This window comes from Tenrec ecaudatus, chromosome 12, assembly GCF_050624435.1.
Source record: "Tenrec ecaudatus isolate mTenEca1 chromosome 12, mTenEca1.hap1, whole genome shotgun sequence".
Taxonomy (NCBI): Eukaryota; Metazoa; Chordata; class Mammalia; order Afrosoricida; family Tenrecidae; genus Tenrec; species Tenrec ecaudatus.
The window spans coordinates 141,455,467-141,526,166 of NC_134541.1; the positions used below are offsets into that span (position 1 = coordinate 141,455,467).

General features: G+C 55.7%; 1 protein-coding gene across 1 annotated transcript; it reads right to left on the reverse strand.

Annotated features, from left to right (window-relative positions):
- Positions 1 to 5,936: 5,936 nt before the first annotated feature.
- Positions 5,937 to 42,642, reverse strand: FAM20C (FAM20C golgi associated secretory pathway kinase). The gene is made up of 10 exons (XM_075527646.1): positions 41,372 to 42,642; positions 39,449 to 39,627; positions 30,896 to 30,974; positions 11,475 to 11,567; positions 10,176 to 10,291; positions 8,173 to 8,353; positions 7,633 to 7,742; positions 7,374 to 7,455; positions 7,090 to 7,149; positions 5,937 to 6,640 (listed from the first exon to the last, which is right to left on the reverse strand). Exons 1-10 carry the CDS (start codon positions 41,962 to 41,964, stop codon positions 6,379 to 6,381), a joined length of 1,755 nt encoding a protein of 584 aa, XP_075383761.1. The 5' UTR covers positions 41,965 to 42,642; the 3' UTR covers positions 5,937 to 6,378.
- Between the last annotated feature and the right edge of the window lie 28,058 nt (positions 42,643 to 70,700).

The following is a 70,700-nucleotide window of genomic DNA, read 5'->3' on the forward strand; positions in this document are numbered from 1 at the left end:
GTATGTTGAGCAAACATCCCAGCCCAGTCCAGGTCAAGTCCATAAGTCCAACATAAGTCCATATGTCTGATACCAGTCTATAAATTTCTCTTCAGACTCACGCAGCACTGACGCCGCATGCAGGAAGATCACAGGCCAGTAGGTGGAAAGTCTTGTGGATTCAGTGGCGGTAGAAACATCTCAGCCCTGGCAGGGCCCTCCACAGGGCTCCTCCAGCTCTCTCTGCATGTGGCCCCTCAACAGGAAGATGAAGCAGAGAGAGAGAAAGGCTCTCACAGGGCTCAGCAAGTCTCCCATGACATGTCAACAGGCAGGCAAAGGCAGAGAGAGAGAGGAAGTATCCAGAATCCTCATGAGAAGGCCACACTCACCAGCAGGCATCACCACGCTGTGGCCTGATTGATAAGCTAGACTCCACCCCTTATTTATCAAGTTGACATGAAATTATGTTAACCCCCACACCCTATCAGTAGGTTTTTGAAGAATGAGGTAGCAATTAAAGGGAAAATAGAGAAATAAAATGGTTTCTACTCAGTTACTAACAATGTTACTAATAATGTTGCAATTCAGTGTAGAAATGTGTAACCAGTTGGTTAGTGTTTGCATAATTCAGAATATTGCATTTAAGAAACTCACTGCTCTATTGATGCTATATCATTCTGTGATTAATTAATTGATCAGTTTCCACACTGGGTGCCATCAGCCCTGCAGACACCATGGGGTGGGGCTGTACTGCCAGGGAGACCCAGACTTGTCTCTTCCATTCTCTGGTGGCCCCTTGTGTTCCTTGGCTTGCAGCTGTACCACCTTCATGTCTCCCTTGCCTCACGTGCCCCCCCCCCCCCGTGTCTCTCCTCCTCCTCCTCCTCCGGAGGGCACCACTCACCTGGGATCAAGATCCATCCTGCTCCTGTTAACCTAATGAGTAACATCTTCAAAGACCTGGTTCCCAACAAGGTCACACTCCCAGGTCCCAGCAGTTCTGATGTCAACAGACACACTTGTCTGGGATGGAGGCTGCCTGCCCCTCCTGTGTTCAGGCACCCATCATCTATGTGGGGGGATTCCATTGCCTTAAGCACAGGCAGGGACCTGCCCAGAATCTCATAACCAGGCAGCACTGAGCCCACACTTGCCCTCAGGCCATGTGACCCATGTAACCTATGCTCACGGATGCCCAACTTCCCTCTCAGTGAGCAAACAAACTAAGATATAACCAGGGAAGGAACAAAGAAACACAAAATAGAAGCAACAAAACTGAGAGGCAGCAAGAAAGGGGGATGGGCAGGGATGCTGGAGCCCCTCCTTACCCTTCCTCTTCACCGGCTGAGGCTGTGGGGGACATTTGAAGAGTAAGACACAGGGTCGCAGTTCTCAAATATCAGGTCTTCAGAGAACACGGCAGAGGGTCGGTCCCAGCATGGCCTTGGGTGGCGTGGGCAGTTAGCCGGATTTCTCTCACAGCATCCGCAAACACCACTGACTAGTTAAGTCCCTAAGGAGCATGCTCAACCTGACACCGCATGTGATTCATGTGGATGGCCAGGCACCGGTCACCAGATGGACCGTCACCCAGCCTGGAGCAACAGTGCAAGTGACCCTGTGCTCCCTTCACAATCAGGGGCAGTCTGTTTTTCCTAGAATGAAACCATATGCTTCCACTCATGCGAGTGAGTGTGAGTGGCTCCCAAGACACCAAGGCGGAGCCTGGGCCTCCTGCCAGTGCAGAATGGCTGCAGTCGGCATCTGGAGAACCTGTTTTGGCACGCAGTCACCTGGGGCTCATTTCAGGATGGGGGGACCCTGCCCGAGGACCAGGACAACTGCCCCTCAGCATCCCTGTCCCTCAATGAAGAGAAGCAGAGGTGGGGCGGGCACACAGGCGGAGCTGTGTTAACAGGATATGCTGGAAACAAGGATCCCTGGTGGTAGAGTGAAGTCTGGGTTGGGCTACAGGCAAGGTCAGCAGTTCAAAACCACCGCCACTCTGTGGGAGACCGGTGAGGCTAGCGTCGCCCTGAGTCAGAACCCACAGGCTGGCGGGCAGTGTGTCTGTGGACAGCTGTTGGTGTCGGGCCTGCAGGACTGTAATTGGAGCAGGCTCGGCCAGATGAGATCACCTCACAGGAGAGACCAGGCCTTGGTCATCATCCTCGGTCAAGTGGGGGTGTCAGTGGAAAAGAGCAGGACCCTCAAAGAGCTGCAGTGGCTGCAACCTAAGAAGTATTGTGAGGGGAGGGCGGGACCGAGGGTGGGGTGGGGCGGGGTGGGGGGCGGTGCCATCGGTCTATCCCTGAAGGTCAGCTCTCATGAAAGTCCCAACCATTCACGTGAACAGGTCCAGCTCCTGCTGTTCTGCGTTTAGCCACTAGATGGCGACAGGGACTCATCTGGGAGCAGGTGTCCCCTGGGTGTGACCTGACCCTGGCTGGTGACCAGGACACAGCTCCTGGACTGACTTGCCGAGAGGAAGGGCTGGGCCTTCCTCAGGCCACAAAACCAAGGGGAGAGGGTGGGGAAGGGCTTTGGCCAAGGGCTGGTGGATAGCCACAGTGTCCCCTGATAGCCTAATCACACTGATCCCTCACCTGGGCGCTCATGGGTGTCATGACCCTCAATTTGTGGATTCAGGGGTATGGTGCCCCCAGGTCAGGGAGTCAGTAGGCATCATAACCCTGATCAGTGCTCTAGGGGTCATGGCTCCCTGCCAGCAGCTCCAGCCCAACCCACAGACCCTCCCCTCCACTTTGGCTAGAGATCCGTACAGCCTCACTCGGGGAGAGAGAGAGCAACCCCAGTTCCTAGTACCCCCATCCCATTCCCCCAAAGGGGACCTCAGGCTTCTGACCAAGAATGTCCAGTGGGGGAGACCTTTGTCCCCCATCTGCCCCACCCTGGGCCCTTAGTCTCCATTCCCCTTCCTGGGCCCTCAGGCCCCTTGCCCATCCCTGCCCTGGTTCTGAGATACCCCACAAGCCACTCACTCCCCGGCTGAGTTCAGGAAAGCCCCAGTGGTGAAGTGGGACAACAGTGTGGAGTTCCTGCCTGCCCCCAATTGCTGTGGGAGAGGGGGGCTGTGGGAGGTGTCCTGAAATGCAGAGGGCCTGAGACAGACCGCTGGCTCTGGCCACGGATACCCGTCTCACCTCCCACCCAGCGCTTTTAAAGCTGAGTCAGAGGGACAGAGTTTAAACTCTAAACAGACACCACAGACCAACTCTGGGACGCAGCAGACCAGGGGCCTGAACCAGGGACCCAGCAGGCCCCTGAGCAGCAGGTGCCACGGGGGTGTCTCCGACCTCCTGCAGGTACTTTATACTATCGGATACGCAACAGGCCCATGGGAAAGCCTCCTGGTTTTCAGCTTTAGATCTCTTTCCTCCTAAGAGTCCTTCTCAGGAGCCCTGGTGGAGCAGTGGTTCCACTGCAGTCAGCAGTTCAGATGCATCAGCTGCCTCTCAGGGGAGAGGAAACGTTCTGCTTCTGGAAAGAGCTGCAGTCTCAGAAACTCATAGGGCAATTCTGTAGTGTCGCTGTAAGGCAGCATCAACTAGGTGGCAATGAGTGTGTTTAGAAGAGTCCCTTCTCCGTGCTCCTTTTTCAGAAGAGCACAAGTTGGCTAGTGCAGCCCCCTCTCTGAATGTGAGCCTCCCAGCACCCTGTGCACCCCCCTTGCTTCATCTGCAGGAGCTGCAGGTTCATTTCCGTTTCTCAATGGAGCCTCTGTGGTCGCCTTGTGCCCACGTCATGCCCCTGTGCCCATGCTGGCCGCCTGATGTCTCCTTGCTGCGACCACATGTGTGTTGGCCAGCCGTCTAGCATCATGTTGCTCTCTGCTGGGAAGCGGGGGCTGTGGATACCCTCATTGTGGTGGCTGCTTTGTGCAAAGGCCTGGGACCCAGCCGCGGTCTCGCTGACACTGTCCACATAACTCCTAGGGGACCTGGTTCTTCATGTGCCCCACTTGCCTCTCCCCACAGGGGTGCTCAGTACCTCTCAGGGGCATTTAGTACCTCCCCATGGTGTCCAGTACCCCAACAATGGTGCTCAGTACCCTCAGGGGTTCTCAGTACCTCCCAGTGATGCTCCGTGTGTCCCAAGGGTGCTCAGTACTTCCCAGTGATGCTCAGTACCTCCCCAGTGGTGCTCAGTACCTTTCCAGTGATGCTCAGTTCCTTCCAGGGGTGTTCAGTACCTCACCAATGGTACTCAGTACCTCTCCATGGTGTTCAGTACCATCCAGTGATGCTTAGTACCCCCACCCAATGGTGCCCAGTATCTCCCCAGGGTGCTCAGTACCTCTCTAGAAGTGCTCAGTACCTCCCCAGTGGTGGTCAGTACCTCCAGGGGGACTCAGTACTTCCCCAGTGGTGCTCAGTATCCCCAAGTGGTTCTTAGTACCTCCCTGTGGTGTTCAGTATGTCTCAGGGATGCTCAGTTCCTACCCAGCGGTGTTCAGTACTTCCCAGTGGTGCTCAGTACACCCAGTAGTGCTCAGTACCTCCCAGGTTTGCTCAGTTCCTACTCAGCAGTGTTAGTACTTCCCAGGGGTGCTCAGTACCTCTCAGGAGTGTTCAACACCTCCCTGCTAAGTGGAGGGTGAACTGACTCATTTGATTGGGGGACAGTGATTGACCTCTGGCCCCTGGCAGGTGGCATCCTGAGCCTCTGGAGCAGCCGCAGGGAAGCTTTGGGGGCACATGTCTGGCCTGTCACCTTCAGGTTGCTATTCCGTGCCCACATGGGACCACCACTGCTGGCAAATAGGCCTGCCTATTTAGTGAACCCAGCACATCACCACAACCACACAGCATGGAGCTAGCAGCAGGGGTGAAGGGGAAGGGGCTGTGGAGAGGAGAGGGCAGAGCAGGTGTGCTGTAGGGGAGGACGCCAGACTGGCTGAGGAGTGGGAAAGGCTGGCTGAGCCCCTTGGCCTGGGTAGGTTGGGCCACTGGACATTGGGGAATGTGCTCAGGGCAGCACATCTTTGGGGGCCACTCTATCCTTCAAGGCGCCCTTAGGGTGCAATGGTTCAGTGGTCTGGAGGCTAAGGTGGACTGTTCAAATCCACCTGCCCTTCCATGGGAAACAAAGGCCATCTGAAGCTGGGAAGACTTGGCACCCTGGGGACACTCCGAGGACTGCTGTGAGCGGGCATCCACCCCAGTGGGCTTAGGTTGGGTTTACCCCTTGAGCTAGGGCCCTGCCTAGAGCCTGGGGTGGGGCTTGGGGAACCCTGCCCCCTCCAGGGACATGGAAACAGGCAGGCTGCTCCAATCGGCTGAGTACTGGTGGACTCCCCTCTCTGAGCTTCAGTCGCCCCATCTGTGAAAGGGGATGCACTGCCCCAAAGAAGGCACCATGTGGAGCCGACCCACCCAGCCACTGGAGGTGCAGAGGGGCTGAGATGCTTGGCAGGGGGTAAGGGGTGGTGTGGTGTGGTGTGTGTGTGTGTGATGTGTGAGAGAGGGGTGTGTGTGTGAGAGCGGGGTGTGTGTGTGTGTGTGTGTGTGTGTTGATCAGGAGACTGCCCAGGACTGTCTCAGTCAAAGACATGATATGTGGCCCCAATAGCAACACCTCTGCTCCCCCAGAGGAACTGCATCCCCCCAGAGGAGCAGCACAATGCAGGCATTTTCCTGGGCTTGGTGGGGGCTTCTGGGTCTCCTGATTCTGGCCCCCAAGGGAGTGGGCAGGCAGAGCCCAGCCCTCCTGCGTCGCTGGGCAACACTGCGGCCCATGGGGCCCAGAGCAGGACACCAGCCACTGGCTGCCTGTGGGTACGCGGCCCCTCCAAGGGGTCTGCCCACCACGCCTTCCCTGTTCTGGAGAACAGAAGACCGCGCGCGCAGGTAGGGGGGCGGGGCTGTCCTGCGCCCGCCTGGCGCTGTCCCCAGGCCTAAGCTGCCCGTGCTTGGCGGCTGCAGCGGATGGTGTTGAGAGTGAGCGCCCCGCGCTGAACCTTTATTGCCCGCCCACCGCGCCATCAGACGCCCACGTCCGCGGGTCTACTGACCCCACGGTCCGCGCCGGGTGCGGTCAGTCTGTCCATCTGGGTGGGGAGACAGCAAGCTCGGAGGAGGGGCCCGTCCCCGCCGCCGGCCCCGCCGCCGGCCCCGCGCCCCGCCCACTCGGGACAGACAGGTGGCCGGTAGCCTCGTCCCTTATATACAGATAACCACTTATAAATACAAAATCGTAAGTAAAGGCTGCCTGCTCTACAAAAGGAAGGGAGGGGCGGCGGCCACCACCAAGGTCCGTGGGCCTCGCGGGCTCTGCAGCGTCTCTGAATTCACTGAATTCATGGAGGGTGGGGTCCTCCTGGCCGGACAGCCGCCCTGGGGCCTGAGGCGGCAGGTGGCTCTCGGAGGCGGCTCACTACCTGGCCTCGTGGGCGGTAGCGGTGGCGGGGCGGTTGGCTCCCAGGTCGTCCTCCACCACGCTGCGGAGCCCGCCCTTGTCCACGCAGGCCCCCACGGCCCGCAGCACCAGGCGCAGCCGCCGGTCCAGCGCCTCCAGATGCAGCGGGAAGAGCACAGGTGCCACTCGGTCCCTGCGCAGGGACTCGGCCATCAGGAGGCTCAGCTTGTACTCCTCCTTGGCCAGGAGCTGCAGCCGCAGATAGGTGGACCTCCTGATCCTTGAGCGGGGAGGGGGGTAGTCAGGCCTCCGCAGGGGGTAGGGAGGAGCATGTGAGCAGGTAGGTGGATCTCCTGATACTGGGGGTGGGGGTTAGTCAGGCCTCCACTGGGGGTAGGAAGGGCACGTCGGCAGCTGTTTGCCGGCAGTGGGCAGCAGTGGGCAACAGCAGACCTGGCTTCTGAGGGCCTGCTCCTGTGAATGGATGAGACTGACTCCTTACCAGCCAGGGGGTGGGTGCTGCTCAGAGGAGGGCCCCTGTCTGCTGCCCCGCTGAGTGTCAGGTGGGCCTCAGCGACCATCCTGACATGCTCTAAGGCAGCAGTCCCTCTAGGAAATGGAAACTCAGAGAGAGCCCTGGGCTGACATGGGCTGCCCTGAAAGGTCACTGCATTTGAGTTCTGGGCTGCAGGACTCCCACCCACCAATTTGTGTCCAGGGCATCCGTACCTGCAGCACTGCTGTAGGGGCACCAGGATGGAGAGCTCATCATGGGAGTGCTTCCCAAACCTGCAGGCACATGCGGAGCACACATGAGGGGCACGCAGAGCACACATGAGGGGCACGCAGAGCACACATGAGGGGCACACTGAGGACATGTGAAGGGCACACAGAGGACACCTGTATGGGGGCACACAGAGAGTGCACAGGCTGGGACAGAGCTGGTGAGGGTTGGGGTATCTATCCCCAGCCAGCTGGGCAGCCAGTGCACTCAGGAGGCCAGGGCCGCTCACCCTCTGCCGTTGTCCAGATGGATGATGAACGTCTCATTCCCAAACTTTTCGAAGGTCTCATAGTGGTGACGGTCCATGTTCCCTGGGACACAGGACACCAGGGAGTTGAGGCGCTCCCACACCCTGGCCATATGGCCTGGGGTTCTGTCCCAGCCACAGCAGGCACCTCCCCTCCATCTGAGTCCCTGAGTGTGCTCCACCTCCACCTGTGGCCTGGAAACACAGGGACCCCCACCAGCCAGGCTTCGCCAGGACGTACCCATGAGGAAATCAAAGATGGTCATGTCCATGAGGTCCAGGATGCGGTGGGGATTGTCATAGGGTGGTGTCTGCTTCACCTCTTCACAGTAGTCAGGGTCCACTTCCCACCTGTGGTACCAGCGTGAGCAGGGACTGCTACCACCTGCTCCATGGGGGGTGGAGCCCAGCCCAAACTGTGGGCCACCCTGCTGGCCACCAGGGGCTCAGCAACAAGCCTGTCAGCAGCTGAGAGGGGCCACATGGACAGGAGCCTGACCCCCAGCCCACTCCACCCCAGACTGGCCAGCAGCTCTGGACACAGGTCACACTCAGGCCTGGGACCTCACTCCAGCCCTGCTGTCCCAAGGCCCAAACATGTTCACATCCTGAAAGGTGGGCGTCTCACTCAGGGGCGCAGGAGTCCAAAGTCCAGAGGAGGAAGCCCCAACTGGGGGTCTAGTAAGGGAAGGACGCCTCCTGCAGAGGAGTCTCACAGGGCCATTGGCACCGCTCCTCTGCGCCCCGCCCATTCCCTGCCTCACAGCGTGAGCCCACTCACTCTGCCTTCTTGCGCTTGTGGTAGGAGCGCCGCCAAGGGTTCCTCCAGGTCTTCCTCTTGGCCAGCGACAGGTCAGGCAGGAAGGCGGCCAGCGAGCCTTCAATCTGGTCTGGCTTCCCGCACAGCGCGTGCTCCGTGGAGCAGTAATAGGAGCACTCGCCATAGAAGCAGATGTTGTTGGCTGCGCAAGGAATGGCGGGCTATAGGGCGGAGCCTGCCTGGAGCCTGCCTGGAGCCTCTGCCACGGCATGGGCAGGGCCCCCAAGAGCCCAGTTTAAACCTTGGCCAGGGCCTTCAAACAGGAAACGGAACCTCAGCGGGTGACCAGTGGGCCAGGACCACACGGCCACAAAGAGACAGGCCAGACCAGGACCCAGCATCTGTCTTGCCACATCCTGCCTGCAAAAGCCCCAAACCCACTGCTGTCACGTGGATTTTGACGCACAGTCACCCCAGGAGCCCGCAGGCTGACTGTCGCCTGCCGGGAAGCTGAGTCCACATCATTGTCCCACTGGGCGGAGCCAGCATCTTGTGATTAGCAGCTGAGCGCTTGACCACTGTGCCACCAGGCTCTGGTCCTCAGTTACCTCAAAGGGCTCCAGCTGACAGAAATTCTAGGGCTGATGTTCAGTAGCTTTAAAAAAAATGTATTTCCAGCAGCCTTTGCCCAAAAAACAGAGCTGGGAAGGCAGGAGTGATGAAGGGAAACCGGAAACACAGAGGTGGGAAGAATGCTGGTGCATTGTGGGTATGTGTCTGTGCATGTGCCTTGTGCAGTGTGCATGCGTGTATGTGTGCGTGGGAGCATATGACGTACACATGTGTGTACGTGCATGTGTGCATGTGCACTTCCATGCATATATGTATGTGCGTGCACACACTTGCGTGTGCACCCTGTACATAGGAAGGAGCCCCGGTGGGCCAGTGGCTAAGCTCCCAGCTACTTCGTGAAAGGCCAATGGTTTCAACCCTCCAAGGGCTGCACAGTAGAAAGGTGACTGTCTGCTTCCATGAGAATTACAGCCTTGGGAACCGGGGGGGGGGGGCATCCTGCTCTGTCCTACAGGGTCCCGGCTGACAGCCCTTTGGAGCAGTGGCATGGGTCAGAGTCCCAAGCCCACATGGGAGCTTTCATGTGCAGGGTGCCCTGTGCTAACTCTCAGGAGTTCCCAGAGAGCAGAGCAGCGTCCTCTGCATGCAGGCAGACCTAGTGGAGACAGCAGAAGGAGCACTGCATGGACCCTGAGACCCAGGGGTCTTTTTAAACCCAGGAAGGAGTTCAGAGAGGTCTCCCCACACTGGGAAGCCTAAAGGAGCCCCCAGGAAAGGCTGGGAGTTTCCAAAAGCGATTTCCCTTTGCCTTTTCAAAGAGAGGGCTGTTGGGGACAGGCTCTGTGCCCAGCAGACAATGACAGTGAAGGACACAGGGTCAGGTGCACTGATGTGCACGGGTCACCTCAGGAAGAGGCAGGTTGGGGAGCGGGGGTGACATGAATGGAATTGTGATGCCCCGCAGTGTACCCGCTCATGGTGATGGAGTTCAGAGATGTTGGGCTTGATGCTCCTGGATCCTGCTGTCCCTGCCCAGGTGAGGTTCAGACTTCTCTATCTGCTGACTGTGGTCCAGTAGGAGAGGGGAGGGGGTCTCTGGTTATGTTCATGAGCAACGTTGAGGGTGGGTCCTCCACCACTGGTAGAGGATGGTGTCATAGACAGATGGGAAAAGCACCCCTACCTCCTGGAAGGTCACTACCACAGGAGGAGCCAGGCATTCCAGGAACACTGACTCCTGAGAAGTCCCCCTCCCCGCCCCCCGGCGGCCCATCACATCCAGAACACTGAGAAAGGGAAGGGCCCCAAAGCTTTCCCCTAGTTGTGGGTATTTTTTCTGCCAGCAGGCCCCCACCCCCCACCCCTGAGACAAGCAGATCAGTCTGTTTCTTTCAGGCAAAGCTAGTTTGGGAAGCTCCCTGTGGGCCCCATCCCCGCCAGTTGCAGGTTACCTGGGGAGATGAAGAAGGTTCGCCACAGCTTCTTGTCTCGAGTGACATCCCGGATCTCTTTGGTCATGTTGACCATCCTGCCCGCCACGGGGGGCACTCGGCGGAAGTCCAGGATCCTGACCAGAAGGCAAGAGGCCCTTGAGCTGGGGGTCTGGGCGGCTCTCCTGACCCAGGGCTGCAGCCAGCGCTGCCCACAGTCTAGACAGGAGGCGACAGCCCCCAGGGGCCTGGGCTGGCAGGGCTTGGGATTCCCAGAGAACGGCAGCGTGCCCTTGTTTCTATGCTGAACCTCAAAGGAAATTTCATTAAATTATCCTCTCTGGACGGCAGCCTCTCCAAGGGCAGCACACTCGCTGCTGTGTGCCCATCACACCGCGCTGGCTTCCCCATGCAGCCATTCCTCACTGGTCTGGTCTCAGACCCACATTGCCCTCTGTTCACAGCCCTCAAGCCTACGATTGCTGGGGGCTGAATCCCAGAAGCCCCTTCCTTCCCTCCCTGTGCTCGATCTCGCACCCCTGCTCCCTTGGACCTTCCTTCCCAGGACCCACCAGCCTGCCAGCAGCTGTATCTGAATAAGTGCTGACCTTGGTGGCAGGGATGGGGGCCACACACCCCTTTGCTAGGAGGTAACGACCAAGAGAGGGGACTTCTACAAACCAGGTGTCCCGGTGCCCGGGGGCTCATCTGTCCAGGGAGCCTGGTGGCACCCACAGCGAGGTTTCTGAGGGTGCAGTGAGTATGGAGACCCCCAGAGAGGCTGCATCACACTCCCGAGCAGGATGTTTACAGCCCACTGCTGCCAATGAAATTGGCAAGAACAGGTTTTTGAAAACGAGGGCAATACCGCGAGGAAGCCCAACGGGCACAGACGTGGGGCTAGCCCACGCTGTTGGAAAAGTGGTCCCAATGGACTTGCTTCCCTCAGGGCACCCCCCAACCTTCCATTTGTTAAAAAACAAAACAATACAATGGTTTCAAAGCACAGCTAAGTGACATGCAGTAAGATAAGCCAGGCCTGGGGGCTCACTTGGAAAGGTCTCTGGACAGAGTAGCTATTATGGAGCCTGTGTGGTTGTTGCTACTGTTGCTACAATGGGGCCCCAGTGTGGCTATTTATCATTTAGCCAGTGTTGGCATTACAGTGTACCCAGTGTGGTTGTTACAGTGCAGCTGATGTTGTTACAATGTCTCCCCATGCCTGGCTAGGCTCAGGTCTCTCCCCAACAAACCCAGAACAACCTGGAGCCCACAAGGCTACTCTAGAAGTTGCTGTGGGGGGTGGGGGCGGGGACTCACCTGTCCAGGTGGAAGGCTGCTATCTCAGCATTGTGCCTCTCGTAGTCAGAGAAATAAAAGAAGTCAGGGGGTGTCTCCTGCTCCCTTGTTTGTCTGGAAGAGGCAGGACAGAACAGACATCATTTGTACTGGGAACACTTGGCCACACAGGAGGAGCTGGTCCTGGGAGCCTGTGGGCCCCAGGGTCCTGGGAGCTGGTTGCCGAACATTCATCGTCAATGAAGCAGTGCCCATTCACCAAGAAACCAAGCCCACCTGACTGTTCCTCTCAGCCTGAGCAGTGACTGCTCCTGGCGCATGCTGGGACATTTCTGGCCATGCAACACTTGGCAGCTCACCAACAGCCAACCAAGGCCAAGCTCGGGACAGGGGGACTCTCCAGGCCCGGGAAGCACAAAGCTTTGACCTGGATCTGGAAATACCAACCTCTAGTTGCATGACGCTGAGCCCGCGTGCTGGCGGTCCAGCATAAGAGGGAAGCCCATGCCCAGGCTGCACCGTGGGCACCACAAGAGGGAAGCCCAGTCTGAGAGAAGCATGACCAATGCTCCCAGAGCAAGATTGATGGGACTTTGTCTCATGAACATGGGCAAGCTGACAGGAGAGACCAGACCCAGGAGAAGGACGTCATGCTTGGTGAACTTAGAGGGGCAGCGGAAGGAGGAAGGTCCTCCAGCAGAAGGAGGGACCCTAGCTGCAGCCACAGGCTCAGACACAGGAACCACCGTGAGGCTGGCGTGGGATGGGGCAGGGTATCTGTCTATTGTGCAGAGGCACAATGAGTCAGAACCAACTCAACAGAAGAATGCTTCACTGCAGGTGGGGGCCAAGCCAGTCCCAGAGTGGCTCAGCCCTCAACCTGTGCAGAACGCACCAGACAAGGGGCTCAGACAACACTGAGGTAAGAAGGGAGACTCATGTGATCCAGCCCAAACCTTCCACTCATGTCATTCTGGTCCAGGCTTGAGTGATCCCTGTGATGGTAGACTCGCTCTTTCCCCAGCCCCATTTCCCCCACCATGTGCCCCCCTCTGTGGAACCTTCCTTCCAGCCCCTCCTCAGCCCCTGGACCACCCCCAGATGTGAAGACTGCCTCAGAAGCATTGGTGGGATGGGCAGGAGAGTGGACCAGCCTGGGTCTCCTTCCTCCTGGGGGTCCCCAGAAAGCCAGGGGACAGCAAGTGCTGCAGACAGTCAGTCTCCTAGGCAGGGGGGTGGGCTCTCAGAAGCCCTCTAGAATACACAGATGCACACACTCACACACAAAAAATACACACATGCATGCACATGTGCATACTCAAACACATAGACATACACACACATGTACATGCACAAACATTCAAATATTTGCCCACATTCATACACATCCTCACACTCTTCCACACAGTCACTCACTCATGCTCATTCCCACACTTGAGCCCATGCACGTGGCTGGCCAGAGCCGTCAGAGGGCTCCCAGAAGGGTGGGCACAAGGACTGGCTCTGTTGGCAGGCCACCCAGCGCTGGACCCGATGTGTGTCCTAGGCGGGAAGTGAGCTAGATACAAACCCAGGAAGACACTTGGGTCAGCCCCTGGGGCTGTGAGATGCAAGACAATCCCCCATCCTCCACCTCCCCCCTCCCCACAGGCCCTTTCATGGGGTCACAAATCCCAGACTTCCTTACTGACTCTCCAGCCCCCACACGGTTCACCCCATCCCTGTGCTGTGTCCTCCAGTGTGGCCAGAACCCAGGCCCTTCCACCTGTGCGTGTGCCCCACACCTGTCCCAGCCCTGGGGCCTCTGACAAAAGCCAGCTCTGCTCTCTCCCTCTAGAGCCTAGAGCATCCTGGCCTCCGGACCCGGATCCTGGCAGTGCTTGCCTTCAGACAGCTGATTAATAGGAATGCCTCGGGGGTTGATGGTGGACAGGTGCAGAGAGGGGAAGGGGAGGGACACGCAGCCTGGAGCCTCGCTCACCCTCATGTCTTCACTGTCCATCTTCACCACCAACACCTGCACAAGGTACCACCCCACACACGCACCCTGCTGGAACCTCCCTCACCCCTTACTGCCCCCATCGCATCACCATGACCCCCACCATGACCACCTCAGTCCCCTCTACCATCATCCCCACCATGACCACCTCCATCCCTACCATGACCACCTCCGTCCCCATCATGACCACCTCATTCCCCTCCATCACCAGCTCCACCTCCACCACTGGTGCTCGCCTGCACTGAAAGCTCATGGCCTGACATGCAGCACCGATGTGGGTGGTGTTTTAACAAGTGAGCATTTCTATTTTCCAGTAAGCTGGCCTTTGTGTCTCTGGCTTCCTCCCTTGCCAACCTTCAGAACAGGCCTTAGGCTCAGACAAAGGTCCCGTCTGGCTCCCTGGGGCCCAGCCTGGCCTCGCCCTACGCCTCAGGGCTTCCTGCCCCGACCTTCCTCCCAGGCAGCTCTGCCTGGCTCAACCTGAACCTGGCGTCCAGCCACCCTCCTGAATGTAGACCTGCCTGTGGGTTTCTTGAAACATTCCCTGAATCAAGACTCACAGCGATGGGATAATACTGGAAGCCGTGTGCCCAACGGCTTTCCGTGTGCCCAACGGGCTTCAGACATTCTCAGAGATTGCACCCCGACACAGGGCCCCCCCTTCCCTTGACACCAAGCGCACAGTGCTGGCTGGACTCACCTGCCACAGCTGCCCCGGGGGTGGGGGGTCAGGGATCTTTTCAGAGTGTGAACTGGAGACACAATGACAGGAAGGTGCTGTTCCACATGAGAAGTCCCTCAGGGCACAAAGGGTTAATGACCTACTCAACTACTACTGCCTGTGGGGGCCCACCCACTGGCACCTTGGGGCAACCCTGGAGACCCTCAGGGGCTGGCCTCCTCTGTCAACAAGGGTCCACCCGGAAGCACCTGGTCAGGCAGTGGCAGCCTCCCCTGCTGGGGCTCGGGACATGCCAGATGAGTTTGTGCCACTGTCCCAGCCACCAGGGCTGAACTGGGCCCCCTGTGGCAGCCATGGGGGCCAGTACCCATTGCTATCTGTCTAAACACCACCCTCGACCTTGCAGAAACTTCTGAAGAGGAGGCAGATGTTTTGCCATGGGATGTGGAGTGGCAGGGCCGGCTGGTGTGCAGTGAACTGGGGGGCTGCGGCAAAGCCCTGGACCTCCTGACCTTGGTCTCATTGCTGCAAAATGGGGACCAGTCTCTCCACTGCCAGCCACCAAACAAGGCCCTGTGCCTCTCTCCTCCCCTCGCACTCACCCAGTACCCACAGAGTGGACCAGAGCAGGGCCAGCGGTGAGGGACCCATAGTGGCTCGCCAGGAAGATGGGTGAGGCTTGGTCTTGCTGTTGGGTTGTTTGTGGAAATTCCCAGATTGAGAGAACCAGGCTCTACTGTGGGAGGAAGGAGACTCAAGGGTCCCTGGATGGAGCCCCTGCCACCTCGGGGGCCCATCCTGCTTGTCTCCTGAGGAGTGTCCTCTTCCACCTGAAGGACACACAGAGGACACAGGCTCAGAACGCCACACAAGGAGCCTTGACCTGGGGCTGGGCACTGGCTGCCCTCGAGGCCACTCAGGGGCTAGCTGACCAGGGGGTAGGCTGCCCTGGATCTCTCTGGGGTCACCTCTCAGCTGCCCGCTGCACTGGCCTTCCCTCAGGGGAGGTAGGTGGGGCAGGAACTTGCCTGTGCTCTCTCACCCTGAGGGGCAGTCTGCAGTCCAGGGGTCCACGTCTCCTAACATGTCCCTAACAGAAGGTCCAAGGCTGACTGCCGAGAGCACTCTGGAAAAGTACTGACCTGGCAGCACCCATGGGGCCTAAGCCCCTGACCCAGATACCTGGCCGTCCTCCCAGGTGTCAGGTCCAGGTGCCCGGGCACAGGGCAGGGCCAGCTTCTGTCTGCCCTGAAGGGAAGGGCACGGAAGTGGGAAGTGTGGGCAGGAGATGTAATCTGACTGTGGGGGGTGGGGTGGTACAGGTCAGTCAGTCTGACCCTGAGCAAGTCCTGGAACAGGCCTCGTGGCAGTGCAGGTGACTGTCCATTATGTGTGGTCAGCACCACAGAGAGAGAGCCCGAAGGACCTGGGGACCAGTCTCCCTCCGTCTGCTTGGTCATCCTGCCTCACACGGGCACCACGTGCCCCAGCCCCCGACCCGAACCTGCAACTCTGCCTCCAAACCACCTAGGAGCGGGGGCTCTGAGCAGAGACCTGGTGTGTGTGTGTGGGGGGGGGCATGCTGGGGAGCAGGTCTTTGGAAGGATACTCTGGGGAGGGGGCTCTGTGAAGGGGGCTTTGGGAGGGGGTGCTGGAGAGGAGGTCCCAGGGAGGGTCTCTGGGAAAGAGACTCTGGGGAGGGGCCCTGGGTTCTGTAGGGGTGGGGCCGCTTGGATGGCCAAACCTGGGCCCCAAGGTTGCTGCAGGGGACTCAGGATACCTTAAGGATCTCAGAGCCCTCTGGGAAGAGGCTGCCCTCTCCTCTGTGATCCCGGTCTGTCCAGTTCTCTCTCTGTCTCTTCCAGTGCTGACCGCACTCAGGCCTCTTCTATTAGAAGGATTTCCCTGGGCTCTGACAGAGGAGGTGGTATTTCTTACTAAAGTGAGAAAGACCACTGGGTTGGCCTCTTCCAGGAAGCTGTCATCTGATCACAGACACTCCCCCGCCTCCAGGGATGACCCAAATCCTGGCACCGGTGGGTGTGGTAGCTCACGTGGCGGAGGGACTTAAGGTTGTTCGGTGGTGAGGAAGATGGACAGCCACTGGTGCCCTTAGGAGAGGGAGGCCAGAGGGTAGGCATCAGAGAGGAGCTGGCATGAAGGAAGCTGCGGTCAGCCTCGCCTGGGAGTGCGACCTCCGGGAACAGGGTCCCCTCCCACCTCCCCCAACACAGGAGCTGCAACAGAAGCCCAGCAGGAGCTGTGAGTCTGTGACCACTCAGGCCAGCACAGCTTCCGTGGAACCCCAGCATCAGCTCCTGTACCAGGAAGCCCCTCCTGAGAGGGCTCTGAGACCCTGGGGTGACCTCAGGGCCCAGGTGTGCCCATCCAAGGCATTGGGGGACAGGCCATAGTCAGTCTTCTTGATAGAGGAATAAGGTATTAGCTCCCCCCAGATCTGGTCTCCTCACTTATCTGTGCATGTACAAAGTGGTGCCATGCATGTTCAAAGAGGCCCCCGTACACCCCCCAACCCTCATATCACCCTCCATAGCGCCTACCCTAACCCCGAGTCAGTCACAGAAGCACCAGACCCCTAACCCTATCAACCTCCCCTGAGTCAGACACACAAACCCGAGGTACTACCCCCAGTCAGACACAGAAGCCCAAGACCCTACCCCTGAGTCAGACACAGAGCCCCAAGACCCTACCCCTGAGTCAGACACAGAAGCCCAAGACCCTACCCCCGAGTCAGAGACAGAGCCCAAGACCCTATCCCCGAGTCAAACACAGAGCCCAAGACCCTACCCCTGAGTCAGACACAGAAGCCCAAGACCCTACCCCCAGTCAGACACAGAAGCCTGAGACCCTACCCCCAGTCAGACACAGAAGCCCAAGACGCTACCCCTGAGTCAGACACAGAATCCAAGACCCTACCCCTGAGTCAGACACAGAAGCCCAAGACTCTACCCCTGAGTCAGACACAGAATCCAAGACCTTACCCCTGAGTCAGACACAGAAGCCCAAGACCCTACCCCTGAGTCAGACACAGAGCCCAAGACCCTACCCTCAGTCAGACACAGAAGCCCAAGACCCTACCCCCAAACAGCAGAGCCCAAGACCCTACCCCTAGTCAGACACAGAAGCCCAAGACCCTACCCCTGAGTCAGACATAGAAGCCCAAGGTCTGAGAAGAGGCAGCTGCAAAGCCAAGGCTTGGGCTGTGGTAGGGATGGGGGTAGGGAGGGGGTGGCAGCGGGACTCCTGGATTAGCATTCTCTCCATGTTGCTGTTCCTGCTGACTGCTGATGTGGGCCCTGCTGTCTGAGCACCACAGAACACAACGCAGTTGGGGCCTGCACCTGGGTCTTTGCTGGCTGGTTTTCCGAAGAGGATCACCAGGCCTTTATTCCTAGCCCATGCTGTCTGCCGATCCCCTTCGTCCTCAGAACAGCATTTGGAGCACTGGCTGGGACTGGAACCTGAGTCTCCTGCACGGTGGGCAAGGGCTCTGCTGCGGTGCCACCAGCCTCCAATTCGCTCTTGTTTGGCTGCTGCTGCCGCCCACAGTGACCCCATGCACAGCAGTGGGCAACCCCACCTGGCCAGCTCCGTTCTCAGGCGTGGCTGTGTCATGCTGCTGCAGCTGTCCACCCACTGAGGCGGTCCTCCTTGCTGCTGCCCCTCCAGTTTACCAAGCACGACGTCCTTCTCCAGGGGCTGGTCCTTGCTGACCACGTGGCCAAGGTCTGTGAGACAAGCTCTCGCCAGCCTTGCAGCTAGGGAGTGCTTATGCCATTGTTCTGTTGAGACAGATCCGTCTGTCCTTCGAATGCATGGTACTGTGGGTGCTCTTCCCCGGCACCCTCATGCCAATGCATCATTTTCCCGGTCGTCATGGAGGGCGCCTTCTGCTCAGCTGCAGATGAGGTGACTTGGTCCGAGGGGTCCCAGGCACATTAAGGGGTTGTGAGACTGGAGTGTCCCTGGTGCAGGTCTGCAGTGAGGGTTGAGTTGGGGGTACCACCGAGTCCTATTCTGCCCCCGGCCCACCTCTCTCTTCCTGGAGCTGCCTGGGTCCTCCGTGAATGACCCCTGGTCATATTGGGGTCTGGACACAGAGTCCCTCACAGTTCTGGGGCACTAAGTCTGAAGCAGTAGGCCAGGGGTCTGAATCAGCTGGATGCATGGGGTTTGCTGTTGACTCATGGCCAGCACGGCCTCCTCTCCTCTGAGCTCCTGGGAATAGTCTAGCTTCTGGGGACCCAGGCTGGTGTCCTCATCACTCCAGGCACCGACTCTGTGGTCAGAAGCCCCCCTCCCCCCAGCCCTGGTCATGTCTACCCCTGCCCGCCTCTTAACAGGACCATGTGGTCCTGTGGGTCCAGCAGTGGCAAGGTTGTGACCCAATCCCACCACCCACTCCTTGGGAGGAAGATGGAGCTGTCTGCTCTGGGACAAATGACAGTCCCAGATCTGCATGGGTGCCAGGAACCAGAATCGACTTGAGAGTGGAGAGTTTGGGTTTTTATTGTTGACTGATTCAAAATACAAGGATGAGCACTGCTCCCAAAGCATTGCTGTTGTGAGGGGCCAACGGGTCCGTTCCGTCCAAGTGATCATATGCACACCAGAGGGAGCACGGCCCAGCTGTGCCCCATCCTCACAGTGGTCGGAACCTGTAGCTATGGTGTCAAATTCATCTCCTGGAGGGCCCCCCTCTTCTTTGCTGACCCTCTGCTTGACCAAGCACGACGTCCTTCTCCAAGGTCTCTCCTGGCAACATGCCCCAAGATTGTCAGATGAAGTCTGGCCATCCTGGCGTCTGTCCGTTTAGCAGTGCAGGTACTTTCAGCGTTCTTCTCCAGCGCCACAATTCAAACGCAGTAGTCCTACGGCCTTGTTTATTCAATGTCCAATGGCCAGTGTTCTATATCAGCCTGGTCCTGACCTCCTTTGTCCTTTAAGAACGCCTGTCCAGGCTGCTCCTTCCGCAGCCCTGCTTTTGCGGTCAGCAACTTAAACTCACGGCCTCCCCCCCCCCCCACACGCCTGTTTTGATGGGAGCGCGTTGAAGGGTCAGCCCAGGGGCAGCGTCCCTCTCCCACCTGACTCTCCATGGTTCCTGAGTCACTGCCTTGCAGAAGTGTGGAGGCGGGGCTCAGCCTTTCTGTCCTGGGCACTTTTCCTGTCACTCGGCAGAGAGCAGCCCCCTGGTCATTACAGCGACAGATTCGGCTGTTTAATTCCAGCTTTTGGTGGTGCGTCCCAGGAGGGGCTGCTCCCAGCAGGTGCCTGTCACATCCAGACGCTGTCTCACCCTAGTTACCGCAACATGTGCGAGGGTGGCTGGGGTGGAACCTGTCTGTCTTGCTGGAAACCGGGCCCCTGGCTTAAACTCCTTCTTGCCTGAGGTTGAAGTATCACATCTCCACTGGAACCTGCCCGCTTGGAGCCAGAGGTCAAGTCCCTCATTCCCACGCTTTTACACAAATATCACTGTGTCGTTATATGGGTTCTGCAAATGGTCCAGCCCCTAACCTGGCTCCATGTGAAAACACTTCCCACGGCTCCGAGTTGATTTCAAAAGCGCACACAGAGAGGTTTGCGGCGAGCCGGGGCCCGCTGCATTGCTAAATCCCTCCTGGGAGTGGCACACTGGCCTGACAAAAGCACCGGTGTGATAACCAGTGACAGGGACGGTTTGGGTTTTTAAAGTCACATTTTGTTAAAACTGCACCAAAACATTCTATATGGCCATGTGGTGTTACCCCCCAGAAGGCATCCCAGTGTGCTCCGAGCCCCAGTCCTGCCCCTGCGTGGCACCGCGTCTCCCTCCGGGGGCAAGGTGTGCACGTACCCCCTGCAGTACACGGCTTCACAGACCTAACTGGGCTGTTCCACGCTTTCTCCATGGGGTTTGAACAGCCCAGCCCCAGCCCGGCCCAGCGAGCTTGGGCGATGGCACAGGAGGTGTCCATGGGAAAGTGAGACGCAGGTTACTAACCAGCAGGAAGCAGGCGGGTGAACACGTCGATCACTGTCTGGGCAGTCCCCACCACCCATGCCACAATCCTCCCAGCTAGAAGAGGGCAGCTCCACCAAAGGCCACCCTGGGCCAAGGAGCGAGAGTGGCAGAGGAACCTGCGTCAGGGTGTGGACAAGGCCCCAACCTGAAGGCCGCTCCTCATCTGCCGGGACAGCAGGGAGGGAGGCAGGGAGGCCCAGAGCTTGTTTGAGGTATTTAAGAAAAAGCAGCACCTAACGGTGATGTGACGTTGGCGCCATGCCAATCAAGGCGCCCACACAGAACTTACCGTGCGTGTGAGGGGACTCACGAGTGCGTGTATTTCCACACACATGGATGCACCTGCAACACGCACACCCACACACACGCGTGCAGTCTATCTGCGCACCCATGCACATATGTGTGCACATGCATGACACACCTATACACACATGCATGCATCTATTCTTAGTGAGGGGACGTAGGGCAGTGGGCAGGCCTTTCCTCCACATAAATGAGGTGCCGTGTGACCCCTGGAGGGTCAAGCAGAATGGAGGGGGAGGCAGAGTGGGCGGGGCCTCTGCCTGCTCACCTTAAACTCAGTTTAGCTGGAATCGGGATGCAAGTTGAGTGCCCAGGGGCCCCCAACCCTGGCTGGGGCCTGGAGGCATAGTCACCTGGTCAGGAGCAGCGGTGGGAACACCCCTGGAATCTTGCCTGGCAAGCAGACCAGCTGCTCCAGGGCAGCCAAGGGGACTGGCTCTCAAGTCAAGAACCCTGGACTGCTGCCCAGGCTGCCTACGGGCTCACGGCGGATATTCACATCTGGCTCGAGCCTCAAGTTCCTTGTCTGGGAAGGAGATCATGCCAATCACAGCCACCCGAGGCCACTGGGAGAGGCCCAGGGCCATTCAGGGTGCCAGAGAGTCACAGGCATGCAAGGCATCTGCCAGAGCCAGTGACAGAATGAAAGTAAGCGAGGGTAGAGGAGCGGGTGGGCTGTGGCGTGGGGCCATGCCTGCCTACCCAGAGCATACAGACACTGAATCACAAACTGGGACATAGGCTCTGCAGCTGCGGGACACATCACCTGACAGCTTCCGAGTGGACAGACTCTTCACAGGACACTCCCAAGGCCACCGGAAGCAGCTTCCAGGCCAGGCAACAGGGCAGGACATTGCCCATATCACCCAGGGGCACTGAGGGCTCCGGGAGGCTGCTTAATCCGGGCAAAGGGTCTGGGAGCTCATTGCTGAGAGCTTCCCAGATATCCCAGACCCCATGAGGTACAAATCCCACTCCAGGGTCTGAATCACAGGCACCAGCCTCCGGGGCATCAGATGCTGTCCCTGTGTCCACATCCATGTGGCACCAGTGACCCGTGCGGCTTGAGACAGCATTGGCCATACACACTGATGCCCACCCTGCCTACCCCATGACCCTGACTCACCCTGTAGGAAGGGAGAGGGAGAGAGAGAAGAGACTGTGAAGAAAGACAGGTTAGAAGATAGGTCAGTAGAAGATAGGTAGGTCAGGTGGGTATGTAGGCAGAGATAGATATAGAGGTTGACAGAGAGAGAGAGAGAGAGAGAAGATAGATGGCAGGTAGATAAGCATGTAGGTATAGAGATAAATAACAGAGAGGTAAGACAGATAATAGGTAGGTAGAGATATAGATATAGATAGATGATAGATATACCTAGATGATATAGATAGATGATAGGTAGACAGAGACAGTTGAGTACGTGCTGACTCATAGTGACCCCCTGGACAATGGAACAAGCCATGTGTTCCCTGTACGACACTCACATCACAGCGTGAACAAATGCACGGGGGTGGTGGGGTGCCTGCCAGCTCACCAATGGGTGCCTGGCCCTCCACGTCACCACATCACACCACACTACCCACCTTATGATGCTACAAAGCTACAGGCAATTCTACTGCGATCTGTGAGGTTTCAACGTCTGGAAGTGGGTGCTCAGGTCTGTTTCCCGGTCTCAGTCTGGAATCCCACGGACACCTGCCCACTAGGGGTGGCTCCACTGGTAATATGAGATACAGCCTCCAGCATCACATTGACACAAAAGCCACCAGAGTGTGACACAGGGACAAGTGATAGCTGAGTTAAGCAACACTCCCACCCACAGAGAGGAGTGCTTCTCTTCTGTCCACTGTCAGTACACGACTGTCCACAGCCGCTTTGCTCCCAACGGCCCCAGACTGAAGACAAGCCCCATCCCCCTCCGCTGGCAGATATGGAGGTGGATTTGCAGGATGAGACCCTTCAGGAGGAAGGGTGAAGGGACACCAGCCACAACCACACCGGTAAGTCTCAGAAACCACATGGAGTAGAGTAGGGGGCCGTCGGATTCACTCAATAAAACCAGGGCAACAGAAGCAGGCTGCTTGCTGTCTGGTTGGGAGTCACGTGAGTCTGTCCTGGGGATGGGCACGTGGAAGGCAGGAGAGGCCTCGAGGGGTCTCAGGTTCTGTTACTTGCAGACTATGGGGAAGTGTTCAGTTTGCATCCATTTCCATGAGGATCTTTACCTCAATCACAGTATAAATTCTTAAAAGGCAATGGAAGGGGTGAGAGGGGAACTTGTGATTGGTGCTGCTAAAATGAAAGTCTTGTTGAATTTCTCCAACATTTAGAATATTTGCTCTGGGTCTAATCCAATCCCTCCTGGATCCACATAAAGAAACAGAGGTGCCGAGAGGGGCCTGAATGGATTAACAGTGCAGATTAAGCAGCTCCCTGCCGTTCTTGACCCAGGCATAGAAGCAGCAGGCACAGAGAGGGGTCTTCCTGGGGTCTGCCTGTAACCACGCAGCTCTGCTGCCACAGCTTTCTCTTACAACCCTTTCTCTTTCCTATCTGATTTAGTCATTTGAGCCTTCTCTGGTTTTCCCTCTCTGTCAATCTAGCCAAGGGTTTGTTCATTTAATTGATCCATTTGAAGATCCTGGTCTTGTTGTCTGTCTTTTGTTTTCCACTCTCAGTTCCGAGGTCTCTGCTGGAATCTTTATTTTCTCCATCCTTCTGTAGCCCCTGGGTTAACTCTGCTCTTCTTTCTACTTCCTCAAGGTGCAAAGTCAAGGCATTGATTTGTGACCTTTCTTCCTTGTTATAAAGGCCCCACGAGATCGTGTCTCATTTCCCGGGGAGCTTGGTTTGGTAGGCTGTGTTTTCATTCCCAGCTGTCTCTGAGTTTTCTCCAATTTGCCCGGGAATTTTTTTTCTTTAACCCATGGGTTGTCTCACAGTGTGCTGTTGACGTTGCACATATTTGTCAACTTTACAGATAGTCTTCTGTCATTGACTTAGCCTGACTTGAACAGAGTGAGGCTTACTGGCCCTCGGTTGTGGAGTAGCGTGTGCTCCATGCAGGGCAGGAGCCGGGGAACGGGGAAGAGTGTGTACCCTGCCATGGGCAGGTGGAATGCGCTCTGTCTGTCTGTCTCTCTCTGTTAGTCAGACTCCTTGGATGTTGGGCTGTCCGAGCCTCCTGCTGGCATGCTCTGCATTATCTAAAGTGACCCTCTGAAGCCTCCACAATGGCCACAGAGCTGCCTCCTCTCTCCCGTCTAGCCTGCCAGTGCCTGCCTCATGTAGCTGGGAGCTGGATCGTTAGCTGTGTGTGTGGTAGTTATGTCTTCATGACGTGGTAGTCCTTCCACCCACATATCCTGTCCTTCCTTGTCTCTTTGAACTGTTGGTAACTTGGTAATGATAGCGATGGCGGCAGCAGTGGTGGCGATGGTGGCAGCAGTGGTGGCGATGGTGGCGGCAGTGGTGGTGGTGGTGATGGTGGTGGCGGTGGTGATGGTGACGGTGGTGGTGGCGGTGGAGGTGGTGGTGATGGTGGTGGCGGTGGTGGATGTGGTGGTGGTGATGGTGGTGGTAGCAGTGGAGGTGGTGGCGGTGGTGATGTCATTGGGGTGGTGTGGTAGTGGTGGTGGTAGTGGTGATGATAGTGGTGGTAGTGGTATTGTTGGTGATGGTAGTGGTGATGGGTGATGTCATGGTGGTGGTAATGTCATGGTGGTGTAACCGCCACCCCCATGTGCAACAGAAGGGACCCCCCTCCTGTGCCTCTTCACAATTGTTTTATGCTTGAGTCAGTCCCTGGTGCAGCCGCTGTGTCCGTCCACTGTCCTTAGCATTCATGTCACCATTCAGCTCCCTTGTGATACCTACTGACATAGACCCCTTCCCCTTCCTCTCTTCGCTTTCTCCTCCCTGGGTCTCTGGGTCTGCAGTGGTACAGGAGGCCTCACCCTCTGACACCCCGCGTTTGTGGTCAGCGTGTCTCACACAGTTCCTCTCCCATCGTTCCTCCATCACTACCCTCTTTGTATTTCATTGACTTTTTTTTGTAGTGAACCACGTTCATTCCTTCCTCATTCCCTCCTCTGTGTGCTTTCTAGATGGTGTGTGTTTGCCATGAGGATTACGCTTCACGTGCTGAATGGATGACACTCTCATTTGATTTGATAGCTACCTAACTTCCACAGCAGACCAGCTCTGGCCCCGAGACTCCTCTCTTTAGTCTGTGCTTGTGTCCGGAGTTCTGGCTGCTTCTGCTGTCTCCCACGTCTCTGTGGGGGTGGGCAGCTGGGAGCTGCCTGCACACTGCCGTCTTGCTCCGTGGACACTATTTTTATAACTGTGATTTCAAGTCGTCTCTGTGTTGGGGCCAGGTGGAGCACAGCTTCATCTAGGGCACTTTGCATAATAACCCAGCTGTCACCAAACCCTTTCTCAAATTCCCACACTAGCTTCTGAATCTCAGGGTCAGGTGGTTATTAAGCCAGGGTTGAAATGACCTGTTTCACACTCTTTGAACCCTGCCCGAAGATGTTTCTTCTCTCCTTGCGGGCGACAGCCACGTCTGGAGAACACACGCTGCTGAGGTCTAGTGGTGACACTCTCCTGATGCTCCTGCTCTTCCACCTGTAGGGGGTTGGTCTGCTCTCTTCAACACCTTCAGAGACAGTTTCAATCCCAAACATGCCCCAGCAGAGACGAAGCCTAAGCTCTCAGCAGCTAGGGCATCCACGTAACAATGAGGCTCAAACCGCTCTGGTCACACCAGCACAAGCTGTCTCAGCAGGCAACAGGCAGTGACACAATCTGTCCCTGGTGCAGAAACCAGAGGCCACAATGCTGTTGCCCCAACTGGGTGGCCGGTCTTTCTGCTCCACTTTGAGCTGTTTACAGCTGCTGTGCTCTGCAGTACCCACCTTTCAAATGCACCAAGTATTTGTCTGCTTTCTACTGTTTGGAGCCAGGCACTTAACTACCAGGGAAAGTGCTCAGAAATAATCACAGGCATGATGGTTAGCCCTGGGTTTGGGACCGAAAGCCACCAGCCTGAAGCTTTGGTCAAGTCTCTCACTCACCATCCTTACTGGGGATTAATGACCCCCTCCCTCTCCTCCTGAGAAGGTGCAGGCCCAGAAGTGGCCAGGGCTCTCACACCTTCAACCACAGCTGCAGCCTTGTCAGGTGAGGCCCACGAACACACAGCAAAGGCGAGTCAGCCTGGGATGTGGCCAAGACTCCCTGGTGTGACTCACCCTTCAGGCACCATATGCAATCAAACCTCAACTGCAGACTTGGGCCAGATGTCACAGTCTAGGGCACAGTGCTCTGGGCCCCCACATCTGCCCAAGACTCCAGACACCAGCCGCTACCCCAGGAGGTACTAAGACACCCTCACTCTGGTCAGCTGGCTCCAACTCAGGGCCTCCCACGAACCCCTCAGGTTTGGAATTCTCTAGAATGACTCACAGAACACACCAGACTGTGTTGTGCCTACAATTACAGTTATATTATAGCAAACAAGACAAATAAGAACCAGGCAAAGGGAGGGGCTCGGAGGGTGAGGGCCGGAGGCTACAGATGGGGAACGCCCCATCCCACACTGGAGGGAGTCACCCTCCTGCCACATTGGTGTGCATGGAGCACTGCCACCCAGGAAGCTCCCGCGAGTATCAGCACCCGGGGTTTCTGGTGTGGCTCAGTGTCCCAGACGCAGTCAAGTGACTCCTTGTCCTCCTGCTGGTTCTCTGCAAGCCCTGCCCCACGCCGAGCTGATAAACACATGGCTTGGAGCCTCCCACCCTCCCCCCCCAATCTAACCACGTGGTAGACCTGTCTGACGTGGGCAACCACAGCCTGGTTCACCCACCACATCAACCATCAGGTGAGGCCCCGCCCAGCATGAGTAATTAGAGTATTCTAAGCACCTGTCTGTCTGTGTACCCAACGCAATGGCTTGCAGGTGTCTACGAGGCCAGGAGCTGTGCCACCCGGATTTCACACGCAGCAGGGTCACTGTGGAAGGCAGGTGGCAGTGGAGCTCCCAGGCTTAGACAGACTAGGAAGAAAGGTCAGAAGACTCGTTTCCAAGAGCCAGGCCGGGAGAATGCAACTGATGACAACAAACACCAGCCGGGAGCCCCCTGTTGGAAGGCACCTAAACTGCATGGTGGCCTCCACAATGGGCTCGGGCACATGTCCATCATGGAGACAGGACGGGCCAGGCCATGTGGTTGTGATGGGGTCACCGTGAATCAGGGCCAACAGGATGGCCGCTGACCAGGTTCCCTCCCGGGAACCAGGGGCAATGACAGCTGGAGCCCTGGCATCATGCCGACCCAGCCTTCACTCCTCAGTCCCTACGACCACCGCCCAGCGCCGTGCCCAGGGGCTGCTCCTCCAGGCTACCCAACCTCACCCCTTTCCCTCCATCCCCATCCCGGTCCAGTCACCTCATCTCTGCTCACTTGCCCCCTGCCACCGTCTTCGGACGGGTCCTGCCTTGCCAACATCATCAGGCCCAAGCATCGCCTGCACCACCATTCACTGGAAACATGTTTCTCTGTGTTAAAAACATGAACGCAACACCCCAACCACCAGCAACAGCGGTGCCACCAAGGAAATAAGTCCGGCATCCTCAAAACAGGAAAAGTTGGGCCTCAAAAAGTAACGTTTAAAAAGGGGAAAGAGCGCCAGCTGGAACGAGAGAAGTCATTTTTGATATCTGACAGGGGACTTGTATCTGTACTATGCAAAGCCTGTTTACAACTGTTCACACAAAAAATAAACAATCTGATTAAGTCCAGACAAAGGGCTTGATCATCCAACCAATCTGTGCCTTGGGCCGACAAGCAGGTGAAAGGTCCCCAGGGATGCGCATCGGAATCACAGCGAGCTGCACGCCACGCCACGCCATGTTGCTGCTGGCCGGTGCCCCTCGTCCAGCTAGTGGGCAGTTTGTCAGATGATTAAACGTAGAGTTTCCATGTGGCCCAGTAGCTCCACTCTGGGGTGTGCATGGAAGAGATGAAAACATATGCTCACACTCAAACTCAGGTCAGCTCACATGCCTGCCATGGACAGTGGGTGAGCACCATGAGGTCCATCCAAGCACACCGTGGAATGTCTCTCAGCCATGGAGAGAAATGATGTCCTGAGGAGCCTTGTGAACATAAGCTGAGAGAAGAAGCCAGACACAATGAGACAACCATCACATCATCCCTCCAGGGCTGGGGTGCCGCCGATTCCCTGTGCTTTGGCAGAACAGATACCTACTTTTTGCTGAGCTTGGCAAACCAGTGGTTAAATGGCTCTTATGATCAGGGTTCTCTCTAAGGTGAGTGGCTGGGCAGCCAACCAAAGCAGACATCACAAATTTACATCCCATACTGTTCTTTAGTGTGCACCTCCTTCAGGGTGCTTACGTTGGGAGTAACGGTATGAAAAAATAAACTGCCTAGATCATGTTCACGATTAAACCGCTCATTACAGCAGCGAGCTGCTTGCTCAGTTGTTTGAATCCCACAGGGGATCTCCCTATGCAACCCCAGTAAGCACTGCCACAGGGACAGAGAGGAGGGGCGAAGCTGAGGGGCAGGGCCTCATCATGAGGGCATGAGTATGTTCTGACCTCACCTGTTGGAGTGGTGATACTTATCTGTGAATGAGCTGGCCAGAGCACACTGAGTGACCTGCACGGTGTGTGAATCACGTCTCAGGGAAGCCGTTGAAACAAGCAGACAATGCAATACGCCCATAAGCAAGAGTACTAGGGGCTTCTGGGCTGAGCGCTCTGGCCTGGTCTGTTTCTCCGCTTCACTGCACATGCACAGCCAGGGACATCTTGAATCATCTGTCATTCTCTCTCTGTCTGCCTCTCTCTCTCTCTCTCTCTCTCTCTCTCACACACACACACACACACACACACACACACACACACACACACACACACACACACACACAGCTTCCCAGGAAGAGCCATGGCCCTGACCCCGCTCAGACTCCACGCCTACCTCTACCTACAAGAGCCCTGAAGGAAAACACTGACTCACACTGACTCACAGCGTTCGACTGACCACATTCCACGCTGCTATCAGCTCACAGACAAAAGTCCTTCCTTAAAGAGAACTATTCATTATGGGTTTTCATTTTCAAGGGTGGTGGCCACAGACCACAGCCATGTGGATGACCCCATCCTGAGGCCCCACCCTGCAGGGTCACCCAGAAGCCAGGGGCTGCTGGCCGCAGGACCACAGTCAACAAGCCTCAAAGGCTTTGAGATTGTCCCAACCATCACCAGGCCTTTCTCCTGGGACACCAGCCCTTCCGTCAGTAGATGAGTGCAGGTAGTTTGGGACCTTCGATTGTAGGCAGGGCCATGGAGGAGCCACTGTGCAGGCTCCTGAGTCTCCGGAGGGCTGTCTGCCCTGCAGACAACCTGAAGAGCAGAGAGCGCCCACCCCGTGGGTAGCAGGTGCTTCGAGGGTGTTATGGGGCAAACTGAGCCCACGAAAGCGGGATGGAAGTCCTGTTCCTGAACTAGTTTGGAAACAGGCTGCTTTCTCTTGTTCCTGAATGTGCACAGAGAAGGGTGAGGCTAAATCCCAATTCCCTCTGAGGGGAGTCTCAGCAGAGTGGAAGGGAGGTGGACATAGGCTCAGAAGAAAGCCCAGCCAACAAAAGTGTGGGAGCGCAGAGACCAGACCAGTCACGCAGGCACTCCCCTGGGCCTTCAGAGGGAGCGTGGCCCTGGTGACACCAGGTTCACACTGGCCTCAGGACTCCCAGACAGCCAGCGTCTGCCTGCCTCTAAAGTCCTGGGATATGACAGTGGCAGAAGGTCCACTTGACCAGCCAAGCACCCAGCAGAAACCAGGGAAAGGAATGAGTGTGGTTTCAGCATCTCTCCAGCCATAAGCATGGGTGCTTTATCCCAGGTCTGTGGTCCTCTCCAGGCCCTTGGCACCCCTTTCACCCTCACCGCGCCAGGAGCTCTGTGAGCGAAGTTCCTGTGAAGTCCTCAAAGACGTGAGAGTGGGCATCAGCCCCAGGCTCCCGCAGCCCTGGGCTAGGAGGAGGACAGACAGGACACCCTTCAGAGCAGCAGGGATGGCAGGGGAGAACCAAGCATGGAGAGACACCTCCAGTCACACACAGCCTTCGACACCTACCTTCTGTCAGGCATGCCAATGCTTCAGAAGGTGCTGAACTCACTGCCACCATTGCTAACACTGGAGATTGAACATGGACTGAGTCGTGTGCCCCTCCCCAAATAGGCCCCAACTTAGCTGGGCCATGATTCGCACGATGAGGCCCTTACCCTCCGTCCGGGACCTGCTCTGACTGCTGCTATCTGTCTGTAAACCCGCAGTGCGGACAGGCAGGCCTTCAAGCAGTTATGCTCATGGGACACAGGGGCATGATGCAGTCTGCAGGGTTAGCTGTGTCCGGCCAGTCTCTCTGGAGATCAAAGGGAGCCACCAGGGATGTGAGGGCTTTCCCACCACCAGAAAGAGGAGGTGGGGTGGAGGGTCCCTGCGCTGAGAACCTCCTAGACCCAGGAGCTAGATGAAACAGACCTGTCCCCGGAATGAACAGGCAGTGAAGGGCAGCCTCCCTCTGCAGCTGACACCCTGAACTCACACTGCGGGCCTCCTGACCCTGAGAGACGACACTGTCTTGGTCAAAAACACCCCCTTGGGGCACGTGTGCCCAGCACCCCCGAGAACCAAGGCACCGTCCTCCCAGCACATTCGTGAGCCTGGAAATGGGGTCTGCATTCCCTGGCCATTCAGGAGATGGAGTCTGCACAGCCCCCACCCAGCCCACAGACCGGGCCTGCACAGACCATGGACCTACATCGGTGGCCACCAAAGACCCTGGCCGAGCCCCCACACAGACCCACTTGTCACCATGCGCATCCCACTGCACTTCAAGAACCCAGTTCGGGTTTCCAGTCATACAGTTAACAAACACACAATAGCAGGTGCTCACATCCACCCACTGCCAGATTTTGTAAATCAGGTTTGATGGAGACAGCCTGCCTGCTCTCTTACACATGTCTGAGGCTACTTTGGGGCTGGGAGCAGAGTGGACACAGGCCCCAAAGCGAGCAGCAGGCAACCCTGACAGCTGGCCTGGGTAGCGGCAGGGCATCTCTCCTGTTTAAGCCGCCAATATCCCTGTTGGTAAGAATGCTCAGCCTGGGCAGTGAAGGGGGAAGTTGGGGAAAGGGAGAGGGGTGTGGGCAGTGAAGAAGCCAGGCTCAAGGCTGTCAGGAGGAGAAGCCAGTTCTACACTGTGTGCCCCAAACCCCTCCGCCCATGGCCAGAGAACCGCCCCCACCCTGCCCTGAATCCCTCCGCCAGGGACCTGAGAGCCCCCCTATCCCCCATCCCGTCCCACGCCTGACTGCGCCAGCACCTACTTCATGGGCTTGAACAGCGCCTGCCCGTAATTCTGGAACATCATGATGAGCTTGAGCTGTGTGCCCCCTGACTTCATGGCTGCAAGAGGAGGAGAGAAAGAGTGTCACTCGCTGCAGGCCTGAAAGGACAAGAGGTGGCTGTAGGACTCCCTCCTCGTTGGAGGCATGGCTTCTCACCCCAAGGGTGGCACACCCCACACTCTCACTCTCCGGCTCTGACCCAAGCTGAAGGGACCAGACTGGAAGGTGTGCCCCCCCCATGAGTACCGCCTTACCTATGCAGGTACCCACAGTCACACCCCCAGGCATGTGCACACACCCCCAAACACACACACGCTCACACCTATGCATATACACACACTCACACAGCCATGCATGTCCATTCACATACACGTTCCCATGTGCACAATACTCACACATGCACACACGTGCATACCCAATCACACATGCATGCACACACATGCTCATACACACGTGCACATTCGCATGTGCACACATGCACACAGCCACCTGCGTACATGTTTTCTCACACACATGCAATATTTGTATGCATGCTAATGTGTGTGCACAAATGCCTATGCTCACAGCTACACACATGTGTGTCCACAAATGCATTCATGCATGTACACGTGTGTGCACAGAGGCACAAGGCATGTACACATATACATACATACGCACACATACACACATGCATACTCATACATATAAGCTTATACACAGGCACCTACATTAACATGCATGCACACGTAACACACATGTATGTATACAGACACCTAAACCACTCACAGATAGACACATGAAACATTCCCATAGACATATACCTCATAGAACTCACACACAACAGACACCCATGCACACAGCTTGTGACTTTACTATTAACCCAAACAGACCAAACCCTCTGCAGTGGGCTCGGTTCAGCCCCACAGCGGCCCTGCACACAGAGAAGAAAGCTGTCCCCATGTCCCCATTCCAAGGCTACAATCTTCACAGGAGCAGATGGCCTCAGCATTCTCCGAGGAGCATTTGGTGGGTTCAAAGCCAACCTCTAAGTTAGCAGCTGGGCACTTCAACTCCTGTGCTCCCAGGGCTCGTCTTTCCTATCAACAGCTGCCTCTCAGACCTGTCTCCCCTGAAGCCGCTCTGCAGGCCTGCATCCTGGGTGCAGGGTGCCAGGCCAGGGCAGTCCGACCCTCCTCTCTCTCTCTCCAATGCACACTTATCACACTTTTAACCAGATGAAAACAAGAATGATTGTGAAGAGTTGTTGGTTCAGGGATGGCCACTGAGTGCCCCCACCCATACCTAATAGCTTGGGTCCTTGGATCAATTGTTCCTTCCAGAGCTTGTAATCCTGTCCCCCTTTAATAACAAGATATTGTACAAATCTGGTCAGCCTAATCATGCTTGTTCTGGAAGCAACTCCCATCGGCAAGCTGCCTCTGGGCCCCTGCCCACTCTGTCACTGGCTCTCCCCACAGAGCAGGTCCATAGTTAGAGTTACAGGATGCAGAAACCCCTCTGCCACTGAGAACGGCGATCATGACGGGCCCTCTCTCTTGAGGACTTGACGGGCACCAGCTCTTGTCCTGGTGAGGGTCCCTGCATGCCCAGTCCCACTCCACCATCACTCCACCATGCTGAGATTCAGGAAGTTCTGGGTCTGCTGTTAGGACTCGTTAAGACCTGTCTGGAGGAGGAGGCTGACGGTCTCTATGAACAACTGCCTCCTTTGCCAGGAGACTCCAGCTATCACGACGGAACATTGAATCACAGATCCTATAAAAGACTCCTATAAAAAGGGGGACATCAGGACAGAAGTTCAAGTTTCATGAACTCTCTGGAGCCTTGCAGGTTAAGGTGAGCACCTGGAACCACTGCACTGAGACCCTGAAGCCATGGAAATGGAAAGTCGTCACTTTGCATAACCAGTAGAGAAAGACCAGCTCTGGCTTGAGCCCTGTGCACTCTCATAAGTCCATCTGCTGCGACAGACTGGGGACAGCTACTTGAGTTACGAGGTGGGTGCCTTGGGGGCAGTGAGCTCACACTCCCCAGGAAGCAGAAACTCAAAAAGGCGGGGGAGGGGGAGATATGCCACTCAAAGAAAGTCGTCCATGCCACTGAGTGGTGCACGCAGACTTGGACAGACTAGTACACACTCTATCTTAAACACTCTCAGCAACAACAAATAGACACAAGTGAGAAGAAAAAATACAATGTGACAGCAGAAACAGTTGGCCTTGGGCTGGAACATAGCCCCATGAGCTCTCCAACTACCATCTGGTCACGTCACCCCACTCATGTCTCAAAGTGGTGCCGGTGATACCCTGTGGTTAATGGTGTGCACAGCAGCAGGATAAAAGGTGAGAAAGATGGGAGACTCAGTTGTAAAGGATGGAGCATCAGGGCCACCAGAAGCCAAGGACTCCGTGCTGCCCTCACCTGGATCGCAGGCATGGAGCTCCAATTGTAAGAGAGGCATCCTGGCTGCTGTGGTCAGGTTTGGGGTGAAGCCCTCTACTTCAGCTCCCTCAGAGCTTGTGTACTGAGAGGATGTGTGTGGGCTTCGGCCCTGTGGATCCCAGGATCCCAGATCAAGGCCCTCGCTGGCCACGGGCCCTGGGAGCACCCAACCCAGAGGCTGCCCTAGCCTTTGAGACTCAGAACCCTGATGCCCGAGCAAAGGGCATATCCTGGACCCCTCACTCAAGCCAGCAACACACAAAACCTTCTGGAAGCTTGCCTCCACTGCCTCCAACCCTGGTGGCTGTTTCTGCACATCCTTCTCGAGAGCAGCGACTTGTAAGTCACATCACCTTAGAGGCCACCTCCACATCTCTCCAGAGGACATGATGTCCACCCCTCAGAATGGGACCAGCCAGAGGTATGGCAGCTTCTGCTGGTGCTTGAGGGACCCAGCTGGGCCAGCACCAGTATCCTCAGGGCTGCAGGGACACTGGAAAGGGGTTACTTCAGCCCCGGAACAGCCTTCAGGTCTTCTGGCACCCAACCAGGGCCAACATGATGGTGGCTGCTGCAGCCGCCTGGCGGGGTAAGCCGTGCCCTTCCTAGGACTAGAACACCAACTAACAGCCAGGGAAGCTGGTGCCCAGCCCCACTGGCCCACCCTGCTGCTCTCTCAGGGCCATGGTGGAAGGCTCCTTTGTCCCTGCAGGCTTCCAGTCCGTCATACCCAGAGGGAACAGGCTCTCTGTCTACCTGTAGGTTCATTGCTGTGGGAACATGGGTCCTGTGGGGCCAATCCCTTTGTTCAGCCTGAAGCTCAGGCCCTTCTGGGTCCTGGTGTGAAGGTCTGACCAGGCCAGAAGATGCCCCTCCCTGGGGACACCAGCTGCTTCTCCTTCCAGAGCTCTTCCAAGGACAGTGATGAGAGCCATGCTGAGCGTGACGCAGACCCAGCCAGGAGCGCACCAGTTCAGGCAGAATAGAAAGGGGTGATGCCTGGCCGTTACCAGGCAGCCGGCCCAACTATAAATAACAGCTGCTGCCCTCACCAGCTGTGCCCAGGGCCACGCTAAGCCCCAGGGACTGGACCGCGCGCTGTGACCGGAGCCTCAGGGCAGCCTCTCCAGCAGAGCTTGGGGGTGAGACGAGTCACTGGGAATATAGGGTGGCCCCACAGCCATGAGGCTAGAACCTGGAGCCGGGCCGCCCAGACACCGTCCCGACTGTGGGGTCACACTGGATGCACCTCCAGTTCCCAGGGTCTGGCTCTTCTTCCCCGGTCCCTCTGTGCCTGGTCCACCCTGTCTCCACCTCTGCCTGCCTCACAGCAGAACACTGGATCCATAGAAACACTGGAGGCTTCTTACCAGGGTGCCCCCACTTTACCCTACGCTGGCTCTTCACCCTGTTCCAGGTCATAAAGGCAGGATCCCACTTCCCTCAACTGGTTCCTCCCCTCCAGGGACTTGCATCTGCATGCTGTCCCAGTGGGGTTACTGGGCCCAGGCAGCTAGCCTCCACCCTACCCCCTGCCAGGTGCCCACACCCAGAAGGGCTCTTAGAGGAGCATGATCTGAGTAAGTGGGGGTGAGGGTTTGGGGGGCCCTCCCCCTGGACACCTGCCTTTGGGGGCGCAGCCACCCATCCCCATAAACCCCAAGCCCCTGGGCCCACAGGAGCTGGCAAGATGGGGTCTTCTCCCCTTATCTCACTCCATGCACAAGAATAAACTCAAGATGGATCATAGACCTTGAAGTAAAACCGCAAACTATTAGGACCATCAATAAGGGAATTGGCACCAACTTGAGAACTTTGGCACAGGGAATACACAGACTATCAGAAATAGGGAAGGACACAAACACAGAGGAGGCACAAATTGACAAGTGGGATACACTGAAGATAAAACACCTGTGTACATTGAAAGAATTCACCAAGAGAGTAATAAGAGAGTCCATGCACTGGGAAAACATCTCTAGCAATGACACATCAAAGGCCTTATTACTAAAATCTACAATACTCTGTTAGCTTCCAAAAAGAAAAAAGCTAATTGCCCACTGAGGAGGTGGGCAAAGTACTTGAACAGAAGTTTCACAGGGGCAGAAATCTGAATGGCCAATAAACATATGAGAAAATGTTCCCGGTCTTTATCCGTAAGAGAAATGCAAATTAAAACAGCAATGAGGTACCACCTAACACCCTCAAAGATAGCCCAATTAAAAAAAATCAGAAAGCAGCAAGTGTTGGAGGAGCTGTGAGGAGACAGGAACTCTTGTCCACTGCTGGTGGACCTATAGGTATGTACAGCCATTATGGAAATCGATCTGGCAATATCTAAAACAGATAGAAATCGAGCTACCTTATGACTCAGCAATCCCCCTACTGGGCATACACCAGGATAAGGCAAGAAACAAACCATGGCCCGACATCTGAGCTCCAATGTTCAATGCAGCACAGTTCACAATTGTAAGGGGTTGGAAACAACCCAAATTTTCATTAACTGACGAGTGGATTAAAAACTGTGGTACATACATACAATGGAGTACTACACATTGCTAAACACCAGTGATGAAAGTATGAAGCACATTGCCGCATGGGAAGAACTGGAGGAAATCATGCTAAGTGAAGTAAGTCAAGCACAAAAGGTCAAGAGTCTGCTGAGGTAAGCTTTAAAAAATACAAAAGGGGGATAGGAAAAAAGCTACTGTATATAAACATTCTGGGGACAAGGACCAGGTAGTATGGTAGGGGCCAGACCAAAGCCAGGGATACATATGGCAGCCAACTGTAAAAGAGCGGGCAAAAGAAAAAATGAAAAAGAAATGGGTAGCTGGGGAACAGGACACTAACCCACGCAAGGGGAAGGTATTGTTTATATCTCCACATGGAAAGAGGGATCAAACTTCAACCCGGTGCTCCAAGATGTGAATGCAACATGCTGGCATGGAGTGGGGAACTAGTAGAGAAGTCTGAGGGGCCAGCCCCAATTCCGACTGTGTCGACAGCTGCTCCCTCACCCCCCAGAAGAATTTATTCCAGAGGACAGCACTGAAACTGCAGCTCAGGGAGAGGGACATGTCTGATCAGAGCACATGGGAGCAAATGAAGGGGGAGGAATAGAGAGTGGAGCACATCCTGGCCCACCAAGCCTTGACAATGATATTCCCGCTCAAAGCAGCCAATCCACAGAGAAGACCATATGGCCAGCCCCACTATGCACACAACCCTCACTGACCCATAGCCCTACAGGGGACAACACTGGGGACATAGTGTAGAAATTGTGCCTGATCTGCTCCTACCACACCGAGGCAAAACACTAAGGGTGTGCAACAGAACAGCAAGGGGAACAGAGCAACGAAATCCCCAGGGAATACCAAAAACAGACTTTGGGGCCAGGTCTTGGCACCCCATCAGACTCAACCAGAAAATACTCCTAAAGGGCAACAAACAGTCCTTGAACTAACCACAAGCTTTTCTTTTTTGTTGTTGTGTTGTGGGTTTTTTTGTTTTTCTGTCATAGGCTTTTTGTTGTTTTGTTTTCTTTTGTTGCTTGGTTTTGCCTTGTCCTGTTTTTGTGCATGTTATTATCTCCACAGTTCTGTCTAAATAAGATAGGCTGGATGAACAATCTGGAGGAGAAAACAGTGGGACCGATAGTTCTTGGGGGACATGGGAGAGGAGAAGGTGGGAGGAAAGGAAGTGGTGTTAACAAACCCAGGGACAAGGGAACAACAAGTGATCCAAATCGGTGGTGAGGCCTGGTAGGGCATGATCAAGGGTAATGTAACCGAGAGGAATTACTGAAACCCAAATGAAGGCTGAGCATGATAGTGGGACATGAAGAAAGTAAAAGGAAATAGAGGAAAGAGCAAGGAGGCAAAGCACAAAGGGCATTTATAGAGATCTAAATAAAGGCATGTACATATGTAAGTATATTTATATATGAGGATGGGGAAATAGATCTATGTGCATATGTTATAGGTTAGTATTAAGGTAGCAGATGGACATTGGGCCTCCACTCAAGTACTTCCTCAATGCAAGAATACTTTGTTCTATTAAACTGGTATTCCATGATGCTCACCTTCCTGACACGATCACTGAAGACAAAGCAGGTGTATAAGCAAATGTGGTGAAGAAAGCTGATGGTGCCCAGCTATCAAAAGATATAGTGTCTGGGGTCTTAAAGGCTTGAAGGTAAACAAGAGGCCAGCTAGCTCAGAAGCAACAAAGCCCACATGGTAGAAGTACACCAGCCTGCGTGATCACGAGGTGTCAAAGGGATGAGGTATCAGGCATCAAAGAACAAAATAACATATTATTGTGAATGAGCAGGGGTGCAGAGTGGGGACTCAGGGCCCATCTGTAGGAAACTGGACATTCCCTTACATAACGGTCTCGAGGAAGAGACAAGCCAGTCAGGGTGCAGTGTAGCCACGATGAAACATACAACTTTCCTCAAGTTCTTAAATGCTTCCTCCCCACCCACTATCATGATCCTAATACTACTTACAAATCTGCCTAGACCAGAGGATGTACACTGGTACAGATAGGAATTGGAAATACAGGGAATTCAGGACGGATGATCCCTTCAGGACCAGTGGTGAGAGTGGCGATACCAGGAGGGTGGGGTAGAAAGGGAGAACTGATTATAAATATCTACATATAGCCTCCTCACTGGGGGACGGACAACAGAAAAGTGGATGAAGGGAGACATTGCACAGTGTAAGACCTGACAAAATAATAATTTATAAATTATCAAGGGTTCTTGAGGGAAGGGGGAGCGGGGAGGGATGGGGAAAATAAGGAGCTGATGCCAGGGGCTTACGTGGAGAGCAAATGTTTTGAGAATGATGAGGGTAACGGATGTACAAATGTGCTTTATACAACTGATGTATATATGGATTGCAATAAGAGTTGTATGAAAAAAAAAAGAAAAAAAAAGAGTTGTATGAGCCCCCAATAAAATGATTTTTAAAAAAGATGGAGTCTTCTCTCTAAGAAAGAGGGCCACCCAGACATGGTTGACCCCACAGCACCCTCTGCACGTGCCAGGCTCAGCACTCCCACCCTGACCTGCCCAGGGAAGGTCTCAAACCACTTCTCAGTAGTGGGTGGGAGTGGTACAAGTGACCAGCCTGATGTTCTGGTGATGACCACATGGCCTAAGACTAGACAGGCTCTAAGCCACATGGCAGCATAGCACCGGGGGACAGAGGTTGGGGGAGCTGTGGAGAACAAAGGGTCATACTTATGCCATTTACCCTGCCTTCCTGGGTGGGCCTGCCCCCACTAGGCAGACAGGGAAACTGAGGCAACAAACCATCTGCCCACAGGCAAACCCCACCCTGCAGCCACGGACACATGTCTGTGAGGTCAGTTGTCCAGCACAGCAGAAGACCGTGTCCTGTGGGTGGTGACAGCACCTCCATCCCCAAAGTTCTCATCCCTAGTTTGGGTCACAGGTCTCCTGCCACCACACCCACCTCCGGGTAGGGGGCTTGCTCAGAGCACAGAGCCACCTTTACAGAGAGAAGAGTGGGCCCCAGACACAGCCATGGGGGTACAGTCACAGAGGGGATGAAATCATGGGGGGAGGGCCCAGCCATGGTGGCACAGTTACAGGGGGATGAAGTCACGGGGTGGGGGACATAATCATGGGGGCACAATCATGGGGGGATGAAGCCATGGGAGTTGACAGCAAGGCCATGGGGGCACAGTCATGGGGGGAATGAAGTCATGGCGAGCACAGCTATGGGGGTGCCTTCTTACACCTTCATCTGTGACCTAGTCTGTGCCCTCCTGGGGAGTCATCAAGCAGTGTGGGAGTATGGGAGCTACAGCCTCTCTGTGTCTGGGTCTCTCTCCTTTTGTCTCTCCACCTACCTCTTGAGCTCTGTCTCTGCTGCCTTTCTGTCTCTGTCATTCTCTGTCTCTCTATCCCTGTCTCACTCTGTCTCGGCTTCTTTCTGTCTTTCTAGTGTTAGCAGCAGCATCTCCAGCCAGTCCCTCCCCTCAACCTGCTAGGCCTCCTGCCCTTGAGGCTGCCACACAAGCTGCCCCCAGCCCCCTGCACACGAGAGGGGCACCTACCCACGCTGGTTATCCTCTGGGAGCCCAGGTCCTGCAGGAGGGCCTCTATGGCTGGGTTGTGCCTTGAGTATAGTTCATAGCGGTTGATGCCGATGTGGAACTTGAGCCAGTTGGGGTAGGTGTCAAGGGCCACACCCCCTGTGGGCAGGAATTCTCCACCTTCAGTGCCCTCCGGTGGCCTGTGGGAAGCAGAGATGATGAGAAAGGACACATGTGCCCATGGGAGTTGGCCTCAGGTCCACACCAGGACAGTGCTTGGTAAGCTGACCAACCAGATTTTCACATTGGTAAAGCGGGACACCAGCGGGAACCATTGATAAAACTCATATCCCGGTGAAATACCCACATGACAGCCGAAAACTGTGTACCCTAGCTTGTCGCGCATGCTTTCCAAACATCGGGACTTTTCACAAACTCTGCGGGACACAGGGAAAATTGTTAAAAATTGGGACTGTCCCACCAAAAGTGGGACTTCTGGTCACCTTATCTTGGGCCTTGGCCCTGGGACGGGTTGGTGAATATCGGAAGAGGCAGGCTGGGCTGCTCTGCACTAATAGCACCGGAGGCTCCGATTCCTAGTTACCTCTGCACACGTCCCAGACAAGCTGCAAGAAAGGCTGGGCCAGGCCTGGTGTCTGTGCTAGCCCACCCCCTTGGTCTGGGCCCTCGGGCCTCAGGGCTGCCAGGTGCCCAGGAGCAGGACTAGAGGGGGTCTCTGACCACAGACATGCCCAGGCCTTCAGAAACTGCCCCCCTGCCTTTGTTGGCAGGTTGCAAGAGCCTGGCCTTGAATCTAATTAGCAGTCTTGAGAGGGGATGGTCCCTAAGCCACTGTCCATGCCCCCAGGCACACATCCCCAGGTCAAGGGTCAGTCTAGGGTGGTTAGACCTTCTGGCCTGTCTGCTGGCTGCAGGAGGAGGGAACTGATCTTCTTTTAAGGCACCAGGCAGCTCTCTCCTGCAGTGGACCCGAGGTGTCCAGGCTTCTCCTCCAAGCTGCGCTGCGGTGGCTGACGGCAGGCTGGGCCACTGCTTTGTCTCAGGTTTCTGAGCTTCCTTGGGCAGCAGGCAGGCAGCACTGCTGGGATCACCCAACCCCCCAGGCCTGAGACAGACACCTCCGGGCCCGGGGCCGTGTGCTTAGGAGAGGGGGTTCTCTCAGGCAGTTGGAAACCCTGCCCTTGCCTGCAGCTTGGGGAACTCTCCCCCCACCCCCACCTCCACCTGGCTGCTTGGAGAAACCTCCCCACCCTGCTTGGGGACCTTCTGCAGGTGGTGGCTCACTGTGGCCTGGCTGGCTGTTCCTGTATTACCGCCTCCTCCGAGGTTGCTGTATCTGGTTGCTTTGAGCTCCTGGCTGAGAGCGCCTGGGGAAGTGTGAGCCTCAGGTCTGAAAAGAGGCTGGATCTGGGGGCGGTTCCTGCCTTGAAAGCTTCCGCCCTCACCCCTGGGAGCTGGCTTGGCTCCCAGCCTGCTCACAGGAGACCCCTTTGTCTCACTGGCTCATTCACCCACTGCTAACCCACTTGCGGGGCCTGGGACCAGGGTCTGTAGGGCAGAGCAGGGATGCTTCTGAAAAAATGCAGGTGTGGAATTTCTTAGGCATGAGTGTCAGCCTGCCTGTAGGTGGGACCTTGGAAAACTCCAACCCCTAGCAGCCCCCTGGGGAGAGGGGGGTGCTCCAAGACAAAGGCACCTGAGCCTCCCCACAGCCATGGGGAAGGGGCCTCTTCCAGTTGGCCAAGCCCCCTGGGAGATTGTCCACCCCCTGGGTCTGTTGGCACACCTGGGGCACATGGACATTTCCAAATCATGGGGCTCACAGGGTTTTCACAGAGCCTGCGGGGTTCCCCAAGGAAACAGGCCTGTCAGCACCCACCCAACATGCGCCCCACCCCCCTGTATTAGAGCCAATCCCCTCACCATTCCGGGTTCTCCGCTGCCTTGGGGTTGAACCTGATGTCGCTATTGACATTAAACAACACGTCGTCCTCTGTTACGGGAGGGACGGCCACCTGGTACAGCGGGTGTTCAAACAGCCTGGCCAACAGCGAGCCATCACCGCTGGGGCCTGGCGGCGGCGCCGTCCTCAAGACTCCGTGGGCTTGCAGCAGCGGCCGGTGTGCGGAGTCTCCGGGCTGTGAGGCGCCAGCGTCCCGTCTTCGCCAAGTGCCTTCGGCGGGCTCCGCCGCGGGCGGCAGCTTCTCCAGCGAGTGCGAGGAGAGGTTGGAGGAAGGGTCAGAGCTGACGTCCTGGAGGACTCGCAGCGTGTGCTTGTTGGGCCAGCCGGGCGCGGCGGCGGCGGCGGCGGCGGACTCCCCGGGGCGGCCGCGCGCCTGGGCCCAGCCGATTGCCGCTGCCTCGGCCGCGGGTTGCGCGCAAGAGCAGCCGGACTCGCCTTGCGGCCGCACGGCGCGCCGCTCCAGCGTGGGCAGCAGGTCCAGCACGATGTGCAGCGCGCAGGCCACCAGAAACACCATCAGGATCAGCACGCGGAACCTGCGCACCAGGATCATCTTCACCGGGTCCCGGCGCAGTCCGCCGCTCCGGCTCGGCTCCTCTCCGGCGCGCCGCCGCCGCGCGGGTCAAGGTCCAGCCGGTGCAGGAACAGCTACCAGCGGCGGCACGGCGCCGGGGCCTGGACCCCGCGTAGGGAGCCCTCCGCCGGAGCCCCTGCCCGCCAGGCCATTCCGGGGTTCCACCCGCCCGGCTTCTGCGGAAAGGCCGCGCCCTCAGCGGCCAGGGCCCGCGTCTCTGGTTCGGGGAGCTCTGGGCGCCGGAGGCGGCGCGGGGCGCGACGGGCCGGGGACCCGGGGACGCAGCCGGGGGATGCCTGGGCGCACGCAACGGCCGGCGCGGGGTTCCGGGGCCGCGGCCGCGCTCATCGGGCGCTCGGGGACCCGCCGCCGCCTCCGATCCCCGACCGGGGCGTGGCGGGCCTGGGTGGCTGGCCGAGATTTGATCCCGGCGCGGTCCGGGCTGTGTGCTCCGGGCGGGCGGGCGGGCTCTGGGGCTGGGCTCAGTGCTGTCACGCTCGGCCGAGAGGCGGGGACTGAGAGGAAGGACGAGGGCGCGAGGCCCCGGGGACGAGAAATGGGGACTGAGGATGGAGGTGGGCGCGGCGGTGCGGGCAGGTGCAGCGAGTGGCAGCGTCCTGGAGCAGCAGCTCCAGCATGCCGAACCCCTGGGTGCGCCCCCCGCGAGCCGGGCTGCAGATATTCCGACCCATGGAGCCGCCCCCCGCGTCAGAGCGCGCGGATTGGCGGAGCCGTGGCCCTGGCGAGAGTCACCGCCAAGCCCGGCCCTGAACTCTCATCTCCGCCTCCTACCCCCTCCTTCCCGTCCCTCCCCCCCCCCTCCGCTCCTTCCTTCTCCCCTCGGCAGTGCCTGCCTGGCCTCTGCGGCCTGGGCCGCCGGTCAGGACTCCTCCGCCTGTGTCCGAGGAGAAGATGGAAAAGGTGGCCCAGAGGAGCAGGCAGGGAGGCGGGGTCACTCGGGACACTGGTGAGAAGGGCAGTCGCGGCCCTTCCTAAGACCCCCGCCTGGGCAGCGCTTGCCGTCTCCGCTCCTCTCCAAGGGCCTCGCGCCCAACCGAGGCCAAGTTGACCGCTCCCTGAGCAGCGGGGCGTCTGCGCCTCCCGAACTGCTCCTGCCCGCTGACGGCCAGCTTTCGCCCATCAATAGTCCAGAGGGAGGAGAAGGAAGTGGCGCGGGGCCGCCGCGATGGGCGCGGCGTCTAGTCTGGAGCGTCCTAATTCGTCCCATCCAGAGGGAAATCCAGGGTCCAGGCCATGCTCTCCCCACCTACCCCAAGGGGACACACCTGCGCCTTAACCAGAGCACGGAGAGGTACCCCATGTGCAGACACCTCCCCCGCTGTGGGCGTGTATGTGTGTGTGTGTGTGTGTGTGTGTGTGTGTGTGTGTGTGTGTGTGTGTGTGTGTGTGTGTGAGAGAGAGAGAGAGAGAGAGAGAGAGAGAGAGAAGCCGCACACATTCCTGCGCCCACGAGTCTCGTGCTTCAAGCCATGGCCAAGTCAGGCAATCCATCCAACTTGGTCTCCTGGGGATAAGACCTCCCGATAGGAACTATTACCTAACAGGGTGTCAACCATGAAAAGTCTCAATTGGGGAAGCGGGCATGGGGGAGGGGCTAGCCTGTAAGCCCCCTCCAGGGCCTTCTGATGGGCAGCTTAAAGTGCCTACAAGTGTCCAGAGTAGGTAATGGAGAAACCTGGAAAAGCAGGAGAGGGCTGCAGCCTGGATCCCAGCCCCCCATTCATTCTCATGCTGTGTATGCCTGGCATCTCACCAGCCTCTCTGGCCTCGTTTCTGCACTGTGAAGTAAAGACCCGGAGCCCCCACCACCACAAACCTTACTGTCTGGCCCAGGCCACATTCACTAGGCCGTCCCCTAGATACTGGACACAGGGAGGAGGCCACCCCCGCCCGCTAGCCTGTGGGATACAGCTGGATAGGTGACAAGGCCCAGAGGCTGTGGAGGGGCCTGAGGGTTCAGGGAAGTAGAGACCAGAGGGGACAGTCGATTGGAGCTGAGACAGGCAACTGACAGCTTACTCAGCCCTCCACCAGGTGTTGCACCCCTGCACCTTTACCATCTAGGGGGCAACCAGAGACAGCTGAGGGAAGACAGACAAGAGATTTCAGGACCACTGGTGAGCATGCACATGTGCACACATGTACTTGTGTGCAGGCTTGGTGTGTCTGCATGCGTGTGTTTATACATTTGTGCCAGTATGTGTGCCTGTGTGTGCATGTTTGATCTGTGCTTATGGAGGGTGCGTGTGTGGTGCATCTGTGCTTGTGGGGGGTATGCATCTGTGGTGCTTGTATGTAAGTATGAGGGTATGCATGCAAACATGCGTGTCTGGGGGAAGAGGCAACTTCAGATTTAGACCATGGCTGAGCCCTCATGGCTGATATCTGGGGGCATAAGAAAAGTCTGGAGCTGGGCTCATCCCCCCAAGCAAGCGCCCCATGTAGCTACCCATCCTTCCCAGATGTGATCCAGTGTTCCCGGGTACATCATGGTGGCCTGACCCCACCAACACCCCGGCATAGGGGTTTCCGGAGGCCCTGCTCATCCCCATCCCCAGGAACAGCGGTCTCAGCTCAGGTGCCTCCCTCCAGTCGTACACATGGTCTCCTCTTCGGTTGAGGGACCTTCTCTAGTACCTATCACTCTTGGAACCTGTTGTCTCTTTGCTTAGTATCTCCTAAATCCACCCACCCCCCCCCCCAGCAAGACCAGGGTCCCTCGTGCCCTCTGCACAGACCTGCCGGAGGGCCTGGGGACACAGCAGCTCTGAGAAGGACACAGTGAGAGGAGACCTGTGTCATGGCTCTGGGACCTGGGACACAGAGATTGACCCGGAGCAGACACTGGCCTGACTTCTACCTGGCTGTCCATGCTGGCTCTGCAGGGTGATATGGTGGGATTCGGTGTGGCTTCCGTGCAGAGTACCCAGGGCAGAGACAGACCTGGCACCTGGACGGGGCTCTGCTTGCTGGTCTATGACCTGCAGGGTCAAGGGGCCTGCTGATGAGCAATGCCCAGTACATGCCAGGTCCGGGTCTTTGTCTGCCAAAAGCCAGTCCCCCACCACCTCCCCTCCCCACCTCCCTGAATAAGCCAATGGGAGAAACCATGCCAGTGGTGGCAGGGATCATGCTGGGGACAGAGAAAGGTGGGTGGTGGCACAGTGGGTTAGAGTTGGGCTGCTAACAACCAGGTCAGTGGTTTGGACCCAGCAGCTGCTCCTCTGGGATAGACAAGGCTTTCTGCTCCCTACAGACTCACAGCCTGGGAAACCCACAGGGGCAAGTCGACTCTGTGCTACAGGGTCCTGTGGGTCAGAACCCATGTGATGGCAGGGAGTTGGCTTTTGTCTGGGAGGCCTTTGAGAAGGGTCATTGGGGGCAGCAAGGGTGTCTGTGGCATGGTGTTTTCTGGGGTTCAGCCAGGCCCAGGGGTGCCTGTGGCTTGGGGGACATGAAGCCACTAGGCAGGGAGAGGCATGGCTGTGACATAGCTGGGGGTCCCGAAGGGCTTGGGGCCACAGTCCAGGGGAGGGACACAGTGTTGAGGAGGGGACCCAGATGGCCCAGCCTGTAGGCTGAGATCCAGTGCCTCTGGGTGAAGGAAAGCCCCAGGCCCCCAGGAGACAGGCAAGCCAGTGTGGTGCTGAGAACAGGGATTTTGACCTGGTGCCACCTGAGGGCCCATGGATTGCCCAGAGCTAAGGGCTGCATCATGGAACGGGGCTTGACAGGCCAGTTACTCCAAGATGGGCAGCCTCTGTGTGGCCAGAGGGCTCCAATGGGCCTGAGGTATCGGGGGACAGTCAGGGGAAGCAACTGGTAGAGCTAAGGGGTGCATCTTCTGTGGCATTTTTCTAGAACAGGGGGAGCAGGGGGCCTAGATGGGGAGCCTGGAGCTACCAGGACACTGCAGAGGGGCCTAGGCTGTCCAAAGGACTGCACGCAAGCACAGCCACTGGGGGGCTTGGACTGCCATGTGATGCAGGGACTGGTAAGGGTGGCACCATGGGGGATCCAGAGAGGGTGACCCTTGCACCCCACACTGGTGAAGAGGTGGTGTAGTAAATTGAGGGTCTGGATGAAAGTGTCAGACCACTAAATCCTCTATGCACATCATTACGGGTCCGGAAAGGCCACTCTCATGGCAGGAGACCCTGACAGTGATGAGCTATAAATCAATCTCAATATACATTCTCATGAGGGGACACAGTCCTCAAACAACCCCCATAGTGGGACTGCCCTACCATATAAGATGGATCATTTGGGCGGTTGCTGTCCTCTGGTCCTGGGGGCTGTCTGCAGATGAGAGCATTCAGGCTCTACAGCAAACCTACCATCAATGCAGCCACCCTCTGGGGACGGCTCAGGGGTGTTGGAGGTCAACTAGCACGAGGTCAAGATGCTAACTCACTCAGTGCTCATTGACGATGTTACCTGGGTGTGCTATTCCCATTGACTGGATGACATGCCTGCCTTGTGAAGGGTCTGTGAGTCGGGGATCGGCGCTGCCTTGGCCCCGGAACCCCGCGCCCGGGCATTCCCCAGCTGCATCCCAGGTCCCCGGCCCACCGCACCGCACCCCACTCCCTTCCCTGGCACCCTGGCCCAGTTCAGCTCTCCTGAAGCCTGTGAGCCCTGGGGTGTGTGAGCCACACTTGTTGGCCTGGCTGTAGACCCTGGCTACGCTTGGCAAGGCAAAAGCCACTTGTAAATGGACACAGCGGGTGCCTAGAGCTGTGGGTGTGGTCACAGCCTCCGCATTAGAAGGTGAAGACGGGTATATGTGGGTAATTGTGAGAGAGGATTTGGGACTCAAAAAACTCAAACCACTGCCAAGCAGAGGATGCCGCCTCTGAGGGACCCCCTAGGACAGTGAGGAACTTCTAACAGGAGGGGAAGCCTCATCTTTCTCCGTAAATCAGCTGGTGGAGTTCACACTGCTGACCTTGCAATGAGCCTGATGGCTGTGCATGGTCACCTGACCATGATGCCTGAAGGATAGTGGGGCCAACACAGCAGTCATCTGTGAGGGATGGACACTGAAACAGGTGAGGGTGAATGGGCAGGGGTGCTCACAGCCCCCAGTAGCAGAGTGGGTCTTCAGGGTAGGGTGGTGTCTCAATGTCCCAGTCTTTGCCCCAGAGACACCCTTGTCTAGCACAGGCCTACAAGCTTCACGTGACATGTTTCTGGAATATTCTGAAAGAGTCCAGGGCTTCTTCCTGGGGTGGGAGGCTTGGGGAGAGCAGGCCTTGAAAGCTGACCCAGCCCAGTCTCTCCCTTGCCTGTCCTGAGGGTCCAGGGCACCACCCACAGTATCCGGTCCAGGCACCTACCCTGCCCGCCCAGGATGCCCGGATGTTTTCCTATGGCTTACTCCCCCAGACCTCCAGGCCAGCTTGGCTCTGACCGCAGACTATTCTGGGAGTTGGGTGTGGTCGCCTGAGGGACCTTCCCAGTGCCCGAGGCAGGCCAGCACCTTTGGTTATGTAGGAGGCTACCTCCTTGCCCCTTGGATGAAAGGACACTGAAGCACCCTCCCAGCCAGGGTTTGCAGGGAAGAACAGTGCTTTACACTAAACAGAGGCCTTCGGGCTAGTCTGGAGACACTCATGTCCCCTGCTGGGCTGGAGAGGACTGGTCAGCGCATGGCCCTCAGCAAGTTCCTCCTCCGCAGCCACCAGAGGTCCTTGAAACAGCTCCTTGATTCTTTTTTTTAATAATCTGTTTTCTTTTTAAAAATCATTTTATTAGTAGTATCACTCTTATCACAATCCATACATACATCAATTGTGTAAAGCACATTTGTACATCCATTGCCCTGATCATTCTCAAAACATTTGCTCTCCACTTAAGACCCTGCCATCAGGTTCTCATTTTTACCCTCCCTCCCCACTCCCCCTCCCTCCCCATTCTCCCTCCCTCATGAACCCTTGATAATTTATAAACTATTATTTTGTCATATCTTGCCCTGCCCGACGTCTCTCTTCACCTACTTTTCTGTTGTCCGTCCCCCAGGGAGGAGGTCACATGTAGATCCTTGTAATCAGTTCCCCCTTTACAACCCTCCCTCCCTCTATGTTCCCAGTATCGCCACTCACACCACTGGTCCTGAAGGGATAATCTACCCTGGATTCCCTGTGTTTCTGGTTCCTATCTGTACCAGTGTGCATCCTCTGGTCTAGCCAGACTTGCAAAGTAGAATTGGGATCATGATAGTGGGGGTGGGGGGTGGGGAAGCATTTAGGAATTAGAGGAAAGTTGTATTTTTCATCGTTGCTACATCGCACCCTGTCTGGCTCATCTCCTCCCCAAGACCACTCTGCAATGGGATCTCTAGTGCAATGGGATCTAGAAATAGGTTTTGGGTCTCCAATCCACACTTCCCCCCTCATTCACTAAGATAATAGTTTATGTTCTGATGATGCCTGATGCCTGATCCCTTCACCACCTCATGATTGCACAGGCTGGTGTGTTCTTCCATATGGGCTTTGTTGCTTCTGAGCTATATGGTCGCTTGTTTACCTTCAAGTTTATAAGACCCCGGACGATATATCTTTTGATAGCCAGGCACCATCAGTTTCTTCACCACATTTTTGCTTATGCACCCGCTTTGTCTTCAGTGGTTGTGTTGGGAAGGTGAGCATCATAGAATGCCAATTTAGTAGAAGAAAGTATTCTTGCATTGAGGGAGTACTTGAGTGGAGGCCCAATGTCCAATATACGCACATAGATCTATTTCCCCCATCCTCATATATAAATATATTTGCATATATACATGTCTTTATCTAGACCTCTATAAATGCCCTTTGCCTCCCAGCTCTTTCCTCTATTTCCCTTGACTTTTCTCCTGTCCCACTATCATGCTCATCCCACCAGGGTTTCAGCAATTCCTCTTGGTTACATTACCCTTGATCATGCCCTACCAGGCCTCCCACACCCTCCTCACCACCAATTTGAAACACTTGTTCCCTTTTCCATGGGTTTGTTAATACCACTTCCTTTCCCTCCACCTTCCCCTCTCCCAAGTCCCCCCAGAACTGTCCCCGTTGTTTTCTTATCCAGATTGTTCATCCAGCCTATCTTATTTAGACAGACCTGCGGAGATAATAACATGCACAAAAACAATACAGAGCAAAACCAAGCAACAATATACAAAACAACAACAAACCAATGACAAAAAACAAAACACAACAAAAAAAGAAAGCTTGGTCATTTGTTGGCCTTTAGGAGTGTTTGCCAATCCAGTCTGTTGGGCACCACACCCTGGCCCCAAAGTCCACTTTTAGCATTCCCTGGGAACCTTGCCACTCCGTTCCCTTACTGTTCTGTTGCACCCCCTTAGTGTTTTGCCTCGGTGTGGCGGGATCAGATCGGGTGCAATTCCCACACTGTGTCTCCTCTATAGAGCTATGGGTCAGTGAGGGACGTCACGTCATATCTCATAGTGGGGCTGGATATGTGGTCCTCTCTGTGGACTGGTGGCTCTAATTGGGGGCATCGTCTTCAAGGCCTGATGGTCCAGGATGTGCTCCACTCTCTCCTCCTCCCCCTTCATCTCCAGGAGGGGCTGTGATGCACCATACCTGGCTGTCCAGCATGGAATCTGTCCATTGCCAGTGTCGGGCTTGGCAGGATGGGCTCCCAGGGGCTCAGATGGGGAGCCCGTCATGTCCGGATGGTGGTGATAGCCCGACACTCACCAGGGTCAGCTGCGGAGTCCTCTCCCTGTTGGGACAAGGGGTTGGACACAGTGAGGTTGTGGCTCAGGGTTTTATTGGCCATTTCTGGGCTCAGTCCTGGGGCAACTCGAGGGGGGTGGAGCAGGTACGTAGCTTTGATGGGGGACAGATGGTTCTGTCTCAACTCCACATCATTGTCCGTGGGAACGAGGCCACCTGGTTTGCCTCAGATGCCACAGGGAGTGCTGGGGGCAGGGCACTGTACTCACCTGGGAGGGGGCCTGGGTGGGACAGGGCCTGCTGGGGTAGGGAGGGGCCTGGTGTGGGGACAGCCTCTAGGGTGGGAATTGGGGCCTACAATGGGGACGAGTGTCTGGATAGGGACAAAGTCTGGGAAGGGGAAGGAATGGGGGCCAGGGACAGCCTCCGACTGGTGTCAGAAGGAGCAGTGAGCAGAACAGACCTACAGAAGGTGCCTGGCCTGGGGGTGTGGGTGGGGGCAGTGGAGCTGGTAGCCTCGCCTGGCTGAGATGGGCTTCCCTTGAGGTGGCATTGGATGGGGAAATCGGAAAAGACCCCGGAAGGGTGAGTAGTTTTTCAGGCAGTGTGATGAGCCATGGAGGTAGCTTCTCTCACCTCAAACCATGAAGGGTCCTTAGGAAGAAACGGGCAACCTGCCTCGTGGAGGGCTGCAGGGCCAGCAGCAGGCCAGGGGTGGTTATCGGTGGGCCCAGAGGCTGCAGCCCAGAGTTGGGGAGTGGAGCTAGCAGTGGCTGAGATGGTCATTCCCCCACCTTGTTGCTTCATTGTCCCTGGAAGCTTTGCTGCAGTGGAGAAGCAAGAGCTCAGGTGCTGACCAAGCCGCGGCAGTTGAAGCCCACCCCCTGCACTGTGGGAGAAAGACCCCGCAGCCTGACTAAGCTGCTGACCTGGGAGCCATTGGGGGCAGTTCTCGGCCGAATGCTGGTTTCTCGGCTGCAGCTCCCATCAGCCCAAGTTCCTCGGATGGGCCGTGGAGCAAGGATCTTGCCTGTGCAGCATCGTGGCCTCCGATCGAGCCGTGGAACGGCATGGGTGGGCATGCCAGCCTCACGTCTGTCTGAGGAGCAGGGCTTGGAGAGCCGCTGTGGGCAGGCCGCAGGTCCTGCAGTGTGATCCACCTAGGGTCACCCTGACGGCCAGACCCCTGACCTGAGTAGTGTCTTCACTCAGCCCCTTAACACTCTGCCTCTGCCTGCCACCCTGGAGGTTCCCTGTGATCCCGGGGTAAGAGCTCCCACTGGCAGGCAGAGGTAGTGTGTGTATATTGGGGGGGGGGGGGAGGAATGGACATGCAGAAGGCACCCCTACAGCAAGCCCATGGCATCTGAAGTGCCTGCAGGACATGGGCAAGAGGCAGGGGTTCCGGTTCTCCCCCCTCCCTCCCACTGAGCAGCTTAAGGACTGGGTCTCCTGGGGCTACCCCCACTTGGAAGGGCACAGCCTGGGGAATGGGGTGTCCACAGTTCACACCAAGTAGCTGCCTCGGCCTGATTCCAGCAGCCCCAGCCAGCACTGGCAGCAGAGGGACCCAGAGCTGTGGCTGTAGCCGTGGCCCACATGCCCTGAGCAGCTCACCTGCTGAGCTGCGGGCATCTTCCTGTGTCCTCCTGGAAGCAGGAGCAGCTGCAGAGGCTGTGGCCAGGCCAAGGATGGAGCTACGAAGGACGAAGGCAGCCCATTCATCATCCCTGCCTGGGCGCCGGCGCCCCGTCCTGGCCCCAGACTCAAGGTCAGAAACACTGCTTCCCAACTTACTTCTATTTTTAACACTTTCACTCCAGCCACCTACAAAACCAGCCCGAGGTGAGGTCATCCCAGCGGCCGCCTGCTCCATCTGCTTCAGGACCTTGAGTTCCAGGGCACCCCAAGTCTTCCCACTGGAGCTGAGGGTCCCCAAGGAAGCACCCAGCTCTGTCTCTTATGGGGGAGATAGAAGCTCCAGGGTGGGCACCCTGGCTCCTCCAAATGCAGGCGGTGGTCCCAGAGGGGAGGCGTCATGGTGTGGGGGACACAAGTCCAAGATCCCACATGTTAGGGAGCAGGGGGTGGGGTGGGGCTGGTGGGGCAACCGCTGACTGCTGACCACCGACTGCAGCCCTCAAACTTGCCCCTCCCTCAGCACCCCTGGAGGCCCCAGCCTCCCCTAGAAGGTGCAGTATTTGCCCCCAGGGACCAAGTCAGCCCTAGTCAAGTCCCTGAGCCCTCCCTACCTCATGCCCATCTAGGCAATTCCCTAAGGCCTCTGCTCCTTCCCTGGCCCCCAACCCCCCACCATCTCCTGCTTCCCTATCTCCATCTCAAATGCATCTTGTGGCTCCAGGCCAGGGCACTGGAGAGAGCCTGTGAGGGGGTGCCCTGAGGAAACCCCAAACCAGATGCCTTCAATGCCCCAGATGGCCCCCACCCCATCACCCCACACCCTCCACCAACATCTCCTAACCCTAGAAGCCCATCCCACTCTTAGACACCCCCCCAACTCTCACCCTCAGACTCCCCTGCTCCCCGCCCCCTCTATTCCTGTTGCTACATGTCTGGATTCCTATCCTGTGGCTACTGTTGACCTTGGACACTGATTCCCACTGGCTGCTGCAGCCATCCCCATACAGTGGTCCTCAGCAAGGTCATTTGTCCCCTCACCCCTCATCAATTTAGCCACCCCCACCCCCAGCACTCATTGTCCTTTCCTGGGAACGAGACCTGTAGGTACAGGGGCAGGGGGGCAGGCTGTGGCAGCGTTTGCTGAGCACCTACTGTATGTCAAGTCTCTTAGCCAGCACCAACTGTGTGCTGCTCCTCTGAGCAGTGTTCACTGAGCTCCTGCTCCTCTGAGCACCACTATGTGCCACTCTCCTAGGCAGAACCTACTGCAGCGGTTACACATCCTGCTGCTCATTGCAAGGTCACTGGGTCGAAAGCACCAGCTGCTCTGCAGGACAAAGACAAGGCTTCTTACTCCTGTAAAGAGTGACCATCTCAGAATCCCACAGGGGCACTTCTACCTGTCTTATGGGATCGCCATGGGTCGGCTTCAACTCCATGGCAGTGAGTGAGAAGCAGCGCTTATTGAGCACCTACTGGGTGCCCTCCTAGATCTGCTCACCACTGTGGTAGGCTGGGAGGGTGGGGTGGAAAGGAGGAACCGATTTTAAGGATCTACATATAATCTCCTCCCTGGGGGATGGGCAAGAGAAAGGTGGGTGAAGGGAGACATCGGACAGTGTAAGATATGACAAAATAATAATTTATAAATTACCAAGGGTTCAGGAGGGAGGGGGCAGCTGGGATGGAGGGGGAAAAATGAGGAGCTGATGCCAGGGGCTTAAAGTGGAGAGCAACTGTTTTGAGAATGATGAGGGCAATGAATGTACTAATGTGCTTTACACAATTGATGTATGTATGGATTGTGATAAGAGTTGGATGTGCCCCTAATAAAATGATGTTTTTAAAAAGAAAGAGCTTCTTATCAAAGAGCAATTGTATATTGAGAAAACATACCAGAGCAGTCCATAAGTTCGATATTAGCCCATGTGTTCAATACTAGTCCATAAATTCCTCTTCAGACTCACACAGGACATGCAATAAAGCTGAATGCAGGAAAATCACAGGCCGGTGGGTAGAAGGTCTTATGGCAGTGGAAGCATCTCAACGGTGGCACGGGTCTCAACGTGTCTCCTCCAGCTCTCTCAGTGTCTCAACAGCAGGAAAGGAAGTCAGAGAGAGTGGGTCTGGCCTCCAGTAAGCTATTTATCTCCATCACACCGAAAGCTGCTACCTAAACTCCACCCCTTCATTCTTAATATGCTCAAGTTGACAGGAGATTATGTAACTACCATCCCACTATCAGGTATTAGAGAGCAGGTATTTGGGGCTGCCTGTGGAAGGTCAAAGATGTTGTTGTTAAGTGCCATCGAGTCGGCTTCGACCCCCAGACCCCGTGTACAAACTCAGTCCTGCGCCATCCTCACCATCACCCCTCTGCCCGAGCCCACTGATGCAGCTGCTCAGCCAGTGCATCCCAGTGAGGGCCTTCTTCTTTACCAAGTACGATGTCCTTCTCTAGGGGCTGGTCTCTCCTGACAACATGTCCAAAGTTGTAAAACAAGGTCGCACCATCCTGGCCTCTAAGGAGCACCCTGGCTGCACTTCTTCCAAGACAACGAGGTTTGCTCTTTTAGCCGTCTCTAGTGCTTTAAATATTCTTCTCTACCACCACAATTCAAATGCATGGACTTTTCTCCAGTCTTTCTTATTCGATGTCTACTTTTCACACGGATGTGATGTCATAGGGAATACCGTTGATGTCCTTGCTGTTCAACACTCTAAAGAGGTCTGTGCAGCAGGCTTTCCCTCATGCAATATGGCTTTTGATATCTTGACTGCTGCTTCCCTGAGCACTGACTTTGGATCCAAATAAGACAAAACTTCACAATCTTTTCTCCATTTGTCATGATGTTTCTCATTGGCCCAGTGGTGAGGGTTTTGGTCTTGCTTACAACCCTTGATCTCCGTCAGCAAATGCTTCAGCTACTTGTATCACCTGAATACCTCAGGTTGTTAATAAGCCTTCGCCCAAACCTGACGCCACCTCTTCTTCATATAACCCATCTTCTTGGACAATTTTCTCAGCACACAGACTGAATAACTGGTGGGAAGATACAACACAGACGCACACCGTCCCTGATCCTAAACCCAGCAGGATTTCCTTGTTCTGTTCCCACATGCCTCTTGATGCATGCACACATTCTGAACACACACAATGAAGTATTCTGGAATTCCCACTCTTCGCAAGCTTATCCACAGTTTACCACGGCCCACACAGTCAAAGGCCTTTGGGTAGTCAGTGAAATACAAGTAAACATCTTTCTGGTATTTTCTGCTTTGAACCAATATCCCCCCGACATCAGCAATGACATCCCTTGTTCCACGTCCTTTTCTGAATCCATCCTGAACTTCTGGCAGCTCCCTTTTAGCATGCTCCTGTAACCATTGTTGGATGGTCTTCAGTAACTTTTATTTGTGTGAGATATCAGTGATGCTGGTCTGCAGTTTGTGCACTCTGTGGGGTCACCTTTCTCTGGAACAGGCACAAATATGGATCTCCCAGTCCTTTGGCCAGGCAGCCGTCTTCCAAATGCCCTGGCACAGATGGCAAGAGCTTCTAGTGCTTCTTCAGCTCACTGAAACCTTTCAGGGAGTATTCTGTCCAGGTCATACTTGCACTCTTGTGGAATTGCTTTCATTTTCATCAGCTTTATCCTGAATTTACATACGTGCAATGGATGGTCTGTTTCACAGTCAGTTCCTGGTCTGATACTAAGCTTCTTCATCATGTCTTTCCACAGCTGTAGTCAACTTGATTTCCATGAATTCCATCTGGGGAAGTCCATGTGCATACTGACCTTTTGTGTTGTTGGAAGAAAAAGGTGTCTGCTAAGATCAAGTTGTTGGTTCATAAAATTCTATCATGAGATCTCCAGTGTCGTTTCTGTCACCAAGTTCATATCTCCAAACTACTGTTCCTTCCTCTTTGTTTCCAACATTTGCATTCCAATCACCAAAACTATCAGTGCATCTTGACTGGACATTTGATTAATTTCCAACAGAAGTAGTTGAGAGTGTTCTTCAATTTTTTCATCATCGAGGGTGAGAGCAGGTATCTGTGGCTGTGTAGAAGGTCCAGGGTGAGAACATGTATTCGTGGTTGCATGTGGAAGGTTGAGGTTCATGGAAGAGATATTGTGGGGGAAAGGCCAGCCCCCACAACTAATCACAGGTTTGATAGGCTCAATTATACGGTTGAGATATACAAAGATTATAATAAAGTGATAGAGAATGAGAGAGATAGGAGAGAGAGTAAAATAAAGAAATCAGGCACATTTCATAGTAGCATGCTCACCTCCTGGATGGCCATGATCTCAACAGCCAGGTCCATGCACAGCACAGGCTGGAGAGGGCGGGAGTGAGAGAGATTTATTGCTAGCCAAGGCAGGAAGGGGCTGTACAATAGGCATAAGGGTGACAGGAAGGGGATGAGCTAGGGGTGTCACATGATAGGAAGGGGAGGGACAAGAAGGGTATACATGTGACAAGAAGGGTAGACCTTAGATTCATGATGACGGCCTAACCTTGGTCACCCTTGAGTGGGTTTGACCTCCCTGGGCTCTCCTTCAATTTAGTACTATCCTTATCAGAAGGGAGTGGGCCCTACTTATTGTGGGATAAACAATGGTGTCTGCTTCCTCTGGATGGCTGATAACCCTTAGGGAGAATAACCCCTGACCTACTTCTGTTGACCTCCCAGTGTATAATCATTTACCATGTGTAGCAAGCAGCTAAGTTTGGTGTATATTTGGGGGAGACAACTTGGGAGAAATCTTTCTGTTTCCCACAAGATACCAGGCAGGAAGGTCCCCAGAGAGGGTGATAAAGCCAAGGTTTTGGAAACGCCTCACAATACTCAAATTCCACATGCCTTGCTCTTGAACTTTGAATAACCAGGCAGGGCCACTGCCCTGGGACAGAGCTGGGAGGATGCAGATCCCCTCCCACTTCCCCTTGCCCCTAACATTGCTGCCTCCCCTCCTTCCCCCCACTGGCTCCCTTGGCCCAGTATCACCTGTATGGTAAGGTATGACAAGACCACTCACACACCTTTCTTATGGGGTCACACAGGACAGGAAGGTGAGGGAGCACTAGGAGGTATCTTGTACCCCAGCCACCAGACACCCCTGTGTCCATGATCACCTAGTGGACACACGAGCTGGTCTGCACCTACAAGGGGCACTGGACAGCCATGGAAATAGCACTTGCATCTGACCTCACGGTCACCTCTCATTCACGCTGGGGCAAGAGGCACTGGACAATGCCAGGTATGTCAAACCCTGGCCTGAAGGACTAACTTGTGACATTAAAAACCAGCTTCTGGCCGACTGGACGTGGATGCTGCCTGTAAGAGGACTGTCAAAGGAAGGGATTGAAATACGAGGCCACGTCTGCTTTATCCAGGGCTGCCGTTAACAGAAACTCCACGGGCAGGTTTTACAAAGCGACCCCCTTGCCATCCAGCAGGGTCGATGTCTGAATTCAGTGTGCTGGCGCTCGGGAAGCACCCTGACTCCTTTCCATCTCTGTGAACCTGGCATTCCTGGAGATCTCCATGAGGAGGGGCACCATCTCTCCCCAGGTCTAGGAGGTTCTCAGCACAGGGACCCTGGGTCCAAGGGACATGCTCCATCTCAGCTCTTCTTCCTTGGTGGGGCTTAGCTCCCGTTGGTCTCTGCTCTCTTGTTTAATCCCTTTGTACCTCCAGAGGGATTGACTCAAGATGCAACCTAATCCCATCGATGGCGTCCTGCCTCAGGAACATAATCACCATGAATCCTTCCTCGTTAACATAGTTGGCATGAAGAGTGACAGCACACAGATAATGACTCAGAAGACAGCACCTCCTTCACGCAGCTTCTGCACATCCTCCTCGCTGGGCCAGTGGACAGCACGGTGACAGATCAAAGTTGTCCAGGACTTTGTCTCACTTGGATCCACATCAGTGCTCCCAGGTTAAGTAAATCCAACAAGACACTGCCTTGGACGGAGCTGCCACACAAGACCTCTTTACTGTGTTGAAGAGCAAGGATATCACTCTGAAGACTATGGTGCGCCTGACCCCAGCCAAGCTATTTTGTTTTTATATTTTGTTGTAACGGGGGCTTTTACAGCTCTTATAACCACCCATACATCACTTGTATCAAACACATTTGTACATATGTTGCCATCCTCATTTCCCAAACATTTTATGTCTATTTGAGCCCTTGGTATCAGCTCCTCTTTTTTCCCTGCTTCCCCTCCCCTCTCTCCTCATGAACCCTTGATAAATTATAAATGATTATTGTTTTCATATCTGGCCTCATCTGCATGTGCATGTCAGCCATGAATAAGGAAGACTGAGAAGACTCAGTGCATGTGAGTGCCAGTGCCGGTGCCGGTGCCGGAGAAGACTGCTGGAAGTCCTGCAGACTCCTGAAGGACAAACACTCTGTCCTGGGAGAAATACAGCCAGAAGACTCTTTAGAAGCCATGTCAAGACTTCATCGTGGGTGCTTTGGACCCTTGATCCAAGACCAGTTCCTGGGGAAGGACATCATGCTTGGTAATGTGGAGGGTCAATGAAACTAGGAGGACTCTCTAGGACAGGGGTTGAGCCAGGGGCTGCAACAGTGAGCTCACACTAACACCCGTGGCGAGGACGGCGCAGGACTGGCCGTGCTTCCTCTGCTGTCACAGGGTCACCATGGTCACAACCGACGCGGCAGCATCTAACAGCAACAGTGGCCTACTATGAAGACCTGTGTCCTGGACAAGCTGACACATCTTTGGGGACATAATTCAAACTCTAACAGTGGTCGGTGTGGGGTGGGAAGGCGCGGTCCTGCCAGACTCCAGAGTCCGTGTTTTGGCCCCCAAGTACTCCGTGTCCCTTTCCTTCCTATGGAAACCCGCAGCATATTCCCAGAACAGGCGAGTCCCTCCAAAGTTGAGTCCCTCCAAAGCCACCCACCTACCTGACAGGAAGGGCATTCAGCTGAAGGGAAATAAGCCCCAAGACTCATGACGGGAGGACTCTGTGTGCCGTCCCCACAGTGGCCCCACAGGGGAGGGGCCGGGGGGAGCCAAGGCTGACCACTCACCACGACCCTTCTCCAGCCGACTGCACTCTTGGGAAGGAGGGAGGGCTGCCACTGAGGATGGGCTCCGGCGAGCGGCCGCAGAGGCCAGCAAGGGGAGCAGGGCTGACCAAGGAACAGGGGCCTGAGTGTGTGTCCCCACGATTCTCCTTAACAGAGTGACAATGACTCTATGAGGAACTGGACCCTCAGAACGGTCAACCCCATAGACCAACAAGCCAGCACCACCCAACACAAAGTCCAGAACAGGAAGGGACAGGACCCAGGGAGGACGGTGCAGAGGGCCGACACCCTGAGGGGCTGCAGCCATGTGAGAAACAAAATGGGTGCGGCCGGTCGAACACAGCAAACCAGCTCCAGTTTAAAATGGAAAGGACGCCGTGTAGCAGACCCTCTGGGGCCGCCCCTCCTGGGTGGACAGCCAGGCCTCCCTCCGTAGCAGACCCTCCTGGGCAGAGAGCCGGCCTTCCTTGCGAGTGCCCCCAAGAGGACTCGGGCGCCAACGATCCAGGCAGCGGCGGGTTGTCCTCACTGTTGACACCGCCCTCGGATGCTTTCAAAAAACAGCAAATGCCAACTCACGGCCACAGAGTCATTTCCAACTCAAAGTGACTGTCAACCTCTGCCAGAGCAGACAGCCTCGTTCTCCTGTGGAGGGGCTGATGGGGGTGAACTGCCCACCTTCTGGCTAGGTGCCCAGCGTGTACCCTACAGGACCACCAACAGCACTCTTCTAGGGGAGGTGAAAGCCGGGGCACAGAGGCTAGGCCCTGCTAGGTTGCTGGACTCAGGCTGGACAGCAGGGTGTATGAATGAGGGGGCGTGGGTTCCAGGTCTGAGGGGGGCCAGAATCAGGAACCAGGTGAGTCAGAGGAGCCACCCCCCAGGGAGCAGTTCCTGTGAGTGTGGCCAGGAGCCCGAGCAGCTCCCACCCAGGGTTCACCCCCAAGTGACTGGAAATCAATGCATCGACATCCCCCCGAAGAATGGTGGAGCAGCTAATTACCGAGAGAGGAAGTCTTGAGAGATAATGGGAAAGGGGACAGTGTGTATAAATATCGCCACCTTGAATCCCTTGTGATCAGGGGTCTGTGCCTGGAGCTGGTGTCTCAGTGTCGGTGGGCCCCTACCGCCCACCCACTGCGTCCAGTGGCTATTGCACGGCTTTGGTGATGGGGGTGGAAGCGCAGCCCTGCTAATGACGCTGGAATTAGCAAAGGTCAGGCCAACATTAGTGGAATTCTCAGAGCATTAGTGGAATTCTATCTGCACAGGGGAAGTGGGGCCATTTCCTCTTGGTAATGGGTGTGGGTGCTGCTGAAAGCCAGGCTGGAAGCCGCAGGACATGGGAATCGCAGCCCCAGGGAGGAGTGTGTGTGTGTGTGTGTGTGTGTGTGTGTGTGCTATAATGCACTGCACCAACCACCCAGGGTCCCTTTCTCAGAGCCCAGGCAGCCTGTGACCCAGGGCATGAGGGCAGAGGCAGGCTGGTGGGAGGTCTTTTCAGCAGACACCATTTAGAGGTCGGGAGCTGGAGGTGGGGAGGCGGATGGACAGGAGGGCAGTCCCCCCACCCCAGCCAACCTTCCCTTTGAAAGACCTCCCTCCCAAGCCCTCTAGACTCTGTGGTTTGCGCTCGTGGGCTCTGAAAGTCCGAGGACATGTGAGTTCATTGGATGACATCCACAGGAGGAGAGGACAGATTGGCCTCGGCTCCCCACTGTGTGGCCTCTCGCCACTCACTCAATAGGCCCTCCCTGCTCTGGACAGCTCGGTTTCTCGCAAGCTGTCGGCAGCCTGGACTCAGCCCCAAGACGCCAGTCCCCTCCCCTCTGCATGGCTGCTGAGAGACTGGACTTGCAGATAGGCAATTGTCAGTCCTCAGTGGCAACAGACCCACCCCCGCTGCAGTGGACAGTCCACAACCTCGACTCCCTCTGAGGCTGCAGCCAGATGTGTGTGGCCAGTGACCATCCATTCCTCTGTGCATTCACCACGGTCCCCACCTCAGGCCCAGCAGGAGCAAGTCGGGCATGCTCCCCCAAACAGGGCAGGCATGCCCACTCTCAGCTCCCCCACAGCCTCCAACCAAAGCCCCCCAAACAGGGCAGGGAGGCTCGCCCTCAGCTCCCCCAGAACCTCCAACAAGAGAACCCCCAGGCCTGGACCCTTCTCCCACTGATCATAAAATGGTTCCCACCCACCTGTCCTAGAGTCCCCCCAAACCAAATGGTGATGATCAGGGACTGGCACCGCTCTGAGTGAATGACCTGCAGGGAACCCTCACTCCCATTCCTGCCCACAAGTCCTGAAGGGCCTCCGCACCCGAGGGAGGGAGGGCAGCCTCCAGCACAAGAGATTGTCATCGTTAGGTCTCCTGGAGTCCGTTCTGACTCACAGTGACCTCTTGCATAATGGAAGGAGGCCGCCCTCACACTCCTGGTTACATTTGAGCCCAGGGGCACACGTTGTGGCAGCCCATCTCCTGGAGGGTCTCCCTCTGATCTGCTGCCTCTCTGGCACGATATCCTCCTGCTGTTACTGATCTCTTCTGATGACATGTCCCAAGGATGGGAGACAAAAAGAACCCCACCCCTGCTGCCCAGCTAACTCCCACTGATTGTGAGTCCAGGACGGAGCAGAGCCGCCCAGCAGGGGTCCCAGGGCTGCCCATCTTTGCCGTAGCACAGAGCCTCATCGCTGTCCCGCCCTTGTGCCTCTTAGCTGAGCACCTAGCCAGGGCCCTGCCTGTGGGGAAGAGAGGAGGTGGGCAAAGCCTCCTTCTGCCGGCCCCAGGCACCTTGGGGATGACCCAGTGCAATGGAGACGAGGGGGGAAAGAGGAGCTGATACCAAGGGCTCAAGTAGAAAGAAAATGTTTTGGAAATGATGATGGCAACGAATGTACAAATGTGCTTGATACAATGGATGTATAGATTGTTATAAGAACTGGAAGAGCCCCCAATAAAATGATTTATTTAAAAAGAAAAGAAAGAAACGGGGGCCTGGCTGCGGTGGGGGCAGGGCCTGTTATTGTCCTTGGTCAGCTGTCCAGTGTGAGCCTGGCTGGAGCAACGGTGACTCATTATTAAAGTGGGAGCTGACGTGAGTCACCAGATGAAAACATCAGTCCCAACAGGTTCTCACCAGGACCTGCCCACCACATACCTCACACCTACCTCACCCAGACACTGTCCTGTTTGTCCCCAGAGGGACAACAGCTGAGCCCACCCTGGTCCCTCTGATGGGCTGGCTCCTCCCTCAGACCCTCTAGGCTTTGTGCCAAGTGCCCCCCACCCCAGATCTCCTCAGGGGGCCCCAGGACGGGTGTCTAGAGGCAGTGGTTAGTGGTTGGGCAACAATGGGGAGACATGATGGGCCTTCCCAGGCCATGCTCTGTGTGAGCTCTCCCCAGGTTCAGGCTGCCACATCCTGAGGAGCAGGTGGTCAGCTCTGCTCACCCAGAGGTGGGGCTCAAGTCTGCCCTGAGGTGCCCACAGGAGAGCTCTGCAGAGTCCCCCATGACAGGTCACTGAGCTGCCCGACACTCGAGGGCTGTGTTAATCCAGTTTGACTAGAGAAACAAATCCAGAGACACTCATAGGTTATAAGAGTTTTGTATAAAAGAGCAGTTAACTATTGAGAAAACATTCCAGCTCAAAATAAAATAAAATTAAAAAAAAAGAAAACATCCCAGTTCAGTCCAGATCAAGTCCATAAGTTCAATATTAGTCCGTAAATTCCTCTTTAGACTAATGCAGCCATGCAATGATGCCGAATGCAGGAAGATCCTAGCCCAGTGGGTGGAAAGTCTTGTGGAACAAGTGGCGGCAGAAGCCTCTCAGTGCTGGCAGGGGTCTCCACGTGGCTCCTGCAGCTCCAGGGCTCTGGCTGCATCAGCACAGCTCCATCGGGCTCATCACCAGGAATGTCTCACAGGGAGTGAGCATGTGTCCCGCTTCCAGCGAGTTATTTATCTCCTTAGCGCCCCCAAAAGAGGTCATCAAGCTGCGACCTGATTGGCAGGCTAAACTCTACCCCTTCACTCTTAAGTCTCAAATGAACAACAGATGGTGTAACTACCACAAACTTTTCTGTTGTCCATCCCCCAGGGGAAGGAGGTTATATGTAGAACCTTATAATCGGTTCCCCCTCTCTACCCCACCCTCCTGGTATTGCTACTCTCACCACTGGTCCTGAAGGGATTATCTGTCCTGGATTCCCTGTGTTTCCAGTTCCTATCTGTACCAGTGTACATCCTCTGGTCTAGTCAGATTTGTAAGGTAGAATTGGGATCATGATAGTGGGTGGGGAGGAAGCATTTAGGAACTAGAGGAAAGTTGTATGTTTCATCATTGCTACACTGCATCCTGACTGACTCATCTCCTCCCTGCAACCCTTCTGTAAGGGGATGTCCAGTTTCCTACAGATGGGCCCTGGGTCCCCACTCCACACCCCCCCTCATTCACAATAATATGTTGTTTTTTTTTGTTCTTTGATGCCTGATACCTCATCCCTTTGACACCTCGTTGTCACACAGGCTGGTGTGCTTCTACCATGTGGACTTTGTTGCTTCTGAGCTAGCTGGCCTCTTGTTTACCTTCAAGCCTTTAAGACCCCAGATGCTATCTCTTTTAATAGCTGGTCACCATCAGCTTTCTTCACCACATTTGCTTATGCACCCATTTGTCTTCAGTTATCATATCGGAGAGGAGAGCACACAATGATAGGATTTTTTGTTCTTTGATGCCTGATAACTGATCCCTTTGACACCTCGTGATCAGGCAGGCTGGTATGCTTCTACCATGTGGGCTTTGTTGCTTCTGAGCTAACTGGCTACTGTTTACCTTGAAGCCTTTAAGACCCCAGATGCTATATCCTTTGATAGCCGGGCACCATCAGCTTTCTTCACATTTGCTTATACACCCGCTTCATCTTCAGCGATCATGTTGAGAAGGTGAGCATCATGTAATGCCAGTTTAATAGAACAAAGTATTCTTGCATTGAGGGAGTACTTGAGTGGAGGTCTAATGTCCATCTGCTACCTTAATACTAAACCTATAAATATATATACATAGATATATTTCCCCACCCTCATATGTAAATATATTTACATATGTATATGCCTTTATTTAAACTTTTATAAATGCCCTTTGCCTTCTAGCTCTTTCCTCTATTTCCTTTGACTTTCTTCATGTCCCACTATCATGCTCAGTCTTCATTTGGGTCACAGTAATTCCTCTTGGTTACATTACCCTTGATCACGCCCTACCAGGCCTCCCACACCCTCCTCACTACCAATTGGGATCACTTCTTATTCCCTTGTCCCTGGGTTTGTTAAAACCATTTCTTTTCCCCCCATGTCACTCTCCCCCATGTCCCCCAAGAACTGTCGGTCCCGTTGTTTTCTCCTCCAGATTGTTCATCCAGCCAATCTTATTTAGACAGACCTGTGAAGATAATAATACGCACAAAAACAAGACAAAGCAAAACCAAGCAACAACAACAAAACAAAACTACAGCACAACAACAACGAAAAAGAAAAGCGTGTAGTTAGTTCAAGGACTGTTTTTTGGTCTTTAGGAGTGTTTTCTGATCGAATCTGATGGGATGCAAAGACCTGGTCCCAAAGTCTATTTTTGGTATTCCTTGGGAGACTTCATTGCTCTGTTCCCCTTACTGTTCTGTTGCACGCCCTTAGTGTTTTGCCTCTGTGTGGTGGGACCAGATCAGGCGCAATTCCCACACTGTGTCACTGGTGTCCTCTCTAGGGCTATAGGTCAGTGATGGATGCCGTGTCTCATAGTGGGGCCAGCCATATGGTCTTCTCTGTGGATTGGCTGCTCTGAGCGGGAATATCATCGTCAAGGATTGATGGGTCAGGATGTGCTCCACTCTCTCTTCCTCCCCCTTCATTTGCTCCCATGTGCTCTGATCAGACATGTCCCTCTCCCTGAGCTGCAGCTTCAGTGCTGTCCTCTGAAATAAATTCTTCTGGGGGGAGGGGCAGCTGTCTGTGTAGTTGGGATTGGGGCCGGCCCCTCAGACTTCACTGGTTTCCTACTCCATGCCGGCATGGTGCATTCACATCTTGAAGCGCCGGGTTGAAGTCTGATCCCCTTTTCCCTGTGGAGATATAAACAATACCCTTCCCTTGGGTGGGTGAGTGCCCTGTTCCCCCGCTACCCATTTCTTTTAAATTTTTTCCTCCCCCCCATCCCTGGCTCCTTTTTAGTTGGTTACCATATATATCCCTGGCTTTGATCTGGCCCCTAGCATACTACCTGGTCCTCACCCCAGGAAGGGATGTTTTCTTAATGTACAATTACTCTTTATTTAAAGCTCTTTCTTATACACATATGAGTGTCTCTGGATTTTTTTCGCTAGTCAACCCAGACTCCCACCGCTCTTTACCACCTCATTCCTGGGCCACAGGTAGTGAGTGCGCAAACCTAGTTTGATGACTGGAGCAGCCTCCCTTGGATGACAGGGGTGATGTGAGTTCTGACAATGGCTTTCCAGACCAGACACCAGTCCGCCCTGTTCTGGGCACCCAGGGCGGCTTTTACTCCACATTGCTGCTGTGGTGTTTCAGGGGCCCACGCTGACCCGAGCAGCCTCATGTGGACAGCCCAGGAGCACTGACTGTCTGTGGTCCCCTTGTAGGACTGACTCCCATGGTCTCCCTGTAGGACTGACCGTCCATGCTCTCCCTGAAGGACTAACTGTCTGTGGTCTCCCTGTAGGACTGACTCCCCTGCTCTCCCTGTAGGACTGACTGTTCATGCCCTCTCTGTAGGACTGACTGTTCATGCCCTCTCTGTAGGACTGACTGTCCATGGTCTCCCTGTAGGACTGACCATCCATGCTCTCCCTGAAGGACTGACTGACTGGGGTCTCCCTGTAGGACTGACTCCCCTGCTCTCTCTGTAGGACTCACTGTCCATGGTCTCCCTGTAGGACTGACTGTCCATGCCCTCTCTGTAGGACTGACTGTCCATGGTCTCCCTGTAGGACTGACCGTCCATGCTCTCCCTGAAGGACTGACTGACTGGGGTCTCCCTGTAGGACTGACTCCCCTGCTCTCTCTGTAGGACTAACTGTCTGTGGTCTCCCTGTAGGACTGACTGTTCATGCCCTCTCTGTAGGACTGACTGTCCGTGGTCTCCCTGTAGGACTGACTTTCCATGGTCTCCCTGTAAGACTGACTGTCTGTGCCCTCTCTGTAGGACTGACTGTCCATGCCCTCTCTGTAGGACTGACTGTCCGTGGTCCCCCTGTAGGACTGACTGTCGGTGTTCTCCCTGTAGGACTGACTGTCCATGCCCTCTCTGTAGGACTGACTGTCCGTGGTCCCCCTGTAGGACTGAATCCCTATGGTCTCCCTATAGGACTGACTGCCCATGGTCTCCCTGTAGGACTGACTGTCCGTGGTCTCCTGGGAGGACTGACTGTCTGTGGTCTCCAAACTGTCATCCTCATGAGATGGCCAGATCTTTCTCCCTGAAGTCACTGGCAGGTTCAGGCCACCAATCTTTCAGTTAGCAGCCAAGTGCTTGACTTCTGTGCCACCAACTCCCTGCTGCTCTTCGCTCTGAGTTAGGGCACCCAGTAGCTTCACATGGGAAGATTCTCTTGGTCACAGTGAATTTCTTTGTAAAAGCATTTTCACTTGAACCTCATTTTTTGTGATGGGATGATTTAAGAAAACAGCGTCTGACTGTGAAATTTTGTTTCCTGCTCAGGAAAAAATGCCCCAGAAACTGTTGGGATGTTGAGCACAGCTTATAAGGACAGCACTATGGGAAACACTCAATGGACCAGTGGTTTTCCCATTTCAAAAACTGTAAAATGTTGATTGATGACAAACCTCATTCCTGAACAGATGAAAATGCCCACTCTTAGTGCATTTGGAGTTTGTCGTTCCACCAGGTCAGACTGATAACCAAGCTTTCTAGTTGGAGGTTCTGAAAAGATAGCGTAATAAGTATGTGACCCAAAAAAGGCCTCATTTGTGGCAGATGGAGGACTGGTTTTGCCACCATGACAATGCACTTGTTCATACAGCCATCTCAGTGCTGGGCAAAAAACAGCAAACCTCTCTTGACCCACACACCTGACTCGCCTGACTTTGCTCCATGTGACTCACTTCTTTTTGTTCCCGCAAATGCGAGGGACAAGAAAGGACAGTGATTTGATGACAGAAGAGGTGACGGGGAAAACGAGGGAGGTGCTGTCAGCCATGCAAACAGATGAGTTTGAAAAATGTTTCCAAGAATGGAATCGCAGATTTGACAAATGTATTCAGTATAAATAGAGAGTACTTTGAAAGTGATATGGTTTTGTTAGAACATTTAAATAGCTTGGGCGGGGGGCGGGGCGGGAATCCAGGGTCTTGGGGGGGTACCTCCTCATATAGTTTCTAAAGACACGTTGGTTAAGTCTAGGGACAAAGACAAGTTAGAGACAAAAACAGCTTTTCCTGATAAGGGAGGCCATGACACAAAGTCAGCAGACGTCTGAGGTTTGCGGAGCTCAGCCTCTTGAACAGGGCATGGTGGGTAGGGTGGGCTGGGGAAGCTTCGGGGACCAGGATGGAAGGCAGATTTACACTCATGGTCACTCACAGGAGGGGCTAGAATTGGTAAAGTGACCATGGCTGGTACGCATGCTCGATCCTGGATAGAAATTCTGACACATCAGCACAGGGCCTCCGACAAAGCCAGCCAGGATACGGCTCATGTCCACGGCGAGCGCAGGACCCCAATTCCACCAAGGGCACACCTGGGCAGGTCCCTACGGCTAGGCTGCCCCTCCCTGGACTGGCCAGGGGCTACCATGGACACTGGGAGCCCGAATCCAGCCTCCACAGCTTTCTCTCTGACCACTGACCGCACAGCTTAGCCCTAGGGCTGTGTTCGAGAGCCGACTGCTACCAGCCCCTGAGCAGTCTAGGGAAGGGCAGCAGTCGGCTCTCGAACACAGCCCTAGGGCTAGGCTGTGCGGTCAGTGGTCAGAGAGAAAGCTGTGGAGGCTGGATTCGGGCTCCCAGTGTCCATGGTAGTCGTCCGCACACCTGGCTTCAGAATTTATGCTCTAGTACAGTGGAATGGCCTGGCCTTCCTCCTCCCCAGTACAGCCATTAATAAGTTACTGTCTCAGGGGCTCACAGGGGTGGTTCCACCCTGCCCTATATGGTCGCTGTGAGTCGGCATCGACTTGTGGGTAGGGAGTTTATTGGGTCCTGGGCTCCGGTTTCAATGGTTCCTTCTTCCGCAGGATGCCAGGCCTATCTTTTGAAGTGTCTTGCTGTGGACTTGACCCTGCCACCCTGTGCTCACCATGGTCATGATCTGACCCACCAGGACCCCTCCTCCTGCAAATTCCAGTGTCCGTGTGACCACACCTGGTACCTCCTTATGGGCTTTACCCCACGGAAGTCTCCCTGGTCAGCGCTCAAGGCTTGCTGTGGGCTGGCACTGTGCCTGGGCCCCTAAAGCCACAGGCACAACTCCCCTGGGGAGGGGGGCACGGGTGGGTATTCTGATGTCTAGGATGCTCTCAGTGGACAGACTGTTCCTGGCTCAGTGGCCTCTGAGGCCAGGCCCTCTGGGCACCTTGCCTTGTCAAGACCATAGACAGCCCCACCCTCTCACCTCAGGCCAGCAACAGGGTGCCTGTCACAGAGGCCATGACTGAGCTGACCCCGTGGGCCTGGCCATGCCTGCCAATGTCCCTGGTGCAGCTAGGAGAGGTGACCCACAGGGTAATGCAGTTTGTGGCCGGATGTGGCTATCCCTACAAACCGCTCTGTTGGGAGAAGAGGGCCTGGAGACCACGGCAAAGGTCTGCTGACCACAACGTACATCCCAGTCCTGCTGGCCACTCAGAGTGCCCAGCCAGCTGGCCCCCTTGTTGGAGCCAAGCCAAAGAGCGAGACAGCCCTGCCAGCAGGGCCTGGGCAGACCCCCTTCTGACGCAGGTGGTGTCATGGTGAGTCAGAGAGGGTCTGCCGGCTGGCCACTGGCCACACAGTGGTTCAGTGAAGACCGGGAAGTGTGGGGCTGGAAGGGCAGGGCATCTGAGCACCAGGTCATGCCCGCCCCCAGGCCTGCACCCTGGCCTGCTCCTGTGGACCCTGCAGCCTCCAGCCCTCACTCACCCATACAGGGAGGGCCCTCTGACCTTCCTTCAAGGTAAATTGCAGGTTTCACAGGCTGGGGCCTGCAGCCCTTGAGCCCGCCTCCCGCTGAGGTGCAGACGCCCTAAACACCGGCAGAGCGGCATGTCTAATGGGCACGTTGTGGTCTCCAGCCATGGCGCCACTCAGCTCCTGGCACCTAGGGGCTAGCCCTGGGGCTCCCTGTGTGGTTGACCCCTCAGACTGGGGAAGGGGTGCTGAGTACTCTGCAGTCCCCCCCAATCCAGTGGGGGCAGATCTATCTCCTGAGCACTGGGTGGCCAGGGCCCAGGAGGGTAGTTTCTTCCTTGGCTCCCAGCCCTGAGGGCTTTCGGCTCCATGGCCGGTGGGACCCCAGACACTGTGAGCAGCCACCGGAGCCTCCCAGATACGCAGAGATGCCCAGACGTTGGGGGACTTGGGCTCTGAGCCCTGCTGCGAGTCCGTGGGTGTGAGTGGTCACTGCTCTCTCCTCCCACCAATAGGCCAGGGGTTCAAGTCCACCCAGAGGCACCTTTTCAGAAAAGCCAGCTGCTGAAGGAAGCCCTGTGGGCAGCCCTGCCCGTAGTGGGGGTCTGGCTGCTGATTCTGAGGATAGGGACACAGGCAAACACTCAGGCCAGCTGTCTCCCAGTCTGAGCACATCTCATCCTGTTGAAGGGGCAGAGGGCGGGAGATGAGCAGGGTCGGGAGGGGGGATTAGGGGTGGCCAGTCATGGTAAGAAGCGTCTAATGGTTTAAATGATTTTATAAAAATGTGCAGAGGGTGGGTCATCATGATTGACGGCACCGCCTGCCAACCGTGCCCAATCAGTGGTCTGTGGCTGTCCCCTCTGCTGTGCCCTGGTCCACCCCTCGGTTGACCGACGGCCCCACCAGGAAGGCTTCCTGCCTTGCTGTCCATCACACTCCCACACTTCCTGTCATGTTGCTTTATTTTCTCCAACCTCGCTGGCTTTCCCTTGTCTCTGCTACCCTTTCTTCCTTTCCCCATTCCTGGGCCACTCATGGTTCTACCCCAGCAGCCCCTGCCTGCTGACTACACCCTCCTATATGCTCCACCGACTCTCAGGGAGCCCTGCAAGTCTCTGCCGCTGCTGGTGGGCTGGGGTCCTGCCGGCCAGGACAGTGTCTGTCGTCGCCCCTGTGGCTTTCCCTGGCTGATCTTCAGAAAGACGAGGTTTCGCAGTCCTAGCTGACACAGGTCCACCAAGGCGGCTGTGCAGGCCTCAGTGCTCATGTCGTGAGCACCCCGTGTGCATGGCTTCAGCTAGCGGAGTCTCGAGTCTGAACCCAGGGTCAGAGCTCTGTCTGCAGGCTCTGTGGGAAGACCTTTATCTTCTTTCAGCACCTGTTGGCCCGAGGCCCTTGCACATCTCCGTGCCTCTCCCCTGGGTCTAGGAGGTTCTTAGCACAGAGGCTCTGGGTCCAAAGGAAGGTCCGTTCCCTGTCTCACATAGGTGACGCTTTCTCTGACCTCTTGCTCAGTCCCTTTCATATCTAAAAGGAGACAGACTCAAGATAACAACCTAATTCTGCAGGCTGTGCCCTGCCTCGTGGGCGTAGGGAAGGCACCCTTTCCCACATGGAGGCTGAGTTATCAGTGCACAGGCTAGAGGACTGTGTCACTCACAAGTGGAGCTCAGTCACAGCACACGTAGAGTCACGCATGCCCAAGTGGGCTCCTATGGGGGGTGGACACACTATTCAATCTTTCACAGGGACCCTGCTGCCTCTGGAAAGCCCAGGGACTTTAGGTGCTATCTGTGTGGGCTGAGATCCCACTGACACACCCAGTCCATACATCGGGGACCCCAACACGCCACTGCCTTCACAATGGCTCTGCTCAGCTGGACATGCTCAGGAGATGTACTCTCACAGACACCTCCTCCTTGCTGGCCTCTCCTGGCTGTGTCCCAGTGGATCCCCAAGTCCCACCCCACCTTCAGAACTCACCCACACCTGCCCCTCCATTTGCTCCCACTTCCTCACCAAGACAAAGCCACCATTTTCTCTTGATAGGATGACTGGCTTGTCCCAAACCTTCTGCCCCATCCCCACCCCCCATCCCTGTGACCTCTTATCCACCCACGCCTGAGAGGCCAAC

Coding starts and splice junctions, on each gene's coding strand:
- FAM20C (XM_075527646.1), bottom strand. CDS start 41,964: ATGATCCTGGTGCGCAGGTTCCGCGTGCTGATCCTGATGGTGTTTCTG. Junction 30,975..39,448: donor CCAGAGGATAACCAGCGTGG/GTAGGTGCCCCT, acceptor CTCCTCTTGCAG/CCATGAAGTCAGGGGGCACA. Junction 6,641..7,089: donor CCCCTACAGCAGTGCTGCAG/GTACGGATGCCC, acceptor TCCCCGCTCAAG/GATCAGGAGGTCCACCTATC.